Source organism: Hemitrygon akajei, unplaced genomic scaffold (genome assembly GCF_048418815.1).
Source record: "Hemitrygon akajei unplaced genomic scaffold, sHemAka1.3 Scf000094, whole genome shotgun sequence".
Classification (NCBI taxonomy): domain Eukaryota; kingdom Metazoa; phylum Chordata; class Chondrichthyes; order Myliobatiformes; family Dasyatidae; genus Hemitrygon; species Hemitrygon akajei.
In genome coordinates, this window is record NW_027331980.1 from 1,742,732 (window position 1) to 1,814,820 (window position 72,089).

A 72,089-nucleotide genomic window follows, 5' to 3' on the forward strand; every position below is an offset into this window, starting at 1 on the left:
CAATCATTTATTAGAGAACGCTCCTAAATCCATCCATATGAACCACAAGACCGTGTGGAACCCGTATTCGACGACAAAAAATAAAATTGCGCAATCGGCAATTCAGTGCGAACCCGAAACCCACGGACTCCGCCACTTGTACATCAGATTTTCCCTGAGTAACAATCAATAAAAGCAATTGAGAAAATGGCAGCCTCGACGTTAATAATGCGCACGCAAATTTTGATCCGTCAAACTCATGATTGAAAAGGCAACCCAAATCAGCGAACATCACCAAATCCATGTGCTTCGTCAAATTGGTGCGCATCAGCAAATCCATGCACAGCCCAAACACGCTGAAACCCCCACATTCATTTGTGGGGCTCGTTGTACACAGATTTTGTCATCTTGTGTATGTCTGAAATTATTATTTTGAGATAATTTAATTAGCTTGTGTGTGTCCACGGTTTTGAAGTTGTGGGGATGTATTTGCATTTGGAGATGCACATGGATTTCTCACGTATTTGGGGTGTCTGCAGTTTGGAGGTGTGCCGAATCTCAAAGTTGTCTCATTTAGATCACGTGAATAATGAATGAAATTTGAAATTTGACATGAAGTATGTTAAATGATACTTCCTCTGGGATAATCTAAAGTACAAGTGGGTTTCTCCGCAGGTATGATATTCGCATGAATTTTAGGGTGCGCACCTAGTGGTGGTGCACATATTTCAGGTGTATATGGATTCGGGATTGTATACATGTAAACACGGATATGGTGTGAGATAAAGATTTGGGCTTGTTGGCGGATCAGAAGTTGCACGTGGAATTTGGGCTGTGTGCGCGTTTTCATGTTAAGGCATCCATTTTCTGAATTCTTGAAAGGATTCTAAACTGCAAGTCAAGATGTTAGCGGTTTTGGGGTGCGCACTGAATTGGGCCGCGCAGATATTGGGCAGTGTCTGAGAATAAGTGGTGCACACTGCTATGATGTGAACTTGGATTTGAGAATGCGCACGGATTTAAAGTTGAATCTTCAAATATAGGGGTGAGCACTGATTTCGGGTGTTCGTAGATTTAGGGGTTGGCGGCAAATATGCACAAGGATTTGGGGATACGCGCAAATTTTGGGTTTTGTAGTCAATTACGGGGGCGTAATTAGATGTTATGATGTTGGTATATTCCGGGAGTTACTTGTCGACCGATCGACAGTTGCCATCGTATTTTGGGGTGCGTGCGAATTTTAAATGGAAACAGCCATTTTCTGAAATGTTGGACATGAATTCTGCCTTGGAATAATCTATCATATATGTGGTGTGTCGGCTCGGCGTGTTTCGAGTGCGCACTGATTTGGTGATGTGCACAGGTTTTCTGGATTCATGGCGGGCAGTTTTGTTTTAGCAATGCAAAGCATCTGCTAAAGTAAGCTCCGATAATCCGGAGCACTGGGCAACCTTACAGACTATTGGTCTAATTCTTTATCAATATGTAACATACTTTAAATTTGCATTTAAAGGTATTGCGCTGTGCTTTTAGAAATTGCTGCAAGTTTGAAGGGAATGCGAGAAGAGAACCGCCAGTGACATCTCAGGAAGAACTTAGACTTCACTCGAAATTTAGTCTCAGACATGGCCGTGCACACGTATTTGGGGATACACATAGATTTGGGTGTGTTGGCGGATCAGGCTTTGCACCCGAATGTGTTGAGTGCGGATTGTTAACGTCAAAGCTGCTAATTTCTCAACTGTTTCGAATGTATCTTGCTCGGAAAAATCTCATGGGCATGTGGGGGTGTCAGCGGGTTTAGGGTGCGCGCTGCATTGGGTATTGAGCAGAAATTAGGCGTGTCAGCGAAAACGCGTTGCACAGGGTCTCGGGGTGCACATGGATGCACACGGATTTTGGGGTTTGTTCTTGAATATGAGGATACGCTCGTATTTAGGGATAGCATATTTGGGGGTTTGTCGGCGAATATGGAGTCGCCACGTTTCTGTGGGTGTATCTGGGAGATCATAAGGATTTGAGTTGATCTGTGTGTGTCGGCGTATTTGGTGATGTGCTCACGACCTTTGGGATGCGTGGGGCTTTTAGTGACATGGCAGCCATTTTGAGTTTGAAATGATTCTTCGTCTGGGTCATCAAATGTGCGTCCTTACTTGGGGAAGTGCGCAGATTTTGGGATTCGCACGCATTTTCGAGATACGTGCATACTGCTGCTGAGTATGAGGGTGCACATGAATTTGACCATCGTTGACCATGATGATAATGTTGTTGTCCCTGGAGCCTTAACACTGACCGGTGTGATAATGTAACAGCGTGTCCCGGTCATTCACAGGAATGCATTCGTAAGACTTCCTCCCCTGTCCATGGAATTCAACTGGAGATTTACTTAACTCCTTGAGTCGGCTGAATGCGATTAGCTGGATCGAAGGCACCAGTATATGCAGTCGTGTATGCTGTACATTACTGCCCCATATAACTGAATTCCTAACAACACGGAGGTCGGGTGGTGGGCGGGATTAGTCCAAATGCTGGAGAAACTTCTCAGGCCAGGCAGCATCTATGGAAAAGAACACAGTCGACGTTTCGGGCCGAAGCTCTTCAGCAGGACTGGGGGGAGAAAAAGCAGAGGAGTAGATTTGAAAGATGGTGTGAGGGGAAAGAGAAACCCCAGACGACAGGTGAAACTTGGAGGTGGATGGATGACCCAAAGCGCTAGGAAGCTGATTGCTGACAGAGACAGAAGGTTATGGTGGAAAGAAAGAAAAATGGGGTAAGGGGAGCAGGACCATAGGGAGGCGATGGCGGGCAAGGAAATATTAAGTGAGAGGGACAAAGGAGTGGAAATGGTGAAGGAGAGGTTTGAGAAAGCAATGTTCATGCCATCAGGTTGGAAGCTAACCAAACGGATTATAAGCTGTTGTTCCTCGCACCTAAGTGTGATCTTATCGTGACAGTGGAGGAACTCATGAATGGACATATCGCAATGGGAACGGGAAGTGGAATTACAATGGGTGACCACTTGGAGATACCGCCTGTTCGGCGGATGGAGTGTGGATGTACAAACCCCCAATCAGTTTTCATCCCTTTATCGGAGAAGAAACCCTTCAGTCTGCGCAACTTCCATTTGAGTTCGCATCTCAAACTCATGTGCACCCCAAATACGCACACATCGTTCAAAAAGAGCACATCGAAAAACCACGTGTGCATCAAACCCGCTGGGAACCTCAAATGCGTTTTACATAATCCCAGAAAATAATCATTTCGAGTAGTGCACATGATAAATTATTGTGCTTCGCAAATTTGTAGGTAACGTCCTAAATTTATTATGGAAGTATCTGTAAATGATTCAAAATTTAGACAAGTTACAACTCCAAATCCGCAGACACCAAAACTCTGTGAGATCTCAGAATTCCGAAAACATCCCTATAAATCTGCGCAATCCCCAAATCAATGCGCACCGAAAACACGCTGACACTTCCAAATGCATAATGGATTATTTCAGAGCAGGAATCATTTCAACAAGTTCAGAAAATGGCTGTCTCGACATTAAAAAATCCTTACAAATGCCCCAAAAATGTTTACAGATTGGCAGACACACTGAAATTTGCTTCTCACCACAAACCCCTGTGTACTCCCATACTCAAGATTACACACCTAAATATGCACAGTTCACGGAAACCCGTGTGAACCCCCAAATCTTCGCCGATCTCTAAATAAGAGCTGACCCCAAAATTCATGTACACCTCAAACCACACATTGGATGATCCAGGCAGAGGATGGTTTCAAACACGAGATGGCTGCCTTGACAGCAAAAACCCCAGGCATCTCAGAATCCATGAGGAGACCGCCACATCCGTAGACATATCAAGATCACGCCAAATCCGCCTGAACACCCAGATACGCCCACAAAAACGTGGATATGGGGTGCTCACGTACTTGGGGATAACATGTTCGGGGTGTGTGCATGGGTGTATTGATTAATATAGTTTTGTAAAATGTAAATTGAAGAAAACATGAAGATAATCACAAATGATGATTCAGTGCCAGATTTATGGACGAAATTTGTAAAAGTGTATGAACCTTACGTTCTCACACTGTAGAAAAGACAGACAGGTACAGGATGAATTATTTAACCAGACTGCCCATTCCTTGGCAGCCTGAAATTTTTCTTCACAACTTTCGTCTACCTCAGGCAGCTTTGACTTGCTCACAAAATTCTTTTACATCAGTAACATCACGCACACAATTCTCAGCAGAGATGTTCCTGTTCTCACTCAGTGTTGCCTTGGAACTCCCATTTCTGTACATTTTCTTCAGTTTGTGCAACAGTAACATCGTCATTTGACCGTTGTCACCCGACCTTGTTCTCTCTTTCCTATCTCTGTCGGTGTGTGTGTGTGTGTGTGTGTGTGTGTGTGTGTGTGTGTGTGTGTGTGTGTGTGTGTGTGTGTGTGTGTGTGTGTGTGTGTGTGTGTGTGTGTGTGTGTGTGTGTGTCTGTGTGTTTCTGAGAAGAGACAATTTAAATGTTTTTCCACATATTCTGTTGTTCTGTCTGGAACATTTCCCGCCATTGCTGACAAGGGGCGCCATGGCAGTTATGAATCCCGCCATCAGCGTCCGGATTTACTAATTTCATCCAACGTGACGCGAAGGCAGCGGTTAAAAAAAAAATGACTTTGAGGAGGTTGAAAACAGGGCTTTAGTTTTCCTCTGTCACTTCAGAATTCGGAATTGGTATACGCATCATTTTATCTTCATTCTACAGTGTAAAATCCTCTTCTGTCTCTGGAAGACATGCACTCTCTCTTGGCAATTTCACTAAATGCGACAATGAACTGGAAATATTGCAGGATCCCCTCAAACTGCTGAATTAGTTTCTGCTCTGTATTTTCTGTTCTTGCTTTTCTCTGCCTCTGTTCCAGCGAACTTGATGACGATTGCAAGCCTGTCCCGGGGAAAGTGCGGTCTCTCCAAATGTGTCACTCGCTACCTGGTGGGAATGGCCCTGGCCGATATCCTGGTCGTTATTTCCGATCCGCTGATGAGGTGGACTGCTTGGTATTATTTTCCCCAATCATTCCTGATCATCAGTCCCGTGGATAAACTCCATTTCGGGTTGATTTTTGCGAGAACTGCGACTTCTGTCTGGCTGACTGTCGCTTTCACCGTCGATCGATTTGTGGCTATTTGCGGTAAGAAGCTGAGAACAAAATATTGCACCGAGAGAACGGCGGCTGTGGTCATCGGGACAGTGAGTGTGCTGACCTGTTTGTAGAATGTCCCCTGGGGTTTTGCATCAGAGCATAAGGTAATAAATAATGGTGTTCCCTGGTATTGTGTTCTTACACCGAGCTACAAAATCCCTCTCTCATGGGCTGCATTTGCGATATTTCACCGCATTTGTACACCTTATGTCCCATTCTTTCTGATTTTGTTGTTCAACATTTTGACTGTCAGACGAATTCTAGTGGCCAGTCGAGCCCGCAGGGGGCTCCGGGGACAAAAGAGTGCAGAGAATGAGAAGGTCCGGGAGATGGAGAACCGACGAAAATCCATCGTTTTGCTCTTCAGCATTACCGGTAGTTTCATATTGTTGTGGGTAACGCAAGTGATATTTTACATCTATCAAACGATTTCAAAGAGTTTTGCTTATTCTGTTACTGATCCCCGTTACATCACAGAAACGACATCCGGAATGCTTCAGATTCTCAGCTCCTGTTCTAATACGTGCATTTACGTCCTAACCCAGAGCAAATTCCGGGAGAAACTAAGGAATGCGGTGAGATACCCGTGGAATCCTGTGTTGAAGCTCATGAAACGTCAGAAATGAATGACATAAAGATTTACAATTCGGCTGTCTTCTTGCTCCCTATTCTGCAATTAGGTGAGCTAATTATCAGGTGCGTTTCTATTTTTCTTCATAATTCTTCATGCCTCGTCCATGTAAGCACAATAGTGCGGAGAGAATGTCTCCGGTGGCAGTGTTTTGTTCCGTGTGTCAGATGTGGTCTCCCAGATAACCACATTACCATCAAAAGCAACTAGCTGTAGCTTCCCTGAATTATTGTCAGACTTATTGTTAGTAGAATGACAATATTGTCAGTAGAATGAAAGGAAATGGGAGCTACAGCGGAGTAATCTGTGCCCGTTCCCCTCTGTGTTAATACACTGTGGATACCGTTGATGACTGCCTACAAGGGAGGAACGTGGGTCGCAGAGACCGGATTTCTGGCACTGAATCTAGTGCTGCCGCTCAGGCACGAAGAGTGTTGTAGGGGACTACAGGGTGGAGAGGAAATTAAAACGTCCGGGGAGCAGATTGGAGATCCTGCAGGCGCGATAGAGACTCCCGGATGGTCTGTTGCCTCTCAGGTGCCCGGATCAGAGCTGTCTCAGATCGGGTCCATGGAGTTCTGAAGTGGAAGCGTCGGCAGCCGGATGTCTTCGTACCTATCAGTACGAATGACATCGATTTAAAAGATAAAGAGGTACTGAGGAGAGATTTTAGGTTGCTGGATGAATTTGGCTTGCTCGAGACATTGATCGTCTGGATAGTCAGAGGCTTGCTTTTGTTTTTTTTTTCTCCCTAGGGCGGGAGGTTGCCAGAAGAGGACAAAGTTTTAAAGTCCTGTGGAGTAGGTACAGAGGAGATGTCAGAGTTAAGTTGTTTTTTTCTATTCAGAGTGTGTGAGTGCGTGGAATGGGCTGCCGACAACGGTGGTGGAGTTGGATATAATAGGGTCTTTTAAGAGACTTTTGGATAGGTACATAGAGCTTAGGGATAATAGATGGCTATGTTTAAGCCTAGTAATTTCTAAGGTAGGAGCATGTTCGGCAGCACTTTGTGTGTCGACGGGTCTGGATTGAGCTGTAGGTCTATGTTTCTATGCTTTATATATGTGTTTGTATGAAAGTGGTAGAACAGGACATCCATGGTAGTCATCTTTGGAGCCCTTCCCGTGCCACACGGCAGACAGCATAAGAATAGGATAATTTGGCAGATGAATGTGTGGCTGAGTTACTGCTGCAGGAGACAGGGTTTCAGACTTATAGGGCAGTGAGATCTCTTCTTGGGAGGATACAGCCGCAGAATAGAGGGATGGAGAGGAGAAGAATTTCGTTTTAGCCAGAACTTGGTGAAATTGTGAAATACATTGTCATAATCAACAATGGAGGCCAGTTAATTGAGTATATTTAAGTCTGACTTTGATAGATTGTAGGACGTGAAGGGAAACTGGGGAAGACATGAGACTGCGGCTGAGAGGGAACATGAATTAGCCATGATGAAAAGGCGAAACAGACACGCTGGGTCAATTGGCTTAGTTATTTTCCTGTATCTTATGGTCTTATCTGCGGAATCTTCTAACTCCCGAGCTAGTGGCTGTGGTGGTAATCGGAACGGTCTATGGGGAAGAGTTAAAGTGGAGACAGCTGAATATTTAAATGATGCGGAACTGATGCCATTGGGGTCCCGGAATACACAAGGAGCGTTGATCAGGTTTGATTATCCAGGGCAGCGTTCAGGGTTCGAGTGGTATACTCTGCTGTGATCTACTGCAAGCTTTGGGAGAACCGTGCAGGGACTCAGTGTCAGGGTACTGGGAATCACAAGCTGCCGGTCTCCTCCACGTCCCTCACTGCATTAATGGGCAGGATGAGCAATGAATCTCCCAAAACCGCAAACCCTCCCTGCACATTGAGTGATCACACCGCCGAATTTCCATCACTTCCCCGGGGAAGAAATAACAACTGCAGAAATGTCAGCCAACTCCATAACGGGCACCAGCATCTCCAGCACAGAAGGCATCTGCCAAACGCGATGATCAGAAAGGCGGCATCCACCATGAATGATTTTCTACTTTGGAAACTACAGTCAAGGAGGAGTAAACGGAGCCTGGAGACCCACATTCCAAGTTTCGGGCTCAGTTTATTTCCCTCCAACATCAATCTTCTGAGTGATAACGAACCCATATACACTACCTCACTATTTATCATCTTTGTAAGAACTAAATATTTAATAGAAATACTTATTTTATATTCAGACCTAACTATGTATTTTACTAACTTGCTGTCGTAAAACAACAGATTGTCCAACACGTGCCGGTGATATTAAACCTGGTTCTGATTCTGATCTTCCCACCGTCATCCACACTTCACTCCCTCCCTTGAACCTCTCCGACCGATCTCTACGAACCACACCAACCCGCATAATCACCTTCACAATCCCCACCACACACCCTACCCAACGTCAGCCACACGCACGCGCCCCACCACCAGCGATCACCACCACCGTCAGCTCCAAGGCCTCCTTCCACCGGAAACCACACGCCGTCTCTACCCTGGACCCCCGCAGATCGGTCTTTTCAAACGCCTGTGACCCCAATCACCACCATAGTAATCTCCAAACTCCCACCTCTCCGACTTTACTGAACAAGTTTCCGAGCTTTCAACCTTACTTGACCCGTTCTCTCTGTGAACACTCATTTACCTCATTTATTTTTAGGAAGAGTGGTGAAGAGGACTGCGGTGTTGAAAGGAGATTAAAACACCGGAGCAGCAGAGTCGAGATGCCGTGGGTGCTTAGAAACACCCGGATGGTGTGTTCCCTCCGAGATGCAAAGGTCAAGTTTACTCAGGTAGGGTCTAGGGCATTGACGTGGAAGTGTAGGCAGTCAGATATCTTAATATATGTCAACACCTATAATCAAAGTAAGGAGGTCTGAAGAGAGACTGTAGGATGCTAAGTGAAAAAAGGCAGAACAGGACATCAACGATTGTTACCTCTGGAAACCTCCCTGAACCGTACAGAGGATGAGAAGAGAATAATTTGGCATGTAAATACGTGGCTGAGGAACTTCTGCAGTGCGCAGGGATTCAGATTACTGGTCAGTGGGACCACTTCTTGGGCGAACACAGCCTCAAAATAGAAGGAAGGAGACGAAAAGGAATTTATTCTGCCAGAGTGTGATGAAACTGTGGAATTCATTCTGCCAGAGTATGATGAAACTGTGGAATTTATTCTGCCAGAGTGTGATGAAACTGTGGAATTTATTCTGCCAGAGTGTGATGAAACTGTGGAATTTATTCAGCCAGAGTATGATGAAACTGTGGAATTTATTCAGCCAGAGTATGATGAAACTGGAATTTATTCTGCCAGAGTGTGATGAAACTGTGGAATTTATTCTGCCAGAGTATGATGAAACTGTGGAATTTATTCTGCCAGAGTGTGATGAAACTGTGGAATTTATTCTGCCAGAGTATGATGAAACTGTGGAATTTATTCTGCCAGAGTGTGATGAAACTGTGGAATTCATTCTGCCAGAGTATGATGAAACTGTGGAATTTATTCAGCCAGAGAATGATGAAACTGTGGAATTTATTCTGCCAGAGTGTGATGAAACTGTGGAATTTATTCTGCCAGAGTATGATGAAACTGTGGAATTTATTCTGCCAGAGTGTGATGAAACTGTGGAATTTATTCTGCCAGAGTGTGATGAAACTGTGCAATTCATTCTGCCAGAGTATGATGAAACTGTGGAATTTATTCAGCCAGAGTATGATGAAACTGTGGAATTTATTCTGCCAGAGTGTGATGAAACTGTGGAATTTATTCTGCCAGAGTATGATGAAACTGTGGAATTTATTCTGCCAGAGTGTGATGAAACTGTGGAAGTTATTCTGCCAGAGTATGATGAAACTGTGGAATTTATTCTGCCAGAGTGTGATGAAACTGTGGAATTCATTCTGCCAGAGTATGATGAAACTGTGGAATTTATTCAGCCAGAGAATGATGAAACTGTGGAATTTATTCTGCCAGAGTGTGATGAAACTGTGGAATTTATTCTGCCAGAGTGTGATGAAACTGTGGAATTTATTCTGCCAGAGTATGATGAAACTGTGGAATTTATTCTGCCAGAGTGTGATGAAACTGTGGAATTCATTCTGCCAGAGTATGATGAAACTGTGGAATTTATTCAGCCAGAGAATGATGAAACTGTGGAATTTATTCTGCCAGAGTATGATGAAACTGAGGAATTTATTCTGCCAGAGTGTGATGAAACTGTGGAATTTATTCTGCCAGAGTATGATGAAACTGTGGAATTTATTCTGCCAGAGTATGATGAAACTGTGGAATTTATTCTGCAAGAGTATGATGAAACTGTGGAATTTATTCTGCCAGAGTATGATGAAACTGCGGAATTTATTCTGCCAGAGTATGATGAAACTGTGGAATATATTCTGCCAGAGTATGATGAAACTGTGGAATTTATTCTGCCAGAGTCTGAGGAAACTGTGGAATTTATTCTGCCAGAGTATGATGAAACTGCGGAATTTATTCTGCCAGAGTATGATGAAACTGCGGAATTTATTCTGCCAGAGTATGATGAAACTGTGGAATTTATTCTGCCAGAGTATGATGAAACTGTGGAATTTATTCTGCCAGAGTGTGATAAAACTGTGGAATTTATTCTGCCAGAGTCTGATGAAACTGTGGAATTTATTCTGCCAGAGTATGATGAAACTGCGGAATTTATTCTGCCAGAGTCTGATGAAACTGCGGAATTTATTCTGCCAGAGTATGATGAAACTGCGGAATTTATTCTGCCAGAGTTGATGAAACTGCGGAATTTATTCTGCCAGAGTATGATGAAACTGCGGAATTTATTCTGCCAGAGTCTGATGAAACTGTGGAATTTATTCTGCCAGAGTATGATGAAACTGCGGAATTTATTCTGCCAGAGTATGATGAAACTGTGGAATATATTCTGCCAGAGTATGATGAAACTGCGGAATTTATTCTGCCAGAGTATGATGAAACTGCGGAATTTATTCCCCCAGAGTATGATGAAACTGCGGAATTTATTCTGCCAGAGTATGATGAAACTGTGGAATTTATTCTGCCAGAGTATGATGAAACTGTGGAATTTATTCTGCAAGAGTCTGAGGAAACTGTGGAATTTATTCTGCCAGAGTATGATGAAACTGCGGAATTTATTCTGCCAGAGTACGATGAAACTGTGGAATTTATTCTGCCAGAGTATGAAGAAACTGTGGAATTTATTCTGCCAGAGTGTGATGAAACTGCGGAATTTATTCTGCCAGAGTATGATGAAACTGCGGAATTTATTCTGCCAGAGTATGATGAAACTGTGGAATTTATTCTGCCAGAGTCTGATGAAACTGTGGAATTTATTCTGCCAGAGTATGATGAAACTGCGGAATTTATTCTGCCAGAGTACGATGAAACTGTGGAATATATTCTGCCAGAGTATGATGAAACTGTGGAATTTATTCTGCCAGAGTCTGACGAAACTGTGGAATTTATTCTGCCCGAGTATGATGAAACTGCGGAATTTATTCTGCCAGAGTATGATGAAACTGCGGAATTTATTCCCCCAGAGTATGATGAAACTGCGGAATTTATTCTGCAAGAGTATGATGAAACTGCGGAATTTATTCTGCCAGAGTATGATGAAACTGTGGAATTTATTCTGCCAGAGTGTGATGAAACTGTGGAATTTATTCTGCCAGAGTGTGATGAAACTGTGGAATTTATTCTGCCAGAGTATGATGAAACTGCGGAATTTATTCTGCCAGAGTATGATGAAACTGTGGAATTTATTCTGCCAGAGTCTGATCAAACTGTGGAATTTATTCTGCCAGAGTATGATGAAACTGTGGAATTTATTCTGCCAGAGTATGATGAAACTGCGGAATTTATTGTGCCAGAGTATGATGAAACTGTGGAATTTATTCTGCCAGAGTATGATGAAACTGTGGAATTTATTCTGCCAGAGTGTGATGAAACTGTGGAAATTATTCTGCCAGAGTGTGATGAAACTGTGGAATTTATTCTGCCAGAGTATGATGAAACTGCGGAATTTATTCTGCCAGAGTATGATGAAACTGTGGAAATTATTCTGCCAGAGTATGATGAAACTGTGGAATTTATTCTGCCAGAGTATGATGAAACTGTGGAATTTATTCTGCCAGAGTGTGATGAAACTGTGGAATTTATTCTGCCAGAGTGTGATGAAACTGTGGAATTTATTCAGCCAGAGAATGATGAAACTATGGAATTTATTCTGCCAGAGTGTGATGAAACTGTGGAATTTATTCTGCCAGAGTATGATGAAACTGTCGAATTTATTCTGCCAGAGTGTGATGAAACTGTGGAATTTATTCTGCCAGAGTGTGATGAAACTGTGGAATTTATTCTGCCAGAGTGTGATGAAACTGTGGAATTTATTCTGCCAGAGTATGATGAAACTGTGGAATTTATTCTGCCAGAGTATGATGAAACTGTGGAATTTATTCTGCCAGAGTGTGATGAAACTGTGGAATTTATTCTGCCAGAGTATGATGAAACTGTGGAATTTATTCTGCCAGAGTATGATGAAACTGTGGAATTTATTCTGCAAGAGTATGATGAAACTGTGGAATTTATTCTGCCAGAGTATGATGAAACTGCGGAATTTATTCTGCCAGAGTATGATGAAACTGCGGAATTTATTCCCCCAGAGTATGATGAAACTGCGGAATTTATTCTGCCAGAGTGTGATGAAACTGTGGAATTTATTCTGCCAGAGTGTGATGAAACTGTGGAATTTATTCTGCCAGAGTATGATGAAACTGTGGAATTTATTCTGCCAGAGTATGATGAAACTGTGGAATTTATTCTGCCAGAGTATGATGAAACTGTGGAATTTATTCTGCCAGAGTGTGATCAAACTGTGGAATTTATTCTGCCAGAGTATGATGAAACTGTGGAATTTATTCTGCCAGAGTATGATGAAACTGCGGAATTTATTCTGCCAGCGTATGGTGAAACTGTGGAATTCATTCTGCCAGAGTATGATGAAACTGTGGAATTTATTCTGCCAGAGTGTGATGAAAGTGTGGAAATTATTCTGCCAGAGTGTGATGAAACTGTGGAATTTATTCTGCCAGAGTATGATGAAACTGCGGAATTTATTCTGCCAGAGTATGATGAAACTGTGGAATTTATTCTTCCAGAGTATGATGAAACTGTGGAATTTATTCTGCCAGAGTGTGATGAAACTGTGGAATTTATTCTGCCAGAGTATGATGAAACCGTGGAATTTATTCTGCCAGAGTATGATGAAACTGTGGAATTTATTCTTCCAGAGTATGATGAAACTGTGGAATTTATTCTGCCAGAGTGTGATGAAACTGTGGAATTTATTCTGCCAGAGTATGATGAAACTGTGGAATTTATTCTGCCAGAGTATGATGAAACTGTGGAATTTATTCTGCCAGAGTATGATGAAACTGTGGAATTTATTGCCGAAGTCAGCTGTGCAGACGAGGAGCTTTGCTCAGGTTTGAATACCCATCGTCAGAGAGAATGGTGGGGCTGCTTGGAGGGTTCGAGTGGCATCCTCCGCTGAGAACAACTGTCAGCTCTGGGAGAACAGGCCGGGCCGAGATTTCGGTGTACTGAGGGTCACAGTCTATGTCTGACTTCCGCGCTCCTCACTGTGCTAACGGGCGGTGAAACTCCCAAAACAAAACCTCCGCCCTGAACCTTCAATAATCACCCGGCCGAACTTCCATCACTTCCAGTAAAATAATAAAAACAGTTGCAGAAATTTCAGCCGAGTGCATCACGGGAAACATCATCTCCGGCATCGAAGGTATCTTCGAAAATTGATGATTAGAAACGGGACATCTATCATTAAGGATATTCAATCCTGAACATTCCCTCTTCTCATTGCCACCATCAATGAGGAGTTGACAGAGTCTGAAGACCCACATCCCCAGTTTCAGGGACAGTTTCTTTCTCTCCAGCACCAGATTTCTAACTGGAGAATGAACCCCTCTGCACTACCTCACTATTTACCCTCTGTTTAAGAACTACATATTTACCTTAAAACACTTATTTTAGGAAAACATTTCAGGAATTATTTTACTGAACTGCTGCCGGAAAAAAATAAATTCCAGACATAGGACTGCAATATTAAGCCTAGTTCTGATTCTGATCTCCGCACATTCAGACACATCCCACTCTCCGCAATACCCACCTACAACTCCCCTCCACTACCCATCGTCAACCCCACGCCACTCTCCCCCTGACCCTTGACTGATCGGTCTCTCCGAACGCCATCACCGCCATACCCACCTCCATCCATCCTACCGACAACCTCACGCCACTTCCTCCCTAGACGCTCGCCAACCGTCTCTCAAAAGCCCCCCATACCCCCCAATCACTCCATTGTCACCTCTATCACCCCCTCATCACATAACCTTTACTAATCACATTTCCGAGCATTCACCCTTACATTGGACCCAACCCTTTTCTCTTCCCGAGCAGTCATTTATCTCCGCCTCCCGCCCTCACTCTCAGCCTTCTTCTCCTTGTCCCGCAGTGAATGCTCCTCTCTCCACAGTGACGATTAATGACCCTGAGTCCCACACACCCACCGGCCCCGTCCTCCGTCCCTGGTGTTACTGTCTCCCAGTAAGACGGGTTCGGTGATTGACCCCGTGATGATTTGAATGCGTGGGGCTGGAGGGGGAGGAGTGTGAGAAAGCCTTCTTCCCCGGAATGGGGGAGACCCTGTCTGTCAACCGACTAATATTCAGCTAAACTCTGTCCACCTCAGCCATAGCTTCAGACAAGAATACTTCCACGGTAGGTGACATCATCATAGCAGGAGTTTGTTTAGCCCATCGGGCCCTTGAGAGAAATCCCACTGGTGACATTCTCTGCGTCGGTGTGTCTATGCATTCCCACACTCCCACTCCCCAAGCGGCTTCACCAGCAGCTGGTAGCTGCGTCAGAGTGACGAGGCGTTGGGAGTGAAGTGGGATCGGCTGTTTCAGGCCACTGCATTGTCTGCTCTGGGAGCAGGCTGCTCTATGCGCTCGGTAGAGATTGACAGGCCTTCCCAAAGGCTCGCCGGTACCGAAGACAGCGAGGTTCGGTCAAGAGACGGAGACCAGTTTAATGCAAACAGCGTCAGCTTTATTGAGTTATGCAGCTGGATGGAGTAACGGTTATACTACGGCGGGGCAGCGATCAGCGGGATAGTGTACAGTCAGTACCGATGCCAGAGAATGTGAACACCGGAAAACTATAACCCTTTCCCATCATCAGAGCACAGGAGAATTATTGTAGCTACATACAGACAGAGGCATATCACATCGAACACCCGCTGCCCGTTCTGCCCAGGGATGCAAAGGACCCCGGGGCAGGACACATCTGTCTGTTCCCGACATCTCAGGGCTGCTTCCCTTATCAACGCGGTCCGATGTTCCTGTGTCACTGGAGGACCATGGTGGCCGGAAGTGCTCGAAAAGGTCTCCTAATCTAGCCACATTGCGGTTACTGTGAGAGTGGGTGATGATCCGTCACGTGTTGGTTACAGGGAGCCGAGGCCAGTCTGGGTGAACAGGCCATTGCTGTGATTACTGAATAGCGGTATGGGAACACGTTGTTAGTGGAGAGTGTGCCGAAAGCGGTGATTGATAGGAAGCAAGGCGGGCGATACAGGGTTCGTCCTCATATGTGTGGGCAATCCATTTCGCCAGTGGCAACGAACCAGACCTCGTTACTGAAAGGTGAAACAGAGAGAAGTGAGGGGAGAGTTCCTCAGTGCAACCGCTGTCCCTTTATTGACGGGATTGTTTTGGTCAGCAGAGAACCGATGTCAGAAAGCGGCAGTGCTTGGCCGGGTGAGTGTGGAGAGCCGGCGGCACAGATGCGCTGGGCAACGCATTCCTACAGTTAGAGAGCAAGGAATCTACGATCAGACAGGGTTAAAATATCGCTAGGAAGGAGATTAAATACCCAGGTGTTTTCCACGTATATGGGAACTGAAGGATTACGTGTGTCATGACAGGACAGATCTGGAATAACAGAGAAAATATGGGCTTGGTTTCGGAGAGGTAGGAAATGTCCTTAATGAATACTTTATCTCAGTATTCACGATTCAGAAAGACCTTGACAAATGTGAGCACAACTAGAACAGGCTGATATGCCTGAACAGGTCGATGTTAAGTAGCATGAGTGCGCGCAGAATAAGGAATAAAATGGACGATCTGAAAATTCAGCTACAGATTGGCAAATATAACGTTGTGGCCATCTCTGAAACTCGCCTAAAGAATGGCTGCCATCGGGAGCTGAACGTCCAAGGATATACGGTGCATCGGAAAGATAGGTTAGTAGGCAGAGGGGGTGCTGTGGCTCTGTGTATAAGAAATAATATTGAATAATTGTAAAGTGGTGACATAGGATTGGAAGGTGTGGAGTCACCACGGGTTGAGTTAAGAAATGGCAAGGGTAAAAGGACCCTAATGGCAGTTATATACAGGCCTCCAAACAGCAGCCGGGGTGTCGGTTTACAGATTACAGCAGGAAATAGAAGATCCGTGTCAGAAAGGCAATGCCATGATAATCATTGGGAATATCAACATGGAAGCGTATTGAAAATGAAATTGAAAATTGAACATGAAAACCAGGTCAGTACTGATGGACTCAAGAGAGAGAATTTGTAGAAGTTTAAGGGCTGATTTTCTTTAGAACGGCTTGTTATTGAGCCCACTAGCGGATCGGTTGTACTGGTTTGGCTGTTGTACAATGATTGGAAGTGGTGAGAGAGCTCAAGGTTAAGGAACACTGAGGAAACAGAGATCACATTATTATCAAGTTCGTATTGATATTTGAGAGGGAAAAATAAAATCCAACGTGTCGGTATGTCACTGGAATAAAGGAAATTACAATGGCATGGGAGGGAAACTGGCCTAAGTTGACTGGAAAGGGACATTTGCAGGAAATAAAAATAATGATATATTTTCAAAGGGGAGAAGGACACTACCGTGGCTGACAAGTGAAGTCAGAGCCGAAGGAAAAGCAAAAGACGGGGCATAAAAGGAAGCCACAGCTCGTGGGAAGATAGAACATTGAGGAGCTTGTAAGAACTTGCGGAAGTAAAAAAAGAAGGTCATTTGGAACGAAAGGATGAATTACAAGAGGATGCTATTGACTAATATCAATGAAGATACTAATAGATTTTTAAGTACATTAAGGGTAAAAGAGAGTCGAGGGTAGATATAGGATTAATAGAAAATGACGCGGGAGATATTGCAATGAGAGATGCAGAGATGACAGAGAAAGTGAATGCGTGTTTTGCATCACTGTTCACAGTGGAAGACGTCTGCAGTTTACCGGACATTCAACAATGAGAGGGAAGTGAAGAATGTGCAGTGAAAATTACGACTGAGAAGGTACTCAGGACTTTTAATGATCTGAGGGTGGATAAATCTCCTGGAATGATGGAATGTACCCTCGATGTTCTGAAGGAAGAAGCTGGAGAGAATGTGGAGGCGTTAACGATGATCTTTCAAGAATCAATAGATTCTGGTATGGTAGCGGATGACTGGAAAATTTCAAATGTTACTCCGTTATATAGTAAGTGTGGGAGGCAGCAGAAAGGAAACTACAGACCTGTTTGTCAGACATCAGTGCTTGGGAAGTTGTTGGAATTGATTGTTAGAGGTTAGATTACGGAGTACCTGGAGCACATGACAAGATAGGGTAAAACCAGCACGGTTTCCTGAAAGGAAAATCCTGCCTGTCAAACCTAGCACAATTCTTTGTGAAAATTACAAGCCGGGTAGGCAACGGTGATGCAGTAGAAGTGCTTTACTTGGATTTTCAGAAGGACTTTGATTAGGTGCCGCACATGAGTCTGCTTAGCAAGATAAGAGCCCATGGAATTACAGGGAAGTTACAGGGTGGGGAATTAGCTGATCGACAGAAAACAGAGAGTGGGTGTAAAGGGATCCTATTCTGGCTGGCTGCCGGTTACCAGTGGAGTTCGAGGTGTCGCTGTTGTAACCGGTCATTTGGACGATGCAGGTCAATGACTTGAACTAAGGTACTAATGGATTTGTGGCTAAATTTGCCGATGATGCAAAGATAAGTAGAGGAGCGGGTAGTGTTGAGGAAACAGAGAGCTTGCAGAGAGACGTACGTAGTTTGGGGGAATGGGCAAAGAATTGTCAAATGAAATACAATATTGGAAAGTTTTTGGTCTTGCACTTCGATGGCAGAAATAAACGGACAGACTATTAACTAGATCGGGAGAGAATTCAAAATGCAGACATGCAAGGGAAGTGGGAGTCCTTGTGCAGGATACCCTAAAGGTTAACCTCCAGGTTGAGTCGGTTTTTAAACAAGGAGAATGTGTTGACATTCATTTCTCGTGGCTTACCCATAGCCTAGTTTTCGAAGCTCCATGCACCTACCCAGGAGTTTCTTAAAAAACCCTATCGTTTCCCTCTCCACCACCGCCGCCGGCAGCCTATTCCACACATTCACCACTCTCTGCATGAAAACCTACCCCTGACATCTCCTCTGTAGCTACTTACAAGCACCTTAAAACTATGCCCTATCGTACTACCCGTTTCACCCCTGGGAATAATTCTCTGACTATCCACATGATCAATTTCTTTCATTATCCTGTACACACTTAACTGGCCATCTCTCATCTTCTTTCGCTGAAAGGAGAAAACGCCGAGTTCACTCAATCGATCCTCATAAGGCGTACCCCCAATGAAGGGAACATCCTCGTAAATCTCCTCAGTGCCCTTTCTATGGTTTCCACGTCCTTCCTGTAGTGAGGCGACTGGAATTGAGCACAATACTCCAAGTGGGGTCTGAACATGTTCCTATATGGTTGCAACATTACCTCTCTGCTCTTAAACTCAATGCTACGGCTGATGACGGCCAATACACTGTATATCTTCTTAATCACAGTGAACCTGCGTAGCAGCTTTGAGTGTCATCTGGACTTGGACCCTAAGATCCCTCTAATCCCCCACACTGACAAGAGTCTTACCGTTAATGCTATAATCTGCCATTATATTTGACTTACCAAAATTAACATCTGCGAAACCTCACACTTATCTGGGTTGAACTCCATCTCCCAATTCTCAGCCCAGAATTGCATCCTATCAATATCCCGGTGTAAACTCTGAAAGCCCTCCATACTATCCACAACGCCCCAAACCTTCGAATCATCAGCAAATTTACTAACCCATTCCTCCACTTCCTCCTCCAGGTCATTTATACAAATCAGGAAGAGTAGGGGTCCCAGAACAGATCCCTAAAGCACACCACTGTTCACCGACCTCCATGCAGAATATGACCCCACTACAACCACACTTCGTCTTCTGTGGGTAAGCCAGTCCTGGATCCCATGCCTGCTTATTTTCTCAGTAAGCCTTGCATGGGGTATCTTATCAAATGTCTTGTTGAAATCCATGTACACTACATTCACTGCTCCAATGTGTTTAGTCACATCCTCAAAAAATTCAATCAGCTCGTGAGACACTACCTGCCCTTGACAAAGCCATGCGGACTACTCCTAATCATATTACACCTCTCCAAATATTCATAAATCCTGCCTCTCTGGATCTTCTCCATCAACCTACCAACCTCTGAGGTAAGACTCACTGGTCTATAATTTCCTGGGCTGTCTCTACTCCCTGTCTTGAATAAAGGAACAACATCCGCAAACCTCCAATCGTCCGGAACCTCTCCCGTCTCCATTGATAATGCGAAGTTCATCCCAACAGGCGCATCGATCTCTTCTTTCGCTTCTCAGAGTAGCCTGGGGTTCAGAATTCTTCCGTACATTTCCCTGAGAACATCTGTTTCCAAATTATGCTTCCATTTTCCTGCCTGACAGCCTCGTATGTCCCCTTACTTCAATCAGACGTTTCCCTAACTTGTCTGTTCCTGTCCTTCTACAATGCTATGGTAAAGGAGATAGAATTGTGATCACTATCTCCAAAATGCTCCAGCACAGAGATAACTGGCAACTGACCAGATTCATATCCCAATATCAGATCACGTACAGCCTCTCCTCTTGTAGTTTTATCTGCATAATGTGTCACGAACCCTTCCTCAACACACCTAGCAGACTGCATCCCTTCTAAATCCCTCACTCTAGGGAGATGCCAATCCATATTTGGGAAACTAAAATCTCTCACCACAACACCCCTGCTATTATTGCACCTCACCTCGCATAGAATATCAGAGCAGGGATGTGATTTTGAGGCTCTATAAGGAATGCGTGAGAACTTATTTGGAGTATTGTCTGCAGTTTTGGACTCATTATTTTACAAAGGATATACTGACATTGGAGAAGGTGCAGAGAAGATTCGCAAGAATGAATCCAGCAATGAAAATGTTAATGTATGAGGAACATCTGGCAGCTCTGGGCTGTATTCCCTGGAGTTCAGGAGAATGAGGTGGGATCTCATAGAAACATTTCGAACATTATAAGGCGCGAAAAGATCAGATATGGCAAGTTATTTACCATGGTAAGGGAATCTAGGAAAATCGGGCATAATTTCAGGATTGAAGACCTCCTTTTGGAACTAACATGACGTCAAATTACTTCACTCAGAGGGTGGTAAATCTGTGCAATTTGTTGCCACAAGCGGCTGTGGAGGCCAAGTCATTGGGTGCATTTAAGGCAGAGATAGATAGATTCTGAATTTGCCAAGACATCAAAGGGGATGGGGTAAAGCAGGGGAGAGGGGATGACTGGAAGAACTGGATCAGCCTATGATTGAATGGCGTAGCAGGCTCGATGTCCCGGATCTCTATTATATATTCTGGTTTTATGAGCTGAATCCTTTCAAAAACTTGAGGACAGTTAATCCCTGGTGCCGGAGGAGCTATACTCCAGTTTTCTACGGGAAGCACCCGAAGGATATTGCGCGCTTTTGGCGATGGACTTTGCATTCCTATTACCCTCTTCAGTCGTACCGGGGGATTGTAAGCTGCAAATGTTTTCCGTTTTTTCATAGAATCTAATAGGGAAAACGATGGGAATGATAGAGCAGTAAAGTTCCTCACGAGAGACTTATCCAGAAAGTTATGAGGCATGGGATAAGTGGAACCTTGGCTGCTTGGATAAAATAAAATGGCTTAAAGGATGAAAGCAGAAGGTAGTTGTGGAAATAAAGTATTCTGCCTGGAGTTCGGTGACTATTGGAGTGCCGGAGGGATCTGCCCTGGAACCCCGGCTATTTGTAATTTTTATAAATGAGCTTGATGTAGAGGCGGAAGAATGGGTGAGTAAGTTTGCGGATGACACGAAGATTGGAGCAGTTGTGGATGGAGCGAATGTTGTCGAATGTTGTCGAATGTTAACAGAGGATATAGACAAGCTGCAGAGTTGGGCAGAAAAATAGCATATGGAGTTCAATCCGGATAAGTGTGAGGTGATGCAATTTGGAAGGACTAACCAGAAGACTGAGTACAGGATTAATGGTCAGTTACTTAAGAGCGTGGATGAACAAAGGGACTTTGGGGTTCAAATCCATACATCCTTCAAGGTCGCTGCACAGGTTGATAGGGTAGTTTAGAAGGCCTATGGGATGCTTGGCTTCATTAACAAGGGGATTTATTTCAAAAGTAGAGAGGTCATGTTGCAACTCAACAAATCTCTGTTGAGACACTTAGAGTATTGTGTTCAGTTCTGGTCACCTCATTATAGGAAGGATGTGGAAGCTATGGAGACGGTGCAGAGGAGATTTGTCAGGATTTTGTCTGGTTTGGAGAACAAGTCACATGAAGCAAGGTTATCAGAGATGGGACTTTTCACTTTGGAGCATAGAAGAATGAGCGGGCTCTTGATAGAGGTCTACAAGGTTAAAAGAGGCATAGATAGGGTGGATAGTCAGTACCTGTTTCCCAGGGCACCAATAGCAAACACCAGAGGGCATAGGTACAAAATTAAGGGAGGGAAGTTTAGGGGAGACATCGGGGGTAGGTTTTCTACATAGAGGGTTGTGAGTGCCTGCAATGACTCGCCAGGGATGGTGGTGGAGTCTAAAACATTAGGGGTATTTAAGAGCCTTTTGGACAGGCACATGGAATAAAGAAAAATAAAGAGTTATGGGGAAGTGTGGGTTTAGTACATTTTTTAAGGATTATGTCGGTTGGCACAGCATGGAGGGCTGAAGGGCCTGTACTGTGCTATAGTTTTCTATGGTTCTATGGTTCTAAAGGTTATGTCGTTGTGTGCGAACTGCTGCAGTAGATATGTAGGCACTTCAAGAAATATAGTCTGAATAGAGGTAGTCAGCATGGTCTTGCCAAGTGCAGGTCGTGTCTCAAGAATGCGATTAAATTCGTCCGGGTGCTGCAAACCAGGTTGCAGGCTTGTACGATGATGGTGTATACATATATTTTATCAGGAGGTTTGATAAGATTCCTCATTGTTGGCCCATTCAGAAAGTCATGTGATAGGGATTGCAGAGAATCTTGTCCGTGTAGGTAGGGAACTGGCTTGCCCAAGACAGAGTGTGCTAGCAGTTGGAGATTATTCCACCTGGAGTTCAGTGAGGTTCTGTGTTCCGCAGAGATCTGATCTGAGACTCCTGGTCTTTTTGAATTTTACAAATGATTTTGATGAGGAAATGAATAGACATAGATAACAGGCAAAATATGGATGTTAATGGAAAATGTGGTGGGTTGTCGCAGGTTACAAATGGGCATTGATGGATGCAGAACTGGTTTGAGAAATGGCGAGTCAAGTTGAGTATGGGGAAGAGAGAAGAATTGCACTTAGAAAGGTCGAATTAGAATGCAGAATCCATGGATTAAGACAGGGTAATTGAAAATATTGAGGAGAAGAAGATCTTTCAGCCTTGACGTCAATTAATCTTTAAAGTTTCCGCGCCATTTAATAGGGTAGTTAAGGATGTGTATGACTGGTTTGGGATAAATCGGCGGGGGAGCAAGTTCGGTAGCCACGAGGTACTGTTGCAGCTTTATAAAACTCTGGTTAAACCACATTTGGAATTTTGTACTACACCGTAGAGTGGATAAGTTTGACAAGGGGAGGGAATTTTAAAGCGATTTGGGGGTATGTATAGGTGCAGCCAGCGGTGCGTTATTACCTATAGTAGTGAGTGTGTGAAACGCAATATCAATGGTGGTGGTATAGACACACACATTAGGGTCATTTAAGAGAGTCTCTTAGCACACGGATAATGGAGAAATAGAAGGCTCTGGAGGAGAGCAAGTTTAGAGTCGGTAAAACATCAAGGACCAAAGGGCCAACAAAGAGCTGTCCTGTTCAATGTTTTCTTATCTACGTACGTGATGAACTAGGATGGTCCGCACAGTTTATAGTAGGGAAGATCATGCCTGGGCAACGTTTCAGGAGCACAAGGTAGGGCCAGGGATCACTGACCACACCAGTTTCGTGGACTCACTAAACAGCGAAAGGAAGCTGTTCAAAACCGTTCCTTCCCTCGAAGGAGCAGAGTGAGGAGATTTTTTTTTTCTCTTTCTCGCCACCGTAGCGCTCCCCACACCCCGCTCTCCTCACCCCCACCGTGCATGAGCACAAGCCTGGTACTGTAACGTCTCTGGTTCATCAACTAGCGCAATCACAGACACAACATTCCAATGCCACTTACCCTGCCGGCATCGAGCTGAAGTCATACGATACCCTGATGGAGATGGTGGAAAATTAAGAAAAAGTAATTAATGGCCCGACATCGTGAAGTTAACAATACACAATCCACATCTCACTCACACTCAACACTGATCCCTTCCTGATGTGCTCAGAGGCAGCACCGGGACACGTTGGACATCCGGATTTAACATCAAGTTCAACTCTTCAACCAAACTCCTTTCCTTAGTTTACTCCAAACCTGAGAACCCTGCTGCAGTTCACTGTGGGCGCTGCCCCAGCTTACCTCCCTTCTCACATACACACACGATGCAGCAGTTACACCGTTTCACTCTTCGGAGGAGCAATGTGAAGAGAGATGCTTCTGGAATAGGTAGCGTGCGATCACACTGATTGGTTTGCAGTACAGGATCTGCATTAGCTGCTAGAACATTAATGAACAGCCAGGTAATGAACGCAACAACCTGTGTAAAATTAAAGTTTTGATCTCATTGGAAATTTCAACTTCCCCAATACAAAAATGTACATTCTCAATGCAAGGCGATTAGATGGGGAGAATGTATTAACTGGATGCTTTATTAAATGAATATGTGCACCGTCCAACGAGAGGAGGTGCCGAACTGAAAAAGCTAACATAAGTAAAGCTCCGTAAATTCGGATCAAACGGAGCAAATCAGGAGTATAACGAAGCCAGTAATGTAGGGAAAAAAAGAATGAGGAGAACCAAGTTGGGACGTGAGAAGTCCTTGGCAAGCAGGATTAGGATGAATTTAATTAAGCAACATTCCATACAAATGTCAGGAACAAACGAATGACTATGGACAGTGTATGATTATTGAATTTTTTCGGAGTGGCGGGAGGCTAGGTTTGCTTTAATGCGGAAAATGTGAGTGACGTATTCACTGAGTATTTTGTTTCCGTATTTATCTGGGTAAAAGACATGGAGGAGCAGCAGATTGATGCTCTGTTTATAAATATGTTAGGTGTTTAGAGCAAAATTAGGAGAAACACCTCGGGCCTCGGAATGAATTTTCAGGTGAATAAGTCTCCAGGACATGATGGGAGTTCCATAGGTTAGTGAGGGAAGCAAGAGACGGGATTGCAGGATCCTTGGAAAAATATCCTCTCTAGCCACATGCGAGATGCCAGAGGACAGGCGAATGGCTAAAGTTTTACATCTTCATGAAAAGCGAAAAAAGGGAATTCCTGGAAACTATTTACCAGTGAGTCTCAGGTTAGTTCCATTCCAGTGAGATATTAATTATTGAATGGCCTTATTGAACCTGGAGTTTTAATTAGTGAGGCACAGCAAGGATCTGGGCTGCGACCTCTTCTGTTTGTGGTGTGAATAAATAACCGGGATGCAGATATCGACAGGTGTGTTAGTAGGTTTGTGGATGATATCCAGAATTGATGGAGTTGTGGATTGTGTAGAAGAACTTGCAAAACGTATAGCGCAACATAGATCAGTTGCAGATATAGACAGAAAAATGGTAGAAGCAGTACAACCCACATAAATGTGGGATGTTGCACCTTGGTAGGGAAAATGCTAGGAGAAAGTACACTCCAAAAGGAAAGACCAATAACTGTGTTGAGTTTAGGGAGAATTTGGGGTCCAAGTTGAGAGCTCGTCGGTAACAGGTATAAAGTACGATAAAGCGATTAAGGAGGTTTAAGCAATGTTCGCTTTTATTAGTTGAGGAATTAGTATAATTGCGAGTAGGTTATATTGCAAGTTTATAAACATCTGGTTCGGCCGCATCTAGAGAATTGCATACAGTTTTAGTCTTGTCACCATGGGAAGGATGTTGAGGCTTTGGGCAAGGTGCAGAAGAGGATTACCAGGATGCTGCCTGGTTCAGAGGTCATGTGCTAACTTGAGAGATACAACAACTTGTGTTGTTTTCTTTGGAGCGGAGGGGCTGAGTAGAAATTATGAGAGGCATAGATGGAATACACAGTATCTGTTTCCCAGGGCAGAAATATCTAATATCAAAGGTTGTAGGTTGAGAGGGGGTAGGTTCGAGTGTGATGTGAGGGGTAACTTTTTTTAACCCAGAGATTGGTGAATGTTTGGACTGCACGGTCTGGTGAGGTAGTAGAGGCAAATAAATCAGAGGTTATAAGTGACGCTTAGATATGAAGCCCCATGATTGTGAGTAACGTGGAAGATTATGGACATTGCGTATGTTGGAGGGATTTGGTTTAGGAGAGGTTTTATTTACTCTTCAGTTCGGCACCATATTGTTGGCCGAGGGGCCTGTTGCAATACTGTACGCTCCTGTGTTCTATGTTCTGTCTCTGCCACCCTTCCAGCAGCATGAAACCACACCCGATGTCGCGATGCCTTTGTTTCATTTAACGCCTCCTCACAGACACAGCTTTCGAATTCCACTTACCCGCCCATAGAGACTTCTGTTCCCCAGAAGGATCTCCTATTTGAAGGACGTGAAGAAGTTAATAAAAATGGTTCAGTGAAAAACGCTCAGAGACACGGTGCAGTGTTCACTCAGCCTTCTCTCAGTGCACGGTGCGGGTTGAGGTGCTGCCTTTAAATGGGACGGTACAGAGTGTCCATATGTTATGGAGACTCAGAAGTAAAGAGAGGCTGAGGGAACGCAGGATTTCTGAGACCGAGCGCGTTGCAAATATTTTCGTAAAACTGTACATATATTGTTAATACGCATTCTTTATTTACAGAATTCATTATGGGTTATGTGTGGGAGATACATGAATGGCATACGTCATTAGTATGCCAATAACGTCATTAGTTAATAGAAAACTAAGTAGACAAGTTATCCGCACACCTTTGTATTTCATTTTGATTATTTTCTAGAGTTGGTAAGTATAACAACATTGGATAGGAAGGCATCAGTGTTGCGGGCAGAGAATGGTAGTGTTACCCTGGGTCAGATCTTCTGGTTCTCATAGAAAAGGACAAAAGTGTGAGCACAATTCCCGTGTTGCATCTGCAGGGAGTGGAAGTGTGGCTCGAATGATTAGGGGAGACCACAGCTGTGGAAAGTGGCAGTCCAGAGGGGCCACAAGCTATATACCTTTACGTAAGAAAACAAACGTTGGGCCCCAAGGAATATTTGACAAATTGAAATTGACGGTGAAGAGTTTGGAACGGAGAACAGGGAAAATTACTGTGGGATGAATTGTGTACTGAGCAGCTGCTTTCATTCAATAAGACCCCAGTAATATGCTCGAAATGCACGAGATATCGGAATCAGAGCGAGTATTACGGCCATCACAAAAAAAGCAGTTGGTGGGAGGATTGAACAGTGTGGAAGTGAGGAAATCACCTGGGTTAGATTAACTTCACGTCAGGCTTCAGAAAGGCACAGCGGAATACATCGTCGAGACATTGTTAGGAAAAGTATCAGAAGATTATTAATGGTGAATGTGACACTGCGCTTTTGACCAGGGGAGCGGGGAAGACAGCAGCTGCTTCGTGGGCAGTTATCCGACCTTGGCTACGCTGAGCTGCTTGAGAGTACTTCCAAGAGCTTGGAAAATTACTGTATCCCCATGGTGGACTCGTACAGAAAGTGAGAGCGCTGCGCTGGTGGCCCACAGAAAGCTGCGGGTGGTTCGGTGATCACTGGCGTTCCGCAGGGATCTGTGCTTGGAGCCCTACTCCATGTGATATTTATAAATGATTTAGATCAGCGGGTGGAACGGTGAGTTAGGAAATTTGATAATGGTGCGAAGGTTGATTGCTGGATAGTGCCCACGAAGACTCGGCAGGACATCTGAAGAATTTGACAAACTTCTATAGGTGTGTATTTAGAGTATCTCAACTGGCTGACTTACACCTTGCTGTGTATAGACCGATGCCCTTGAACGGAATATCCTTGAAAACGTAGTGGACACCACCCAGTCTATCACGAATATTACCCTGCCTTCAACCGCTGAAAACTTCTGGATGGAGGCTGACGTAGAAGATCAGCATCCATCATCGAGGATCCCTACAAGTCTGCTCAGGCTGTATTCTCGCTGCTGTCATATTTAAGAAGGAACAGGCACCTTACAAACCTCATAGCCTGGTTCAGGGACAACGATTACTCCTGGAAATTAGGTTCTCGAACCAGAAGAGATTACTTCACTCAATTCACTCGCCCATTGCTAAACTGTTCTCAGAATCTATGCACACTCCCAATGACACTGTATCTGATAATCTGCATATCGACATTTATTGCTTCCTCAGCTGTTATTATTACGATTTCTTATTTTCCATTTTGGCTTTCCACGTGTTGTTCGGTTCAGTGGTCGCTTATCTGTCTGTTGGCTGTAACATTACGAGAAGATTAGAAGAGCACAGGGCCGTAACGTTCAGGCGCAGAATGGACCCATTTGGTCCATTGAGTCTGTTGCATCATTTTATCACAGCTGATACATTTTGTGTTCCCTTTCGGCCACTATCTCCTGTCTTCTCACGTATCCCTTCAGGTCCTGACTAATCAGCATTCAGTGTAGCTGTGTCTGTAATATACTAAATAACTCGGCACAACAGCTGCCTGTGGCAACTAAGTCCACAGATTTACTTCTAAAGGACACCCCTCTATTCTGCTGTTTCCTCTTGTTTTAGACTCCGGCACAATTGGACGTAAACCTTCCAATTATCTCTATTGAAAAACTTTCAACATTCAATGGGTTTGAATTCGGACACCCTCGCTCTTCTGAACTCTAATGAGGAGAGGCCAAGAGCAATCAGATGTTTCCCAGTGACCACACATTTTAATTGCACGTCCCATTCTCATTCTGATATGTCTATTCATGGCCTCCTCTACTGTCAAGATGAAGTCACACTCAGGTTGGAGGAACAACACCTTATATACCGGCTGAGTAGCCTCCAACATAATGGCATGAACATTGACTTCTCTAACTTCCGTTGATGCCCATCCTCCCATTCTTACCCCATCCCTGGCATATTTAGTTGCTTCTTTTTCTCTCTCTTTCTGTCTCTCTCTGACCATCACTCTGCTTGTTCTCCATCTCCCTCCGGTGCTCCCCTCCTCCTTCCTTTCTTTCTTTCTTTCTCTCGAGGACACCCGTTCCATAATCCTTTTCCTTCTCCAGCTCCGTATCACTTTGGCCAATCACCTTTCCAGCTCTCAGCTTTACCCCACCCACTCCGGTCTTTTGCTATCATTTCGCATTTCCCCCTACCCCCACCGCTTTGAAATCTCTTAGTAAATTTCCTTTCAGCTAGTCCTGACGAAGGGTCTCGGCCCGAAACGTCGATAGTGCTACTCCTGTTAGATGCTGCCTGGCCTGCTGCGTTCCACCAGCATTTTGTTTGTGTTATTTGTATTTCCAGCATCTGCAGATTTCCTCCTGTTTGTTTTTTACATGACAGTCCTTCCAATCCCAGACATATTTTCCTGAACGTCCTTTGAATTCTCGAAAATGTCAGCACATCCTTCCTTAGAAGAGAGGCCCGAAACTGCGTACAAACTCCAAGTGAGTCCTCTTCAATGCTTTATAAAGCCTCAATATTACGTCCTTGCTTTCGTCTATGCTACTTCTCTTGAAATAGTTGCTGCCATTGTACTTGCCTTCCGCAACTGCGATTCGGCAAGGAAACTTGACTTTATATTCTTGCTCAAGGACACCCGAAATCCTTTGCACCTCAAATCTTTGATTTTGTTTCTGCGTTGGAAAGTAACCTACCCATTTATTTCTTCTGCCAAGTTACATAACATTCAACTTCCTGACAAGTATTCTATCTGCCACTTGTTTGTGCATTCGTTTCATCTGTCTAAGTTTTTACCTAGTCGATTAATCTCCTCTAAACTGTCTGAAAGTCTACATACTTCGCATCATCTGCAAACTTCGCCACAAAGGTATCAGTTTATTATGCAATTCATGACAGGAAACTTTAAAAGAAGCTCTCCAAGCACTGATCCCTGAGGAGCAACCATAGTCACCGGCAGACAACCAAAAAAGGGTCCCTTTATTCGCACAATTTGCTTTCTGCCTATCCATGCTAGTATATTTTCTGTAATACCATCGGCTCTTACGTTGCTAAGCGGACTCACGAGCGGTACCTTTTTGAGGGCATTCTGCAAGTCCATGTATGTATCATCCCCCTCTGGCTATGATGCTTCTTATTTTCTCAAAAAAAACACAACAGATTTTCAAACAGGAGGTTCCCTTGAGGATATCTTGCTGATCAGGGGCTATTTTATCATGGGCCTGCAAGTTCGTCGAACCACATCCTTACCAACCGCTGATGTCGGGTTAACCTGTCTATAATTTCTTTAAATGTACGCCTCTCCCTTCTTGAGGAGTTTAGTGTCATTTGCAATTTGCCATTCCTCCGCAAACATGTCTGAGGATTTATTTCGGAACCAGGACAATTAATGCCTCCAGAATCTCTTCAGTTCTTCTTCAGAAACCTGGAATGTATGCCATCCAGAACAGGTGACATCCACATTACCCCTTTCCTAGAATTCTCTTCTTTGAAATGGCAACTTCTCACACTTCTGCCCGCTGTGACTCTCTATTCCCTGAAGTTTTCCACAGTAACGTGTGATGCAAAATACTTGTACAGTTCGTCCGCCTTTTCCCTGTCCCCCATTACCAACACTGCAGCTTTGTTTCCAAAAGTCCGATATCCACCCCCGTCACTCTTGTACACAGTATGCATCTGAATAAACCTTTGACGTCGTATTTAATATTATTGGGTAGTTCGTCTTCGCGTTCCAATTTTTTCTTTTCAATTAATATTTATTTCTCTTCTGCTGGTTTTTAAATGTTTCCAGTCCTCTAACTTCCCATTAATGTTTGCTCTACTATAAGAATTCGTTTTGTCTTTTGTGTTGCTTTTGACGCCTCCTGACAGACATGGATGTCACTCATTTACTTTACAATGCTTCTTCCTCGGAAGGGTGTATATAACCCGCGCCTTCCTAATTTCTTTCGGAAATTCCAGCCATTGGTGCTCTGCCTTCAAAGCTGCCGGTGCAGTTTTCCATTCAATTTTAGCCAACTCCTCTCTCATGCCACTGCAATTCCATTTCCGCCGTGGTAATGATGATACGTATGACTCTAGCTTCTCCGTCTCAAATGTCAGTGTGAATACCTCTTAACGTAACCGGGAAGAAAATAACTTTTGGTATCGTGCATTATATTATTGGCTAGCATGCCACCAAATTTCATCTCTTCCCTTTTTATCACTTTTAGTTGCCTTTTGCTGGATATTTTAAAAACAGCGGAAGCATCCAATTTACCGCTGACTTTTGCTACCTCATATGTCCTCTCCTTTTTGTAATGCAATCCTTACCACCCTTTGTCAGCCACGGTTGACTAACCCTGCGACTTGATAACATTTTCCTCTGCGGTACACATCTGTCCTGTGCCTTGGAAAATTAAAACCAGAAACATCATCTCTGATTTCCCGTCAAGTCAGCCAGTATCTTCCTCCAATCCACCTCGGCAAGCTCCTTTCCCATGGGCCTCTATATCCCTTTAATTCATTGCGATACTGATTCATGTGAGTTACACGACTCCCTCTCAAATTGTAGTATAAATTCAGTCATATTATGAGCACTCTCTCCCGAAGGTTTTTTTTTGTCCTACCTCAATCTCCCTCATAAGGCCTGGTTTATTACACAACAACTAATCTAATATTGCCTCTCCCTGAGTAACCTACAGCTGCTTAAAAAAGCCATCTCTTAGGCGATCGACAAATACCCTGTGTTGTTATCCCACACCAACCTTTTCCATCAATCACCTTACATATTGAAGACCCTCATTATAAATGAGAGTTTACACTTCTAATACTAATTTTCTAGCTCATTTTGCAATCTCAAGAACACGACTACCATTTTGAGATCCGTATATGCATCCCAAATATCTTTAGTTTATAACCTTTCGGTTTCATAACTCCGCCTACAAAGATTCAACGCTCCAGGACTCTTTGCAACCTCTTTCTAAAGATACATTACCAACTGATACCAACAGATCCATAACACCGCCTAAAACTCCCTGGTTTTCCTTTCAATCCAGAGTATATCTTTTGATGTTAAGCTCCCAGCTATGGTGTTCTTTCAGCCACGACCAATCCCAAATTGCGCCGCGAGTTCATTCACGTTATTCTGAATGCCACGCGCATTTAAATGCAGCACCTTCCATTCTGCATTCTTCGCCCTTTGGAACTTCGCCTCTGTGCCTGAATTTAACTCTTTGTTCTGTCTGCATTTGTACGCAACCATTGACATCTCCTCCCTTACGTTAATGCTACAAATAACATCTACATATAAACCCGTGGGCGCATCCTAGGCAATACATCCCGTTTCCCGTTCCACTGCCATATTAGTTTACACAACTTCCAACGGCTTTGGTAAATCTGAGAAAGTCAATTGTTTTCTTAGATTCTCCGAAATGCTTCAACAAGTTGCCGCCCATGAAGAAGCTCAGCGAGCAAAGTACGCATGATGTTACCGAAGCGCACCCGACCTCTTCCGTCAGTTTGAGCAGCCACCCGATACGGCGGAACTGGAGCTTCATTGATCATAGTCACAGAGTCCGATTTCAACTTACCCGCCACTGGTAAAGGCCCCCGCAGATGTGCGTATGCTACGTTTGCTGAGCCTGTGGGGAAACATAGAAATGATTATATCTCCGTGATCTGGAATCCGTAATCCGCTTCCCCTGTCATCAAACCATCCTTTTGGCCATTTCCCGGTCAGGTTACCCACGGCGACCTGCATTTCTGATTCGCTGCTAAAATTTTCAAGCACGTCAGCCTGAGAAGGGATCCGTTTGAAGCGTGTGAAGTAAACAAAGGATTCGAGGACCTGTCAGCCGGACGGGATGCTCAGCGAGGCACAACTGCGACGGACAGTGAGCAGAGGGGGAGCCGAGAGCTGGCCAGAGCCCGGGTAAGGTATTAAGCAGGGCGGAAGGCTGAGTACATGAGCTGGGTTGAAGGGCTGTCTGTGGATGACCATGCAAGACCTCAGGAGCGTACTTTGTTGGCAGCAGACAGTAGCTGTGTGATTGTCAAGTAATTTAAAGGGAATGCACAGCAAGGACAGAGTTCACCTGTGACAGTTTCCCCACAGTATAACCATATAACAATTACAGCACGGAAACAGGCCATCTCTGCCCTTCTAGTCAATGCCAACGCTTACACTCACCTAGATCTACGGGCCCGCACTCAGCCCATAACCATCCATTCCTTTCCTATCCATATACCCATCCAATTTTACTTTAAATGACAATACTGATCTTGCATCTACCACTTCTACTGGAAGCTCATTCCACACAGCTACCACTCTCTGAGTAAAGAAATTCCCCCTCGTGTTACCCTTAAACTTCTGCCCCCTAACTTTTAACTCATGTCCTCCTGTTTGAATCTCCCCTACTCTCAATGGAAAAATCCTATCCACGTCAACACTATTTATCCCCCTAATAATTTTAAATACCTCTATCAAGGCCCCCCCTCAACCTTCTGCGCTCCAAGGAATAAATACCTAACTTGTTCATCCTTTCCCTGTAACTTAGGTGCTGAAACCCAGGTAACATGCTAGTAAATCTCCTCTGTACTCTCTCTATTTTGTTGATATCTTTCCTATAATTCGGTGACCAGAACTCTAACACAATAAGAAGAGGACGGCCAAACACGACAGACACACGGTCACCGGGTCTCTGGCACTGAGAGTGGTGCTGTGGCTCAGAAGGGCAGAATGGTGAAGATGACTACAGTGTGATAGAACAGAGACGAGACTCTGTGGGCGCCATTGCGATACCCGGATGATATGTTACCTATCCATTGGCAGGGTAAGGGATGACTCAGATCGGGTCCAAGTGATGACCAACGGCAAGGGAGAGAAGCAATGTCTTGGAATATATAAGCACAAATGGCTTATAAAGATGAATAGATAGAGTGGACAGCCAGCGCCTCTTCCCCAGGGCACCACTGCTCAATACAAGAGGACATGTCTTTAAGGTAAGGGGAGTGAAGTTCAAGGGGGTATTAGAGGAAGGTATTTTACTCAGAGAGTGGTTGGTGCGTGGAATGCACTGCTTGAGTCAGTGGTGGAGGCAGATACACTAGTGAAATTTAGGATACTAGTAGACAGGTAGATGGAGGAATTTAAGGTGCAGGGTTATATGAGAGGCATGGTTTAAACGTCGGCACAATATTGTGGGCCGAAGGACCTGCAAAGTGTTGTATCTTTTTATGTTTCTATAGCATAAAGGGCGAAAAACACGAGATGCTGCAGAAAGAGTTTAAGGGGGCTCGATAGAAAGTTGACAAACCGGACCTACAGGACAGTATCCTCTCTATTGTTGTACCACGTGGACAATCCAAACCAGGGATGCGTGAAAAGATCTGGTCCAAGGGCAGGATTTTCGAGATCGTGAATATAAAGATTCGCGGTAGATTTTCTAAATTCATGGGGCGACCGATCAATAAGCAAGTATACGTAAACAGAAATACCTTTCAGGCAGGGACCTGCGTAGGATTAAAACAATAAGCAGAGTTTTGAGCAAGTTTTCTTCGAATTGGGCTTTCAACATCGTGGTGCCTTAAAAGAGCTGCTTTTTTATGCAACCTTCGCTTCGCCTAGCGGCTTAATATAATGGGTGATAAACCCCGGCCCGGGCAAACGGAAGGAATCACGTTTGGGTGGATGCTGCGCGATGTGTCCCCTGTTACAGAGCAGTATCCCGAAATAGCAAACAGTGCACAATATGCGATTAAACGATTGAGCTTCATAGCTGTTAGTTTGACTATCTGGTTAGTAGAGAAACGAAATAAAAGAAAAGGTAAACAATCTTATTAAACAGTCAGTGCGCAAAGTTGGAGCTCAGTCACAGGCCGATCGTTCAACATCGACCTCCTCTGATCGTCGCTACCCTTGGGACCCTTGATCCGAGTCCACCCCGTCCGGCGGTCTACCAAATCTCTCCATTCGCACCTTCTCTCCTCATGTCCCTCCCTCTCTGGCAAAAGCCCGCAAAATCAACTCCTACCAGCTTCAAAAGACAGGGCGACAAAATCCCGATTGGCTAGAACACTACAGCACAAAAACATGCCTTTTGGCGCTTCTTGGCTGTGCCGAAGCATTTGTCAGCCTAGTCCCACCGACCTGCACCTGGCCTATATCCCTCCATACACCTCTCATCCAAGTACCTGACCAAGTTTTTCTTAAATGTTAAAAGTGAGCCTGCATTCACCACTTCAACAGGCAGCTCATTCCACACTCTCACTACTCTCTGTGTGAAGAAGCTCCCCCCCAAGTTACCTTTAAACTTTTTCCCCTTCAACCTTAACCCATGTCCACTGTTTTTTTTTCTCCCCTAGCCTCATTGGAAAAAGCCTGTTTGCATTCACTCTATCTATACCCATCACAATTTCATATATCTCTGTCAAATCTCCCCTCATTCTCCTACGCTCCAGGGAATAAAGCCCTAACCTATTCAAACTTTCTTTGTAACTCATTTTCTCAAGTCCCAGCAACATCCTTGTAAACCGTCTCTGCACACTTTCAAACTAATTGATATCCTTCCTGTGATTTGGTGACCAGAACTGCGCACAATACTCCAAATTCGGCCTCACCAATGCCTTATACAAACTCACCATAATATTCCAACTCTTATACTCAATACTTTGATTTATAAAGGCCAACGTACCAAAATCACTCTTTACAACCCTATCTACCCGTGACGCCACTTTTAGGGAATTTTGTTCCTGTATTCCCAGATCTCTCTGTTCTACTGTACTCCTCAGTGCTCTACCATTGTATGTTCTACCTTGGTTTGTCTTTCCAAAGTACAATACCTCACACTTGTCTGTATTAATCTTTATCTGCTATTTTTTCACCACATTTTTCCAGCTGGTCCAAATCCCTCTGCAAGATTTGAAAACCTTCCTCACTGTCCACTGGACCTCAAAACTTTGTATGTTCAACAAACTTTGTGAGGATTTATTTTGGGTTTACTGAGTGTTTTCCAAACAATGTTATCACTATTGTATGTTCTACCTTGGTTTGTCTTCCAAAGTACAATACCACACACTTGTCTGCATTAATCTCTGTCTGCTATTTTTTCAGCCCATTTTTCCAGCTGGTCTTTCAGCCGCTACTCAATGACGCCCACGCAGTTATAGCGACCAAATTCTGGTTGCACCACGAGTTCTGAAGGCTGCCTGGATCTACATGGGGAATCTTCAATCCTGAATTCTTCGCCCATTGAACTTTGTTTCAGTGGTAGAATTTAACTCTTTGCTCTGTCGGCATTTGTAATCAATCATTGACTTGTCCTCCCTCACAAGCATATTGAAACATCCTCTACTGCGGGCTCGACATCAATCGTATCATACTCAATCCCTGAGACCTGCCATATTTATTTAACCACCCCTAACAGCTCCAGTAATTCTGACCAAAAAGAAAAGTCAATTGTTGTTTTCTTCGGCTTTCGGAAACCCTTTAACAAGTTGACACATATGTGATTGCTTAACGAGCTAAATTACATAGTATTACGAGAGCGCTCCGGACACTACCGTCAGTTTGAGCACCCGCGCGATACAGCAGCACTTCTGGTTCATTTTCCGTCCCGCGCATAGTCACTGTCTTCGATTTCCATTTACCTGTCAAGGCGAGTAGGCACCGGAGGAGCAGTTGTGGTATTTTCGTCGGCCCTGTGGGCAAAATAGAAATACTTATATCTCCGTAATCCAGAACCCATCTGCTTCCCGTCTCATTAAACCACAATTTGAACCATTTCCCGATCCTAAGAGAGCGTCACATTGTTCTGACGTCAGAACGTTAGTGCCGAAGTGAATGACTTTGAACAATGTGTACAAAAGGCAAAGAATCAGTGGACGTGCCAGCAAAGCGGGATGCCGAGCGACGCAGAACTGGGACGGGCGGGGTGCAGGGAGGGGAGATCAGAGCGGGGGCCGATCTCGGGTGAGTTATGAAACGGGGCGAAAGGATGAGCACATGAACTGGGTTGAAGATCTGGATGCGGAGGTCACGTGAGATCTCAGCAGAGCACTTTGTGCGATTCAGGCGGATATCAAAAGAACAGAATTGAAAATACGGAGACAAAAACCATGGGCTATTGCAAATTGTGCTGGAGAGCTTTGAATGGAGTTCAGGGAAATGATGGATGGATGGATGAGCGGAATAGCTAGTTTGCATCTGTCTTCACTGTGGAAGATACCAGTAATTTGACCAACATGCAGAGGCATGCGTGTCGTGACGGGTCCAGTCAACGGAGAGGGATTCAACAGAAACGGCGGAAAGTTCAGGTGCAGCTTCGCGGCAGTGCCTTTTAGTGCGCTAAGTTTTAGAGTGCGCCTGTCTCAGTTCCTCATACTTAAGGGAAGTAACAACTTTATCATTATGTTCGTACTTCTCCATTTCTCATCTGGCAGTGCCAATTGCTTCGGAGGCAGTGTTTTCTACTGAGTTTGCGATGCGGGAGGTCTACATGGCGTCCACCTTTATGGAGAATCAAATCTGCACCTGCTGCACCGTGCTGCCGCTTCTCTGAGAACGTTTGAACGATCTGGAGAAGCAGTTGATTATCTTCAACTCATAAGGGAGAATGAGGAGGTGATAGATAAGAGCTGTAGGGAGCCAATCATATCCTGGCTTGACTATAACTCCTGTCTACACCTTCTCACTTTTCTTGACAGGACTCAGGTCATCGAGCTACCTGTCTAGTACCCTAATTCGGTCCCTAAAGAGCAGCAGCTCGACGCACCTGATGTGCATGTAATAGTCCGGCAGGCTGGGTGTCTCCCGGATTTCCCACATCTCACACCCAGTACAGAACACCAGCCTCACAGACATATATCCTGTTTCTCTTCCTCAGAGTTTACATACCTCACTTGGACACGTTATCCACGAATCCCGAATGAGCCAATGCCCTACCGTTCTGCCTGAGATCACTTCCGTCGATGAACGCCCCTTTGATGACTGCTCCGCTTGGCAGCCTCCCTTTTCTGCCTGAATCTGTCCTCCTATTTAACTCACGAGTTCCTTCCTACATGCCCTTTGCAACGTAATACGCACATGTTCTCTATTATTTTGACCTCTATTTATTATTCACTCATGTGTATTTATTTGTATAATTTCCTAACTCCACCTACAAAGATTCCACATTCTCTGACCCTAACATCTTTCTACAGATGTTATTTCATCTGTTACTAACAGAGCCATCCCAATGCATATGCCTTCCTGCATGTGTTGTCGACAAAAAAGTATATCCTTAGATGTTAAGCTCCCACATTCGGCTGTCTTTCAGCCGGTACTCAGTGATGCCCATGGCGTCAGTGTCTAATTGTTGATCCATTCCATTCTAAATGCTGCACGCATCTAAATGCGGCAGGGTCAGTCCAGCATTCCTCTCCATTTGAAATTCACCTCTGCCGTAGAACTGATCTCTTTGCTCTGTCTGCCCTTGTCCTTCACTACAGTCATGTTACCCACATCTTGCTGGCCCTTGCTGGCCCTTCATCAACTGTATCATACTGGATCCCTGTCTCTGCGATGTTATATTAACCACGCCCAACTGCTCTTGTAAATCGGACGCATAGAAAAATCAATTATTGTTTTATTAGATTTTCTGAAAGGCTTTCACAAAGTTCTACAGATGAGGCGGCTTAACGAGCTAAGATGATTTTGTGTTAACGGAGCAGACCCGACCCTACCATTAGATTGAGCAACGACTCGATACTGCAAAACTGTCAGTCTTCAATTTCCACTTACCCCTCAAGTTGAAAAACAGCCATCCCTACAAGTGGACTGAGGAAGAAAGGCCTGTGAGCAAAATAGAAACAATTATATCTATTAATCTGGAACCCATCTGCTTCGCGGCTCATTAACCCAACCTTTGAACTTGTTCCCGGTCCTCTCACTGTGCACTGTTTTAAATTTAATCAGAACGTTCCAACAGGTCATTTCGAAAAGGGATGAGTTTGAAGAATGTGATGAAAACAACGAATGACTGGGCCTATCAGCAAAGTTTGGATGTATGGCGACGCAGAACTGCGACCGCCCCGGTGCAGAGAGGGAGTTCAAGGCTGGACCACATCTCGGCTGAGTTACTAAACGTGGTTAAAGGCTGAGCACATGAAGTGGGCTGAAGAGCTGGCAATAGATGATCACGTGAGATCTCAACGGCGCACTTTGTACAATTAAGGTGGACAACAAAGGGGCCCTGAAAAAACGCATTTGAAGATATAGAAAGAATAAGCGATAGGTTATAAGGCACAGTTACAAATTGAACGTGACGCTGGAGAGGTTTGAATGAGACTCGGGGAAATGTTGGATAAGCGCAACAGGTACTTTGAATCTATCTTCACTGTGGAAGACACAAGTGATCTGATCAACATCTCAAGGGAAATGTGTTGTGCGGACACCCATCGGCAGAGAGGGATTCAAAGAGAAATGCGGAAAATTTCAAGCGCGTGCGTCCCGGCAATGCACTTGTGTGTGTTAGGCTTTAGAGTGCGCCAGTCGAAAATCCTCAAGCATAGACGGTGGAAAAGTATCGGCAACTTTATCACTTGATCTTATTTCTCCATTTCTCGTGGGTTAGCGAGAATTGGTACAGCAGCGGTGTTTTTGCAATGCGGGAGGTCTAGACGTCGTCCACCCTCTCGGATAAGCAAATCTGCACCAGGTGCACTGAGCTGCAGCTGATGAGGGTTCTTATTAAGGACAACAACGTGCCGCACGAAGCTGGTTAACGAGATAGGAAAGCATAGTGTTACTGAGGCGTTCCCGACCCGTCCGTCAGATGGAGTAGCCACCCGATACGGCAACATTTTAATCGCCCCGTGCACAGACCTAGTCTTCGAGTTCTACTTACAAGCTCACGTTACAACGTCGCGGAGGTGGAGATGTTTTGCATCTGCGTTTCCTGTGGGGAAAAATAGAAAAATCTTTCTCAGTAACGCGTAATCACCTCCCGGCTTCTTAAACCACCCTTTGGTCCATTTCCCAGTCCTGTCAGAGCGTACCACATTTCTCATTCGCTGTCAAGACATTCGAGTAGGTTAGTTTGAACAGGGATCTGTTTGAAGAATCTGAAATAAACAGAGGTTTAGAGGACCTGCCAGCAAAGCGGAATGCTCAGCGATGCAGAACTGTGACGGTCAATGAGCAGCGAGGGGAGCCGAGATCTGGGCCAAAGCTCGGGTGAGTTATAAAACAGGGCAAAAGGCCGAGCACCTGAAATGAGTTGAAGATCTGGCCGTGAATAACGACGTGAAACCTCATGAGCGCACTTTGTACAATTAAGACGGACAACACAGGGATCCCAGCAGAACAGATTTTTAGATAGGGAAACAATAAGCAATAATCGAGAATGAACAATTATAAATTGAACAACCATTAGCAATAATCTAGAAGGAATAATTAGAAATTGAACATGATGCTGGAGGGGTTTGAATAGGATTCAGGGACATGGTGGATGAGCGCCATTAGTGTTTACATTGACCATCACTGCGGAAGACACCAGTAATTTGCCAACATTCAAGGGCGATGAGGTGTGCGGCAACCAATCTACAGAGAGGGATTCGTTAGATAAGGCGGAAAATTCAATTGCATGTGTACAGGCAATGACTTTGAGTATCCCAGGCTAAAAGGGAGATTGAATCAGCTCATGATGAAATGGCGGAGCAGATTCGATGGGCCGAATAGCCGTCTTCTGCTCCTTTGACTTATGGTAGCAGAAATGGCCAACGTGACTTATACACCTTAAGTCTTTGAAGTTTCCCTGGCACCTGTTCCTTTCTGATAGCAACGGCACTCATACCTGCTTCCTGATATTCACGACCCTCTGGTGCAACGCTAGTGTGTTCAACAGTGAAGGCAGATGCAACGTACCTGTTGTTCATTGGCGATTTCTTGCCTCCATTACCACTCCACCAGCATCATTTTCCAATGTTTCAATATCAACTCTCAATTCCTTTTTTCGCTTTATATAACTTTTAAAAAAAAACAACTTCTTGTGTCCTGGGTTTATCGTATTCGCTAGTCTGCTCTCATATGTCATCTTTTCTACACTTATACCTTTTTGAATGCACTTTTTCGAATTGAAAAGCTTCCTACTCACTTTCGCTGAGTCAAAATCCATTTCTATGGTGTATATGCAGTCCTTATCGTCCATTAGCTGCCACGGCTGCCTACCCCGTTCACTTGTCAAACTCTTCTGCTGTGTTTCTATATGTATCCTGTTCCTTCTGAGTTATTCCCAGAATTTTCCATCATCTCTGGTCTGCCATCATCCTCCCCGATATTCTACACCAAGCCACCTGGTCAAGCACGTCACCCAAGCCCTTGTAATTCCCTTTATTCCATTCCAATACTATTAGATGTGAATTATACTTCTTCCTATCAAAGTACAGTATGAATTGAATCAGATTATGATCACCGACTCCTAAGAGTTCGTCTACGTCACCCTTCCTGAATTATTACAGAAAATCCTGTCTAAAACGTTTTTCCACGACTGTGCTCGAGAACAAGCTGCTCTAAAAAGTCATCTTACAGCGATTCAACAAATTCCTCACTTGCAATGCGTTGGCAAACTGATTTTCCCAATAGCCTTGTAGATTTAAGTTCCTGTTAAGATTGTGTCATTTTCCTTCCTATATGCCTCTTCTAGCTCCCTTTGCAATCTAAACCACACATCTCGTCTACTATTTTGATGCATATATATGGTTCCCACAACGTGTATTTTTCTCTTACAATTTCCTAACTACACCAACAAAGATTCCACCTTTGTTGTCGCGTCTTTCTGAAGATGTCATCCCATCTGTTGCCAACAGAGCCACACTGCTGTTATTAAAAAAATAACAACTGTGAATAAAAAGTAAGTGCTACAGCACAAAAGTATAAAAGTACTAAGATAGGACAATATGGATGCAAAACTGTTTAGCGCTGTGATGTGAGGTTCAGCAGTGTCACAGCCTCAAGGAAGAAGCTCTTCCTGAACCTGCTGGTTGGGGAGTGGAGGGTCCTGTAGCGCCTACCGGGTGGGAGGAAAGTAAAAAGTCCATGGTTATTGTGAGATGCATCCGAAATAAATATTTATGTCCTGACCAGGTTGCGTTGAATGTAGATGTTCTCAATGGTGGGCAGTTTGGTGCCGTTAATCAGGTGGGCTGTTTTGACCACACGCTGGAGTGCTTTGCAGTCCGATATGGGACAACTGCCAGAACCACACTGAGATGCCGTTGGTGTTCTCAATAGTATAGCGATAAAAGTTACTCCGTATCCTGGGACAGAGGTGAACTTTTTGTTGCTCCTCAGGAAATTAAGGAGCTGTTGCGCCTTTTTGATCAGGATGGAGGAGTTCAGGGACCAGGTAAGATCATCTGAAATGTGGACACCAAGGAATTTGAAGTTTTATACACACTCCACCAGAGCTCCGTTAATGTAGATGGGGACATGAGTGTGGCTCCTAGCATGCCTGAAGACCACAAGGTCCTCCTTGGTCTCTCTGTGTTAAGGGCCAGGTTGCTGTAGGCACAGCACGTAGCCAGGTGTCGGACCACGTCCCTGTTGGTCCTCTCGTCATCCCCTGTGATCAGGACAACCACCGTGGTGGTGTCTGAGAACTTAATTATGGAATCATAGCAACGTACAGGAACGCAGTCATAGGTGAATAGGGCGTACAGAAGATGGCTCAGCACACAGCCTAAAGGAACGCAAGTATTCAGGATGAGAATGGAAGAGGAGAGGTAGTCTAACTTAACAGACTGGGGTCTGTTAGTCAGAAAGTCCAAGGTCCAAATGGAGAGGGATGAGCTGACATCAAGCTGACGAATTTTGGCGATCAGCTTGGAGGGGATCACAGTATTGAATGCCGAAATAAAGTCAATGAACAGCATTCTGACGTAAGAGTTGGGCTGCCCATGACGTCATAGCAACACGAGTTCGTCCTCCTTATTCAGAATGCTGAGCGCATTTAAATACAACTTCTTTGGTATTGTATTCTTCGCCACTTTGAATTTTGCAGTAGAATTTACCTCTCTGCTCTGTCTGTATTTGTTCTCAATCATTGATCTATGATCCCTTAGAGGCATTTTTCACACACATCATCTACCTGTGAAAACGCCGGCTCATCCTCAGCTGAAGGAAAGTAAAGTCAATTGTTGCTGAGTTCTTAGATTTTCAGAAAGGCGCCGCACATGAGGCAGTTTAACGAGCTACGGTCACATGGTGTTAACTGAGCGCATCCGACCTGTTCGTCAGTTTGAGCACACAACGCGTACAGCAACAATTTTGGTTAACTTATCACCCCGCGCACAGACCCACTTACCCCTTTCCAGGTGCACGTTTGCTGCGTCTGACATTCCTGTGGGGAAAAATATAAATAATTGTATCTCCGTTATCTGGAACACATCTGCTACCCGGCCCATTATTCTATCGTTTGAACCATTTCCCGATCCTGACACAGCGTCCCTCTGTTCTGACTCGTTGTCAGAATGTTAAATCGGTTCAGCTTGAAAAGGGATGAGTTTGAAGAATAGAAAGATAACAAAGAAGTAGAGGACCTGCCAGCAAAGCGAATGCTGAGCGACGCAGAACTGCGATGGGCGGGGTAAGAGAGGGGAGTTCAGAGCCGGACCATATCTCGGGTGAGCGATGAAACATGGAAAAATGTTCAGCACATGGACTGGATTAAAGACCGAGCAGTGAACGATCACCTGAGATCTCAGCAATGCACTTTGTGCGATTAAGACCGGAAAGAAATGGAAATTGGAAGAAAAGTTTTAAGATACGGTGACAATAAGAGATTGCCTTCCTCTGCCACTTGAGAACATCTTCCTCTGTGGAACATGACTATCCTGTGCCTTATACATTATTCCAAAATACTTCAGCGATCTCTGCTCTACCGTCAACACCACCCGTATGCCCCTCCAATCCACCTGAGCAAGCTCGTGCATCATGCCTCCGTAACTCGCTTTATTCTATTGCGATACTGATACATGTGAGTTATGCTTCTCCCTTTCAAATGTCAGTCCGAATTCAATCATGTTCTGATCACAGCCTCCTGAGGATTCCTATACGTTAAGCTCTCGAATAAGATGTTAGTTAAAACAAAACATCCAATCTGAGATAGCCTTCGCCTGATTGCCTAGAGAACAAGCTGCCCTAAGAAGCCCTCTCATAGGCATTCAACAAATGTCATCACTTGCGATCCAACACCAAACAATTTCGCCAAACCCTTGCATATTAATTCCCACATTACAATTAAGTCATTACCATTATTGTATGCCTTTTTTTCAGCTCCTTTGCAATCTTATCCGCACTCCTTTGATACTATTATTAGTACTATTAACTACTATTTTACGCTAGTATTTCGTTAACTCCACCCACAAAGATTCAAAATCTTCTGTCGTTGTTCTCTTCTTAGAGATGTAATTCCATCTCTTACCAATAGAGCCACACCACCGCCTATGCCTTCCTGTTTGTCATTCTGATGCAAAGAGTATCCTTCGATACTAATCTCTGAACTACGGCCTTCTGCTAGCCATGCCTCAGCGGTGCCCCCATGTCATACCGACTAATTCTAATTGCGCGATGAGTTCGTCTACATTGTTCAAAATACTATGCCCGTTCAATCTCATATATCACGTCTAGTCCGACATTATTTGCCGTTTTGAATTATCCCTGTGAGGTACAATTTAGCTGCTTACTCTGTCTCCATTTGTACGCAACCATTGGTATGTGTTTACTTATATTCATGTTACACTCATCATTTACTTCAAAACCTGCTGACTCGTCCTCAGCACTATTATACTTGTTCCCATTTTCCTCTCGTGTCACCTTCAAACACTCGCAAAAGTTCCAGCAAATCCTCCGACTACAGCTCCGGAGCCTTCTGAGAATTGTGGGAGAGGTACTCCGCTTTTGCTTTCCACTTGTAGCACCCCCTCACTCAAGAATTCTCCAATTGAGAATAATTTTGTTTGTTAACATGAGTACTCATTAATGATGTTTCTTGGAGTTCACATTAGCGATGACCTCACCTGATGACTTAATAACACCTGAACAGGGAAGCACAGCTGCAACTTCAATCCGAATTAGACTGGGGCAAGCCAAGCTCCCAAACCCTTCTGAACTGCAAATTAGAGGGGTACGACTGCTAACATCTTGACAATTGAATCTCCATCTGGCATAGGAGCAGAGGAGAATCGGCCCTGGAGTCACTGCAACTGACAGTGAGAACGGCTGAGGGGTTCTTTCGGAAATCCCTAACATTCATCTGGGGAACTTGTCAGCAGTGATGCATATCCAGGGCGCTTGGTATTACTAAGGATCCCACCCATCCATTCAGCATCTTGGGATCCGAGCCCACAGGACACTCAAAGCTGTTACTCAGGTTGACTCTTTTGGTTAACAAGGCACACCTTCGTAACCGGTGGGATTGAGTTCAAGAGTCCATGTCCCAAGAGGGAATTTTGCAGCTATATTGGACCCTGGCCAGACCCCACTTGGAATACTGTGTTCAGCTCTGATCACCTCACTACAGGAAGGATGTGGCAGCCATAGAAAGGGTGCAGAGGTGATTTGCAAGGATGGTGCCTGGATTGGGGAGCATGTCTTATGAGAATAGATTGAGAGAACTCGGCCCTTTCTCTTTGAAGCGACGGAGGATGTGATGTGACCTTATAGAGGAGTAAAAGATGACGAGTTGCATTGATCATGTGCATTGCCGGAGATTTTTTTCCCCGAGGGCAGAAATGACTAACACGAGAGGTACAGTTTTAAGGTGCTTGGAAGTATGTGCAGAAAGATGACGGGGTTACGTTTTTTTTACGCAGAGAGTGGTGAGTGCGTGGAATGGGCTGCTGACGGTGGTAGTGGAGGCGAAAACAATGGGGCCTTTTATGAAACTCCTGGATCGGTACAAGGAGCTCAGAAAAATAGACGGCTGTGGGGTAGCCTAGATATTTCTTAAGATATGGACATGTTCGGCAGAGCACTGTGGGTCGAAGGGCTGGTGTCGTGCTGTAAGTTTTCAATGTTTCTAAGGGCAATGATTAGCAGCCAGAAGTCTTGCTGCATATTGGCACCAATGACATAGGTAGACGAAGTGATGAGGTCATAAAGAGGGGTTTTAGGGAATTAGGTAGAAAGCAGGTAAAGAGGACATCAAGGATGATAATCGCCCGATTCCTCCCTATTTCACTTACCAATGAAGGTAAAAATAGAATAAATTTACAAGTCGATGCCTGACTGACTATCTGGTACAGGGGGCAGTGGCAAGAGTTACGGATCATTGGGATATCTTCCGGGGAAGACATGATCTGTGCAACAGGGTCGGTTACACCCGGAGACCGGAGAAATCCAAAGTGCTTGCGGATACATGTATGTTTAAATCAATTCAGCAGGGTGATGAGAACCGTTTGATAGCGCCAAACTTGTCGTAGTTGTTTTTAAAACAGAGCCAGTGTGTAGTGAGGCGGCTAGCAAGGAGAGTCTGATAATAGAATACATTTGCAGTCAACAGTATTAATAGCAATGTGGAATTGAAAATGGTGACTACAGGACTGAGGGTGTTTTTTTTTAATACCCAAGGTGTACTCTGTAAGGTCGATGAATTTGAAGCACAGTTCCAGAATAGCGAGTATGTTTTTGAAGGCTTCACTCAACCATGGCAAACAGGAAATTGGCTGTAGCTGGAAACTTAATGTACAGAGGATGCATATTGTATCGAAAGTGTAGGCAGGAAGGGAAAGGGGATGGTAATGCTCTGCTGGTAAAAAGTGAAATCAAATCATCAGGAAGATATGACACGGGTAGATCGGGAAACCAAGGTGTAAACATAGATCGGGAGGCTAAATCCTCAGAAGTTAGATAGGAAAGCTAAAAGGTCTAAAGGTAGATCGGGAAGCTGAATAGACTGGAGGTGGATCCGAAGAATGACATAACTGAAGGTACATAAGCCCGGGTCCATGCTTGAAGGTATATTTGCAGGTTAACAATATCTCCTACATGAGACCGATGACTGGAGGGAAAGAGCTGGAACAAACGGGGATTTATCAGGTTAGCTGGCAGCTTATCGAGTTGTTCCTCAGGAATCGGTGTTGCCATCGGGACTTTTCACGTGATATGTAAAAGATTTCGATGACGGAATGGCTGGTTTTGTGTCCACCCTTGCAAACGCTACCAAGGTTAGTGAACAGGCAGGTTGGGGGTGGGGGGTTGGTGCTGCCGAAGTTTGAGGAAGTCGGAGAAATTTACAAGTACTAAAACGGATTTGGAAATGAGGCAAGGATTTGTCAGATGGAATACAGTGTCAGGAAATTGATGGCCATGCACTTTTGTAGAATGAATAAAGACGCAAACAACTTCCTCAACGGTGTGAAAATCCATTAAAAAGATGTGCCAATGGATGCTGGTATCTACGTGCAGGATTCCCTAATGGTTAACATGTAGGGTCTGTTGACAGCAAGGATGGCAAATGCAGTGTCAGCATTCAATTCGGGAGGATTAAAATGCCAACGCAAAGAGGTAATGCTGAGGATTTATGAATCACTGATCATAATACATTCAGTGTACTGCTAGCAGTGGTAGACTCCTTACACAGCATAGTGTGCGTTGGCGTTGGCGATGTTCAGGAGGACAGTCACAAGAATGCTATCGGAAATGCAAGCGTTATCCTCAGAGGAGCGTTGGATGGGACTGCCCCTGTACTCGCAGGAGGTTAGAACAATGAGCAGGGATCTGCTGAACTGCCGACATAGAGTGGACCAGAGTGCAAACTTAGGAATAAAGGGACATCCCTTTAGTATCGAGATGACGAAGCATCTCTTCAGCCAGAGGATGGTGAATCCAAGGAATTCACTGCTATACATGGACGTGGACTCCATGTTCTTGTGGACATTTAAAGTGAAGGTTGATAGGATTTCGATTAGCAAAGGTATCAAAGTTTACAGGGAGAAGACAGTGGAATGGGGTTGAGGGAGATAATGAATCAGACATTATTAACTGTCGACAGACGCGATGGGCCACTTGGCCCAAAACCTCCTTCATCACCTCGTTTTATGAACAATATTTCAGAGTCATTTCGTCTAACTAAGTTGCTGGCAAAATTTTTCTGAGGATGACGTTTAGAATTATTTAGAAGCATCGAATAAAATGGACTGAAGTCAGCACTTATTTTCAGAAGTCTGCCAGGAAAAATTGAGAAGCACAAGGATGGAATACCATTCTCCACGACCATAATAAATCCACAAGGATTCGCCATCGGAATCGTAGGCTGCGACCAGAATGCTGGTACTCTCCCTCCTGGCAAACGGCGAGGAGAGACATTTCTATGCCCCGGTAGGCACTGGCTGCACAGCAGACTCAACTACACGCCTCGGTGTGTTACCTACCCTGTGCAGAAAGACACGAAGAAGAAGGAGTTGTTGAATTTGGCATTCTGCTCAGTGAGCGTGCGATTGAAGTCATTTGCCAGGGTCATGGCATTCCAACGAATCCTCCTGGAGAACACGTCCATTGTCGGGAAACGAGTTATAAACGCCTGCAGGATAGATACACCTTAGAAATTGAAATAGGAAAAATACGATACACGACCATTTATCGGTCCTGTCCGACTATTCACTCAGGTGTAAGGTCATATCTGAGATGACCTCCCGGTTTTGCTTAAACTCACCCTACTCTCCTGACGGGCGACACGTTCCCTTGCAGCCCCTTCCTGATCCCGAGAATTCCCAAATGAAACATGCTTTCACCTTTATCCCGTCCGCCAGTGCCTCCAACTTCCTGATTTGCCACATCCACTGACCCTAGTGCGGTCTCAGGTTCTGATTCAGATACATTCATTTATCAACGACTGACTCGCCTTTGTCAATCCTGTCTGTTGTGTCCTCAAGGAATCCGAACTACTTTGCAGGGTGTAATTTCCCCTTGAGGAAACTGTGCTGAATTCGACGTACTTTATTGTTTGCATTTCAGTACACTAAAACCCTCTCCCTTAATAATGAACATCAAAAGCATCACAGGGAGCAGTGTTTCCCGCGTCCTGAAAAACATCGACATACTCTGGTCCTAAATATCCCACATATTCGTCGAAGCCAGCATTCCTCCCTCCTGAGCATGTCTCCAGCTTCAATAGCTGAAAGGCAGACAAAAATGTAACCATCACCCCATTGAGCAGGCCTCCCTATCTAGTTCCCGACCACATTTCGCCCTCGGCCTGCGGGTCAATCAAAATATAATGACCGCTCAGGTTCCAGCTAGTACTCACTTGTGGGCTTGTTGGTGTTGGAGGGTTTTCCCAAAGTTCTTCGGGAACCAACAAATACATTGTAATCTCTCCATCTCCGGTGAATGAAATGAGAAATTGTCCATTGCTTTGGATCCTCAATCCTAGGGGTGATGAAGAAAGTTAAAAAGATTTATACTTCTCACTGGAAACGGAAACAGGAGTTTCAATAGAAAGCGAAGGAGGAACTCCATCCTACCATTTTCTGATGACACTATGACCTACTTTAAGATCAACCTAACTATCCACTCCCACATAGACCACCGCATTATATACCATTCAGGTGATTTTTAAAAATAATTTCACAAAAACATTCCTGTTGTTTCTGCGACGACGCCAGACAAGGAAGACCAACATACCACAGACATTCTTACCAAACCTGCTGAGTTCTGCAGAAGTTTCGATGAACCTATAGCCACATTCAAATGAAGTGCCCTTACACTCATTGTGCTTTTAAAATCTTGCAAACTTTTACACTTTTGTGCTTGACTTTTCCTCACTCAACTCTTAAATTTCTGTTTTTTATCATTTACATGTCATTATGTTTATCCACACTTTTTCACTTTATCCATGCTTATTCAAACTAACGATACCATTATCCTAGAATTTAGTTTAGACTCATGTCCACAGCCCTAGTTATGTGATCCCCTAGGATTCAGGGCCGATCACGGTTCAGGTACAGCTCCCTCCTTCCCAAGAACTGTTGCCAAATTCCCATGAATTCAATCCTACTACTCCCACACTGAAAATTGAGTTACGCATTTAACTCTCTAATGTTCTTGATGGTCTGCCAATTTGCATAAGTATTTAAAAAGTTATTAAGAAGGATAGACAAAGGAGTATCTCGCCTATGTAACACCTATCTATCCTGACTCTGCTTTCTCTGAGTTAACCAATCCTCTATCCATCCTAATATATCACTCCCAACAATCTGCATCCCGCTCTCATGTATAATTTTTATGATGCACCCTATCAAACGCCGTCTGCAACGCATGGAAAATAACGCCCATCTGTTCTCCTCTATCGACAGGGCTCGATATAAGTTTCCTGAAGGGAAAGTTACACTATCGTCGACCTGAAAAGTACAGAACGGTACTGACCCGCCGGCGCACGATGTTGTGCCGACATTCCACCGACACTGAGATCAATTTAACCCTTTCATCCTACACTGCCCTACGTTTAATTTATCATCCGTGTGCAAGATTACCTCTCTGCTCCTAAACTCAATCTCACGATTGATGAATGTCAATGCACCGTATGATTTCTTAACCAGAGATAATCTGCGTAGCAGCTTTGAATGTCCTATAGGTTGAACTCAATCTGCCACTTCTCAGCTAAGTTTTGCATTCTATCAGTGTCCCGCTATAACATCTGACAAACCTCCACACTATCCCACACCATTAACGTCTGTGTCATCAGCAAGTTGTCCAAACTATCCCTCCCCTTCCTCTTCCAACTCATTTATAAAAATCACGAAGAGTAGAGGTCGCAGATCAGAGCCCTGAGGCACACCACTAGTCACCAATCTCTATGTAGAATATAACCCGTCTACAACCACTCTTTGCTTTATATGGGCAAGTCAGTTCTGGATCCACAAGGCAATGTCCCCTTGGATCCCATGTCTCCTTACTTCCTAAATAAGCGTTATTTTCCTTATTTTCTCAATAGGCTTTGAATGGCGTATCTTGTCAAATGCCTTGCTGAAAACCGTATACACTACATCTACTGCTCTAACTTCATCAATGCGTTTTGTCACCAAGGTCCTTTTTCCTTTTACTTTATCCGCATTTCTAGAATCACTTCTCTACAGATTAATTTAAGGTCCTGTCCACAGCCCTAGTTATGTGATTCATACGGTCCAGGTTCAGCCCATCACACTGCTATGGCTACTTCCATTCCCAATTGCTGTGCTAATTTCCCATGATTTCAGACCAGTTCTCCCACTCTCATCCTTGAGCTACGAATTTAACCATCTAATATTCTTGACACTATGGTAATTTGCATTAAAAAATATATAATAACCTGGATTGAAAAATGTAAATCCGATGATACAGTGTACCTGGATTTTCGGCAGCACTTTATCAAGTTGCCACTCACAAGGCTGGTTTTCAAGCTACGATCCCGTGGTATTACAGGAAAGATTCTACCATGGTTAAAGCAGTGACTGTTTGCTAAGACGAAATGAAAGGGAATAAAAGGAGCCATTTCTTTTTGGCTGCCGATGTCTGATGGTGTTCCAATTGGAACTATGTTAGGATCGTTTCTTTTTGCTTTATACTCCAATGAATTGGATTATTGAATTTCTGGCGCATTTACCTTCTGATCCCTGTTCATTGTGAGTTAAAGTTTCCCATCGCACCTTATGGGGGATTACCTCCCAGGAGAATGCACGGACACGTGGTTACTGGCACTAAGCATGTGTCCGTGTGCAGAAGGGAAAGAGGGAGAAAAGGCTGTGGATCAGGATTCAATAGGCGGAGGGGCAGTCAGGAGATTCGCTGGACGTGAACGAGACACCCGAATGGATCGTTCCCTCTCGGGTACAAGGGTAAGAAAAGTATGGGATCGCTTCGGTGTTATTTTGGAGAAGGAAGGAGAGCAGCGAACTACCTTGGCACCTATATATGCCAATGACGTAGAAGGCAAAGCAAAGAGGTGCTGAAGAGAGAATTTAGAGAGCTAGGCAGAATGCTGGGACGCAGGATAGCAATTTCTGTATTGCAAACTGTCCAACTGATCGATGAAAGATGATTTGCCAGATATTTGTGTGGCTGAGAAGCTGGTGCAGGGGCTTCAGGTTCTTGGATCACTGAACTTTTTTCTGGGTGAGGAATGACTTTGGGAGAAAATAAATGAGTACAGTTGCTATTGCAAGAAGCTACTCAGAAAGCTGAACGACCGGAGGACTGATGCAGTTTGGGAGAATGAGTAAACAAGTGGCAGATGGAATGTTGCATAGGCAATGCGTGTACATGCACTTTAGTAGAAAGAATAAATCCGAAGTATATTTTCAAAAAAAACGGTGCAATTTCAAAATTCAGAGGGGGAGAACGTCTCCAACAGGTAGTGTCCTAGAGCATCCATTTCTACGGGACGAGAAAACAGTGTTCCAGGCAGGAGAAGACATTGGTCAGGCCTCACCTGGGGTACTGTGAGCAGTGCGGAGCTCCTTATCTCAGGAATGGTATGCTGGTATTCGAGTCGGTACAGGAGAGCTTCACAATAATGATTCAGGGCATGAAGGGCTTAACAAATGACCAGAATCTGATTGATCTACGCCTGTACTCGTTGGAGTTCAGAAGAATAAGGGGTTATCTGATTGAACGATATCGAATATTGAAAGGACTTGATAGAGTGGACGAGACGATGATGTTTCCCGTACTAGGAATCCAAGTCATTGAGTATATTGAAAGCGGAGGTTGGTGGATTTTTGAATAGCCAGTGTGGTAAAAGCAGGAGAATGGGTTAGGGATGTATAATAAATCATCTCTCTCATGGGGACAGTTTGAATGTCTAGTCAAGGATAAAGAACTCTCCGTGCTCCTGTCAGTTGCCTGTGTCCCAGTATGGGACAGTGGGCTCAAGAAGAAGAAAGACCACTTGGACTTTTACCCATCTTAGAAAGGACTAACACAAAGAAGCAGAACCGGAGTGAGATTGGAGGAACACATACCTTGGATGCAGAGTTACATACAGAGTGTGGTGAGTACGTGGAACGCGCTTCCTATGGCGTAGAAAGTGTCAGATACTTTAGGGACATTGAACAAACTCCGGGATGGGCACAGGGACGACAGCTTAAACGAAGGGCTGTGTAGGAGGAAAGGATTAAATTGATGTCAGTGTAGTTAAAATTTCGGCACAGCATCATGCGCCGGAGGGTCTGTAGCTTCCTGTATTTTTCAGGTTGATGACGGTGTAATTTTCTCTTCATTAAACTGACAGCTACTCTCGGCTGTGTTTTCGATCCAGTCTAATTATCTGATCCCCATATGCTTTCCACATTCACAAACCCTACCTTGGAATGTGATGCTACTACTAAACCTGAATTCACCAGGGTTTGTGGATCAGCCCTCTGGACTGCAAACACTCTGTTCCTTCTGGTAATCCCGCCGCTGTTTTCAACTGATTGATGAACTGTCTGTAACCATTCTGTTTCATCTTCATTTCGACAGGACTGGCCGGGCTCTTCTCGAGAGGAAGACGCATGCAAAGACACAGACTGAGTGGCTCTGAAATGTTGCAGTCGCAGAACGGGCAGCTCCCCTACAATAGGGCCGTGACACTCACCGCTTCCTTCTTGATATCCCACCCCATCCCCGCTCCCCACCTACCTGCAGAGTTTCCCCCTCTTGTATAGCTGATTAGGAGCTGCATGAAAGTGTCAACCTTGGGGCTGATGCTGACATCCACGTGTGTTCCAACCCAGACCGATTCTTTGTAACGACGGAGCTGTTGATAGACGATGGTGTTGTTATTCTACTGAGTTGGAAGAGGGGAACGGTGGTGTGAGGCTCAGAGCCGGGCGGAGAGGGCGGAACAAGGTTATTTCGTTATTAATTGGCTGTGAATTAAGTCCCACTCACTGAACTATGTGCATATCCTCCTATTCTCATGTTATCCAGTGAACATCCTACTATAGCTCTTCTGTACCCTTTCCAAAGACTGGACAAACTACCTATACTTTTTACTTTGCTCTTCGCACCTTCCCTCCCAGGCTAATGTTGGAGGTAATTGCCTGTAGTCCTTCAGTTGCTGCTGAAACCCCAGTATGAGGGGTAAGGTGTATTTGTGTTCAGACCCAGTGGCAAAGGATCGATGCTATTCACCCTAGTTCCTGATGCTGCGTGATGAGAAGGAAGCTGCTCATGGCTGTTCCTGAAGAATGTGATTTGTGCCAGGCACTGACTGGTAATTGGAGGCACAAATGAAGACGCTGAGTTCTGATACACGACTGGAAACGGGTTATGGGATAGATGAACTGATACGACTGAAGGAGAGAGGGTGGCTCTGTCTGTAGGAGGGGGGGGGGCAGTGATATTCGTGATCTCATTACCTGATAATCCGCAGTGGTACACAGGACATCAGACCCCAGACAATGACTGAAAGCAGAAACACATTGAGAGAAATAAACAGCTCAGTTCCAACACCTGAATCAGACATCCCTCAGACTTCAGAGGACCGTGGATCATCAGAAGTGAGCCGGCGCAGGTCATGGACTCGGTGAACAAAAAAGTAAAACACAAGCGTAACAGGGATACAGTGGGGTGAACCGGGTAAATGGGGGGCAGGTTGTTTGTAAGGAGACTGGTTTGATGACCGATGCCGTGCTGGAGAGGAAAGCAGGGCAAGGATATGATGCGGGTCTAGGTACAGCTGCGATAGGAAGTGGAGCTGGGCAGGTTATTGGGACAGACTGACGGATGGAACTTCGCTCAGTCCTTACCTTTCACTCGAGTCAGCCCCAATGACAAGCGAGGCAATCAGTAAGTAGACAGGCAGCATCTTCACCCTGCAGGAAACAGGATCAGTCACTATTTAGCACTTGCCAGTGGCTTAGAACCATTTACAGAGTTGTACAGCCGTCAGCCCTTCTTCCAGCAACACAACTGGCTGAAGATGAACACTCCACAATTCTGCTGAAACTCTCACTCCCCACCTTAAATCTATAGTGTGTTCTATTGAAAAATCTGATGCATCGGAATCGATTCCCAGTGTCTGCGTTATACATTCTCTCCATCAGGTAGAATACCTTATACAATCTCCTCCGTACTAGGAAAATAAATCCAAACTGTTCAGTGGGGAAAGCGAAGGAAGAACGGCGAGAGAGAAGGCCTAGAAGAAGAGGAAAAGGATGGGCGAGGAAACGGGAGGGGAGAAAATTGCAGGAGGAAGAGACTCATTGTGTGGTTCATAACACGCTTTTCACAGAATCTCTGTATATGAGATAAAAGAATGCGGTAATCGACTTTCACCTGAAAAGAGAAATTCAGTATCTTCCTACAATGGTGTCCCACATTCTACAGTACCTAAACTAATTGTTTTTCCATCTCGCCTCAGGACCAGTGAAGGTTACTGGAATGAAAATGTCACCACTTCCTCTTTACACATCTGGAGTCTGGCCGAAATATTTATTTATTCCAATTTACAGAGTTCCTGTCTTCACACAATACCGTTGCAACAAAGCAAACCGCGTTGCTTGAGATGTCAGTGGTAATATAGCTCACCCGGAGTCAGCTGGACAACATCACCTCCAGATGACAGAGCAGAAGCATGATCCGAAACACTTAGTCCAGCCTGCTGTGTCCCTGGCAACTGGAGAACTCCCCATCTATCTATCTGTCCATTCATCTATGTATGTATGCATCTATCTATACATCTATCCATCTATCTATCTATCCATTCATCTATGTATGTATGTATGTATGTATGTATGTATGTATGTATGTATGTATGTATGTATGTATGTATGTATCTATCTATCTATCTATCTATCTATCTATCTATCTATCTATCTATCTATCCATCTATCTATCTATCCATTCATCTATGTATGTATGCATCTATCTATACATCTATCCATCTATCTATCAATCAATCTATCCACCCACCCTACACACACAAAATGCTAGTGGAACACAGCAGGCCAGCCAGCATTTATAAGGAGAAGCTGCCTGTCCTGCTGCGTTCCACCAGCATTTTGTGTGTGTTGTTTGAATTTCCGGCATCTGCAGATTTCCTCGTGTATCCACCCACCCATCTCTTTTTATTTATTGCGATTCTTCTGTCTTTGTTCTGAACTGCTGCCACAAAAAGACACACTTCACCACATACTGTATATAAAGTTCCGGTTGCATCGGCAAAAAAAAACGCCGAGCAAAATTGGAACGAACCTTTCTCACTTCAGTAATCAGGCTGCCTGGGAATTAAAAAAAAAAAACATTTTGGCAGTGAGTTCGTGATTTGAGACCCCAGGATGGTCTTCAGTCTCTGGTGTGGTGGCACAGCTCCGCAATCTGGACATCACCATCGGCAGATCTCTCTTCAGTCAGTAATGTTTCTGCATTCGGCAGCAAAGCAGACATGCTTACAGTTATACATCTTTCATGTTTTCAACCACTCACTCACAGCTACACCTTGTTGTTAGTGTGAGCAGAAATCTCGGAAATTTTACCTGTGACCACATTACCACGACCCTCTGCGACCTGAGCACAACTGGGCGTGACTTACGACGACACGTAGTCTGCCAACCCACCAGAGATTAACTTAGCCGCACTGTTTGTTGCGTGATCGTCAACCGAGTCTCAGCGTTTAACCTCATCAAGATGAAGAGCACAGTACTCTGCCTGATCCTGTCGTCGTTTGGGTAGGATAAAGACGATATGGTTTTGTTCTTCTGTTTTCCCCAATGACAAAGACCACATCCCCATCACTCAGACAGATTTAGAGAAGAATGCCACCGGGAGGCACTGCTCCGCTCGTCAGTGATGGTAAGACATCTCCTTCATTTCACTCTGCACATAGCCGGACTCAGGACACTGCCTGTTTGGGGATCTGTTCAAAATCACATCTCAGGCTTTTCAAAGCATACTCGCTCCTACTGCTCGGAAAGGACACTTGAATTCCGGACGCTGCTGCAGATAACAGCAAATCATTCTGGTTGTTGATATAGGTTACAAGCAAAAATGGACCCTGTACTGATCCCGCTCTGCTCTCCTTGAAACGCTGCTCATGTCCCGGAGACATGAGCCTCTGAGCTCAGTCAATGGCCACTGGCCAACACACAACTCCACTATTTCCATCCCCATTTCATAACTTTCATTGTCAGATTCAGCCTACGGCAGTGCAAATAAAATCCTTTCATGTTTGTCTATACATTTGTTTTGAAATATTTTTGCATATAATTTAAGATGTTACAACCTTCTCACAGATTTATGTTCTGACAGATGGAAAACGTCCAGAGATGAACTTCACTGCAACGTCTAAGAATAATCGGGAAAAAGAAGGGTGAACATCTAACCTATATTACCCCTACCCCCTGTCCCCGGAAATCGTTGACCCACCGTCACTTCCCAGCATCTGGCTAGTGCTTCTGAACCAATAATCCCCACTCTAGAGGGGTGAGGGCAGGCGGGTCTTAGGTATTCGTTTCATGATGGACTCTTCCTCTTCTGTGCCCATGCATCCTGTCATTTTGCATTCTCGCTTCCGTAACCGCTATTCGGGAAGACTTAAATGTTTCATCCGGAATAAAGAAAAGAAAATTGAAGCTTCCATATGGAAAGCTGGAAGAACTTGGAAAAATTTCTGCAAAACATCCAGCTGATACTCAGAAGAAGAATAAAAATCTTAAGTTGTTTTTCGATTTTGTGAACAGCCAGTGAGGGAAACGAAGAGAAAACGTAAATTAAGAACATACAGACAGCAGTGTATGGATGGGGGGTGGACAAGGAGAGCAGAGCGGGGTCAGTGTAAGGTCCATTGTTGCTTATAACCGATATCAACAAATCAGGATGATTTGCTCAGTACAATATTTTTTGTCATCGACAGGTTATTTGCAAATGCTTTGATCCGTACTCATTAAATTGGTTTATAGGTGTTCTGTAGTCAAAGTCTTTCGTGTTTATATATTGCCAAGAAAGTGGATTCGCTCTGCAATGCCGCTTACCACTTTATGTAACTGGTCAATCCCACCATCGCTGTTTGTTGTGTATTGAGATCCTGAACAGAATCCCAGTATTCTACAAGACATTGATCAGTTCGAAACACCCGCAATAAACACTGGCACAAAGAGCAAACAACATGCATTCCTGGGCAATGACAAGTTTCGGAGACGGAACACATGTTGGCTGCACAGCTTGTCGCACGATGGCTTTAAACCGGAACCAGTGGTTGGAAGATTGTTTTTAATCTTGACATACATTGTGGAAACTATTGACCGTGCAGGTAGGCAACTACAGTAAAGCAACGGCCAGCACCGCCCGAAGTGGGTAACAGGAGAGCAATGACTTCTTGATTACAGACCCGAAACACATGCCACGGGGGTTATCGGAAATAAAGACCCGAAATGCTAAAATTACCAGACCTATTATCACCTTAATTCACCAAGAATGTATTGGTGGATATTTAATAGATATGAGGGAGCGGGCAGTTTCGCTGTTTTGTCAGAGTCACAGAACACTATCTCTGTGCAAGCTGCTGCCTGTCGGCAGGGCCGATTCCGACATGCAGACATTCCTCAGAGCAACGAGCAGCTTCTCTGCTGAAAGTAAATCCAAATGGTTCGAGATTCCGCACTCACCTTCAACGGCACTTTCAACTGCGAAGTTCCAACAGTAAAATATCATGGTCGCTGTAATTCTGTGGTCAGTTTGTAGTCAGTTTGAAGTCAATTCATGTGACTGTGTGTGCGCGAGAATGAGTGATTGAGACAAGAGAGAGAATTAAAGAGAGAGAGAAAGGGGATGAGAGAGAGAGAGAGAGAGAGAGAGAGAGAGAGAGAGAGAGAGAGAGAGAGAGAGAGAGAGAGAGAGAGAGAGAGAGAGAGAGAGAGAGAGAGAGAGAGAGAGAGAGAGAGAGAGAGAGAGAGAGAGAGAGAGAGAGAGAGAGAGAGAAATGGGAGACCGGCCCGTAAAACATGGGGCATTTCGAATATCACTATGGTTTAGGGAAGTTCTTCTTCACTGACTGTAGAAACCAACTGCAGAGTGCGAGTGAAGGAAACGACGTCGTTTCTTTTAATCTATTTGATCAATAATAAATTCGGTAATGAACAGTTCAGAGCTCCCGTCTTTATTGAATTCTCCCGATCGTGGAATAAGCTGTAAACGGTCATCTGATTCGGGATTATCGGAGACAACACTTACCACGCTTGTTGAAGCAGGTCGGAGTGCAGTGCGGACCCGGGTCAGTTCAGGTCCAACACACCCTCACCGGCAGCGGAAGGAGAGGGGAGTGGAGTAAATGGAGGAATCACAGACAGGAATATCAGCAGCTGCGTTAACCTTCCCCCGCGTTCGCGTAGTGTCTGTCTGGATTTCCGTGTCAATCTCACACTTTTCCTCCTTGCTGATCAAACAGAACCAACAGGGCGGGGCTCTGGCTCAGCGGATCCCAGGTTGCTGATTTGATTGGTTCTGCAGGTTCTAGGCTCCACCCGGTGTGGGAACGGGATTTCCCGGCGCTGGAGGAGATCCACCTCAAATATTGCACAACTCTCCCGGTTCCGGGATTCGTCTTTCTGCTGAAATCAAAACAAACACGTCACGCAATTTACCCCCACAGCACATGTGAAAAACTTTGTTCAAAGATTTTCCAAGAGCTTCACGATTCAGGACAATTTATTTGTATTTGTATAGTGGGAGAAACAGTTCAATGGGGGAGATGAAGGAAATATTTGCACCCAGAGGCTGCTACGTTCAATCAAAGAAAAATACTCGTGTGCCTTCGCGAGCGTTCATCTGATCGATTTACATTAATTCAATTGTCCTGGACATTTCTGAACATGCTACTGCGTAGTAAGCCACTCGGCCCCTCATACCTGCTACTCCATACAATAAGCTGATTAAAACTTAGCTTGAAATATGTGCGCTTTCATCCCGCATTCGGCACGTCTATCTCCTTACAGCTCTTCACCCCAATTCCAATCAGCAAATGGTCCTTGAACGTAATGGAACATTTGCTTCAGTTGGCCATTGTGAGAAATTGCAAATACTCACACAATTTTATATATATATATACATATTTCACGTCGCAACAGATTTTAACACCATCAATCGACGAGTTGTTTTGCTACGTTTCCCCTCCCGCTGCGAAACGGGGACACCGTTCCTTAATTTATCATGGAGGGAGAGCAAGCCTGTATTATATAGAAATAATTTGCGAACGAGTAGTTTTCGGGATACTGCAAGTATGTAGCTTTATTGATAATTTGCTAAACTCTTGAATGCTCGGTAGAAGTTGCAGATGCTTTTTTGCTCGTGAGGACTGCTGCTGCTTATGCGTGGGAGGGGGGGGGGGAGCTGGTTTCTAACATTTTACTGTCATTCTTTGAGACAGTAATCTGTGTCGGTGAATGTTTGCGAGAAACATATATAAATTCAGGAAGTATATTGTAAACAAGTCTCTGACAGTAAATGTACCCATTGAAACCTATTTGTTGACAACTTATTGATCACTGAGACAAAACAGTGATATTGTGTGCTTTGAAACAAAGATATGAAATAAATATCAGTAGCTGAGTTATTCTCATCTCAATCCCCCACAAATTTCTGACATTGTCGATGTGGTCAAGTCGTTTCTTTGCCCACTCACTGCCTCATACGCGCCTTCTCGAACATTTCGTAAGCATGAAAATACACAGAAAGCTGCAAGAATTCATTTGGTCAGGCTGCACTCGTTCATGGAAAGTGAACAGCCGATGTTGGAGGCCGATAGCTTTCATGGGCTGGAAATGAAGGGTGAAGCTGCCAGATTGTTGACTGATTTCGAAGCTGCGGGTTGTTGTTTTTCTGTGATAGTCGGAGCTCAGGGTTTGTGTGTAACTGGCTGCCTGCCCCGGCAAATTCCACAGAACAGGGAGCGGCCGTCCTGTAAAAAGTCAAGTCTAATCGGTTCGAGAAAACACTGACGTTCAGATGTGAACATAGTCGCTTTAATCTTGTATTTAACCATTTCTGCTGCAGCAATGACCACTTGAACCTGTAATGAAGAACATAACCAAGGGTCAATTTATATTTAAATCAGACTCGAAACATCTGGAGGGGCTTTAAAGAGAATTTTCCCGACTCTTCTAAATAAACCAGCTCATTGCCTTCTCAGCAAAGACACTTCTCAAAATAAATAAGATTGCTCATGGTATTCAAGCTCCAACTTTTCCCAGATACAATCGCCATTTACCTTTAAAATGTTGTTGATATAAGGGAGCGTCAGTGTGAGGGATGATGGGGAGAATGAGGGTGAGAGAAATTCTGAAGTTGAGGTTTAGGGAAAGTGGAGAGTGAGGTTGATGGCGAGGAGATGTGAAAGGGGAGAGTGAGGGGAAGAGGGCGCACGAGGATGTGGAGGTCGAATGTAAAACGAGTCTGAGGGCATGGAAGTGGCTGGGAGGGGGAGGCTGACTGACACGGTGAGAGTGTGCTGTAGTGCAATGCAGAAGGACCAATATGATTGAGAGTCAGTGTGAACGGGGGAAGAGATGATGGGTATACGGACGCACGAGGATGCATGTGACTTTGAGTGTGAGGGAGTGGTCGAGCTGGAAAGTGATGGTGATGGCGAGGGTCCAGGGTAGTGGTGGGTAGGGAATGCGTTGGAGTGCTGTGGATGAGAAGAAGTTGAACATTGAGGGTGGAGGGTGAGGAATGGAGAGCGAGACGGTAAGATTATGGAGAGGAAGAGGGAGGGAGAGTTTGTAAGGGATGGAGGACAGTGAGAGAGGTGTAGACATAGGCAAAGTCGACGAGGTAGAGCGAAGAGAGAAGAGAAGAGAGAGTATGAGACAAAAGGTCGCAGACGGTGCGATAGAGGTGGAGAAAGGGGGAAAAAGCTGGGACCGAAGGGGGTGTGGAGATAGAGAGAGGAGGGATAGAAATGGGAGAGGTGGGAGAGGCTGTATAGAGAAGTCCATGAGGTTTAGATGGAACGCATTTGAAGAAAAATCGGAGCATGTTGTGAGACACATGAGGTTATAGTTGGTAATTTAATCTCTATATATTGACTGGGACTCCTAGACCACAAAAGGCATACAGTTAGTCGACTGCGTTCAGGAAGATTTCCTTCGTCAGTGCAGAGAAGTCCCATCCAGAGACTGTGTTATACTAGATCTCCTATTAGGGAGTAAGACAGGTTTGGTGAAATAAATTTCTTTAGCGCAATACTTTGGATCCACTGTACATAATTCATTTTAATTTCACAGTATCTATGGGAAAAGACTTTGTGGCCCCCAGGATGATATTCTGAACTGCAGAAAAGGCAATTTGTATAATGAACAAAAGAACCGGCAAGTGTGGATTTGAACAGATTGTTTTCTGGCAAAGGTATACTTGGAAAGTGGGAGGTCTTCAAAAGAGAAATATAGAGAGTGCAAAGCCAGTATGTCACTGACAAAATAAAAGGAAATTGTATGAGGTTTAGCGAGCCTTCATTCTCAAGAAATATTGAAGCACTGTTTAAGGAACAAAAGTTGTATGGGAAGGAAGGGAGGAAGGAGCAGTTGAGGTACTTATGTAGTTTAAGTTATTCAAGAGCAATGTATCTAGAGAGCAGAAAAATAAATATATTATTTTCCTAGCAGACAGTATAAAGGATATTCCACGGGGATTCTATAAATATGATCAGGGTAAAAGGGCTTCAAGTTACAAGATTGGTCCTGTGGAAGTTCCGAGTAGTAATCTATATGTGGACACAAAAGAAATGGGGAAGATCACGGGAGGCGGTCATAAAATTTAAAGTGGGAAAATGCAGAAGTGAATCCATAAGTCCTTCTAGTTTACAGAGAAGTAGGCCATTTCTGAGGGTGGATAAATGTCCAGTTCCTGGCAAGATATCCCATGGACTCTGTGGATGGCAAATGCAGAATTTCTGCGGTCCTTAGCAGAGAAAATTAAGTGCTTTGCGATAGATGATGCATCTGAAGATTGGAGGATAGCAAATAGATTCACAGAGTCAGAGATATAGAAAAGTACTACACAGGAACAGATTGAGCGGCCCATGCAGTCCGTGCCGAACCATTTACAATGACTTCTCCATCGAACTGGAACGGCACCATTGCTCTCTATATCCCAACCATCCATTAGGCCATACAACATTCTCTTAAAGGTTGCATCAGCTGTGCTAGCAACTCGTACCACACGCTCACAACCCTCTAAGTAAAGATATTTACCTTCGTCATTCACTTAAACTACTTACCTTTCAGCCTTAACCCATGACCGCTTTTTGTAGTTCCCCCCTACATTCCTGGAACACTGTTTGCATTTGAGCTAATAATTTGGTATACCACGATCAGATCCCCTCAGTGCTCGCCCTTTCAAGGAATAAAGTCTTCATCTGTTCCAAATTCCTTTATAACTCTGATCCTTCAGGCCCGGCAACATCCTTGCAAATTTTATCTTTAATCGCTCAGTGTTATTTTCATCTATCCCAGGTAGGTAGGTGAAGAAAATTGTGCACGAAACTCCAAATTACGCCTCACCAATATCGTACCAATATCTACAGAACCTAAACATAACATTCCATCTCTATTCACTAGCATGTCTTATGAAGGTCAATGTGCCAAATGCATTCTCATCTTCTTGTGACGACTCCCTACCATGAATTCCGGAACTCTATTTCCATTTGTTCTAATACACTCCCAACAGTTCATTGTTTAAGATATAGCTTGGTCCTAACTATGTGCACCACCTCGCACATATCTGCACTAAATTTCATCTACCTTTTTTAACCGTTTGCTCTCCTCGATCCAGATCCCATTGCAATCATGATAGTCTTCCTCATTATCTACTACACCCCGTATTGGAGATATCCGCAACTCTGCTGATCCAGTTGACCACATTGTGAACCAGGTCGGTCATATAGATGACAAATAACTGCAGGCGCAGGACTGATTAATAGGACATGTCCTACTACTCAGTTGACCATGCCTGGATCCGTAATCTGTCTATGACTAATGAAATCGTTACATGTCGGGTCGCTCATAATACACTCAAAGATTTCGCACTACTGATATCAGGCTCACTGGCCTATAATATCCCAGGTATTTTTAGAGCCTTGGTTGAACACAAGAGCAACATCGGCTGTCCTCCAATCCTCTCCTACCTGATCTGTCACTAAGGATGATGTAAATATCGCTGCTGGGACGCCTCCTTCCTTCAGGTCCATAGTAACAGGCTGTCAATCGCAATGCACACTATTTTGCTTCAGGCTGCCTACATCTCCTCCAGAATATGAGGTACACAGTCCACGAGGTTGATGTCGCTTTGCCTCACTTTAATAATCCGTGCCTGTCTCCTGCGTAATTACAGAATCTAAATGTATAGATTTATACATTTATACCTTTTATATATTTATATATTTATATATATATATATATATATATATATATATATATATATATATTTATATTTATATATTTATATATACTTATACATTTTATAAAGAAAATACCTGGAGGCCACTATGTTTATCGCATCAGGAACAATGCAGAGGGAGGGAAGGTGCTGTTCTCACGCACACTGCTGGCTCAGCTCTGCGTTTGGTGTCGGCAGAACATCAGAATTGAGAGGAGGGAGGGAGAAAACAAAACAGGTCCCCACCCAGCCAGGGCTCACACAGCATGTAATGTATAGAATGAGTTCTTCTTCATTCCATTCAGTTTCCCACAGGTAATGCCATCTAATATTCCAAAGAACCAATTTTGTCCCGGGCTGACCTCTTGCTCTTATTATATCCGTAGAATACCTTCGCATTTTTTTTAAACCACGTTTTCTAAGGTAACTTCATGACTTCTTTTAGCAGCCTGATTTATGTTTTAAGTATTCTCCTGAATTTCCCATGGTCCATAAATACCTCATTTAGTCCTTCTTGTCTGGATCTGCTCAGCATCTCCTTTTGCTTCTTCGCAGACGTCTCAATATCTCTTAAGAACAAAGTGTCCTACACCGGTTAACATTACCTCATATTCTGGCAGGCACCTATGATCTTTGTACTCTCAGAATTTTACTTTTGAAGGCCTGCCAGCTGCCAAGTAGACTTTTGCCAGAAAACAGGCTGCCACAATTCCTACTTGCATGTTCTTTTCTGATACCAACGGCATCGGACTTCCTCCAATTTAGAATTCAAAACCGCGGAGCAGACCTAAATTTATGCATACGTATTTCTTTTGAAACTAAAGGCACTGTTACCACAGTTTTCCTTTGCACAAACTTCTGTTACCTGCTCTGTCTCTTTTCCTAATGGCAGACCAAGTACTACACATTCTCTCGTTGGAACATCTATGTACTAATTAAGACAACTTTACACAAAACTTTCAACAAACCATATCCCATCAGACAATTTGAAATATGTTGGTCTGGTGTGTAAGATGATCTTTCAAAATAAACCAGGAAGCGATAGACCTGCGAACCTGAAATTAACAAAAATAATTGCAATGAACTTCATTGCAAGGTATTCTGAGAGGCCGGATATATAGTATTTGTATAGTGAACGATTGATCAGGAATAGTCGCATAGCTTTGAGCGGGGCAGGTCGTGTTTAACCATTCTTACAGAATAATTCTACAATGTTATTCAGAAAGTTTGATGGCAAGACAGTGGACAATCCACAAGATTCTGGATGAGATTTTGTCCCATGGGAAGTCGGTCAAGGAAGTTCAGTCGCTTGGCATTTAAAGTGAGACAGTGAATTGGATACGAGACCAGGTTGACTGGATCGCCACTCTTGCGGATTACACGAACTTAAAGCGTGTAGAGGAAAGAGAAGAGGACTTTCAGAGATTGCAGTGGGATCTGGACCAGCTGGAAAGGTGGGCTGAGAATACGTGGTGGAATTTAATATCAGACAGGTCGAGCTGTTGCTCTTCGGTAGGTCTTACACCGTGAACTATAGGACCATGAGGAGTCCGATAGATCAAAACGTTGTGGAAATAAAGGATAATCATTCATTTTAGTGAGTACATCATTTCATACCGGCTGTACATTTTCAATAAGGTGACACTCCCTCCCTGATAACAATTTCCAATCAATTTGACGCTCTCTCTTTGGTGATCAATTTGAAACGGGAAATAAATCCATCCCCGGCTCCCATTTTTAATCAGCATCCTACTTACGCCCTAGTGATCAATATCAAACGGAACGTCATTACCGCCCTGTCGGCCAATTTCATTTCAGTGACAATTTTCAGTCAGTTCATCTCTCGTTCACTTAGAGCCACTCTAACACCTTAAGTACTTGCGTCTGTCCATCAATGGTGCCAATTTTCAATCAGGCCACCAATCCCCTCGCGAAAACTTCTGGCAAAATGGAATAGACGACTTTTTCCGGTGGGGTGTGTATCAAGAAAAGCTGCTTGTAACATGAAGCCCACTGTTAACCACAGCCGTCGGGGCTTCTTTTGTCAACAGCTGCCCAGAGGGAATGTCAATAACCTCTTAATGTTGCTGTGGGGGTAAATTGTGAACGTGTTTGCTTAGATTTCAGCAGAAAAATGACTCCCTGAACTGGGACAGGGGCGCGATGCTTCAGCTGAAAATCGTCCTGCGCCGGAGGACCCCGTTCCGACACAGTGTGGAGCCCAGAGACTTCCAGAACCCAAGCTGGATTAAATCAGCAGACGGTGATTCGCTGAATTAAAAGGAGAACATCCCTGGTTGTGATGGAAGAGCGAGAAGGGAAAATTGTGTGGTCTACACGGAAATCCAGACATAACCTACTTGGCACCTCGAGGGAAGTTTAACGCAGAGTTGATGTTCCTGTTTGTGTTTCCTTCATTTACTTACCCTAGTCCAGTCTCCTTTTGCTGCCAGACATGTTCCGGTGAGAGTTTATTAGTCATGAACTGCGGCCATCTATATTTACACGGCTCATTCGGACTACTGTATCTAGAATGAGTGACGGAGAGTTTATCACCGAATAGTCTCGAGAGCCGCAGCTCAGACAGTTATCTCTGAGTGGAAGGAGAAAACCGGTCATTTGGTTCGGTTCAACATCCGAGTCAGGTGTTGTCTCTAATTCTCCAGAATAGTGAACGTATACAGCGGGGTTCGGCTCTTATTTGGTGGGGGTTGGGGCCATTGGGAGGAGAGTCCACGGGTTAAAAGAGCTCTGAAATGTTCGTTAACATATTAATTATTGACAAATGGATTTAAAACAACGCGAATTCGTTAACTTCAATCACAGACATTCTGTTGTTTGTACCTACCAAGTCCGTGCTGAAGAACCTTTCACAATAATAGTGATATCGGAAATGTCGGAAGGGAATCTCTCCGATCTCTCTCTCTCTCTCTCGTCTTCTCTCTCTCTCTCTCTCTCTCTCTCTCTCTCTCTCTCTCTCTCTCTCTCTCTCTCTGTCTCTCTCTCTCTCTCCCTCTCTCTCTCTCTCTCTCTCTCTCTCTCTCTCTCTCTCTCTCTCTCTCTCACACACACACACACACACACACACAATAACTGACCACTCAAAAGACAGAATGACTGTGATATTTTAGTGTTCATAACGTCACAGTTGAGAATTCCGCTGTTCGAATTATTTAATTAAATCCCAAATAAATATATATTAAAACTTCAGATGAGGTTGTTCGATGCAAAATAAAATACTGGAAACTCGCAGAGTCTGATAACAACTGTCAGACGTGGACACCGGGATTGCAGACGCGGACAACTTTATGTTTATATCTTCGTGATTTCTGTGTGTCATTTTTTCTGTAAAGGAACTATTTAGATGCAATATTAAGCAAGCTTCTTTCACGGTTGAAGTTGAGCGCGGAATGTCGAGCTGTTTGGATCTGTCTTCAGCAGAGAAGCTGCTCGCCGCTCTGAGGAATGTCTGCACGTCGGAATCGGCCCTGCCGACAGGCAGCAGCTTGCACACAGATAGTGTTCTGTGAGTCTCAGAGAACAGCGAAACTGCCCGCTCCCTCCTATCTACTGAATATCCCACGCTGCCGTTTGGAATTAATAAACGCTTGAGAATATATCCACACGGAAATAAAGCATTCTTGGTGAATTAAAGTGATAACAGGATAACAGTTCAGCATCAGACATTTACAGTATTTCGGGCATTTATTTCCAAGCAATCTATGGTATGTGTTTCGGATCAGTGATTAAGATGTAATTCACTCTTTTGAAACCCACTTCTGGTGGTGGAGGCGTTTGTTCCTTCCCGCACGATTGAAATTTTCCACAATTTATGTCAAGATTTAAAATGATCTCTAACCAGTGGTTACGGTTTTAAAGCACCGGTGAGACCAGCTGTTGATCCAACATGTGTTCTGTCTCCAAAACCTGTTATTGCCCAGGAATGCAAGTTGTTTTCTCTTTCTGACAGGGTTCATTGTGGGCTTTTCGAACTGATCACCTAATTGTCGTGTAGAAACACATACTTTGATGTTTTCAGTAACGAACAGCGGGAGGCTGAGGTGTGACTAGTTACAGAAAGCGGCAGGCGGCATTGCAGAGCGAGAGCCATGAATCCATGAAGGTCGATTGGCTGAGTGGCCAAGTTTGCGCAGTGTGTTCAGCCGAAAGCCTCTGACTATAGAGTTACTAACCCAATTTAATGACTACAGACCAAAGCATTTGTAAATAACCTGTTGATGAAACAAAACAATATATTGATTAACTATTTGATTAACAATTACCCAAATATTGATATTGGTCATAGGCAACAATGCACCCTGCACACCCGCTAGTCACTGATCTCCGGTCAGAGGTGATGCACCATCAATAACTCACGCCGAGACTTAGGAAGTGAGATATCGGCTTTTATTGACTGAAGGACAACACTACATCCTGGGGAAAATGAGGGAGAGCAGCAGGCCACAGTCGCCTTTATACAGGGGTCTGTGGGAGGAGCCACAGGGGTAGTCAGCAGGGTCTTGGGAGGAGCCACAGGAGCAGTCAGACAGGTACATCTAGTTCACCACATTCACCCCCCCTTTGTTTAAAAAAATTCCCAAGCATATTTACAGGTTAAGTCGATCAGGTGGTCGAATCGTTCGCTGCGATCTACGTAGCTCCGGCTGCAATTGCACAGGAGCCGGAGGTGATGACCGACGTGGTAGTAGTGTCGGGGCAGGGAACGGCAAAGGGGAATCGCGAGTACTCGTCAATAATACTGAGAAAGTAGACATTGCGGTCGGTGGAGGGAAGGGGGCCCTTAAAGTCAATACTCAGTCGCTCAAAAGGGCGGGTGGCCTTGACAAGCTGCGCAGTGTCAGGACGGTAGAAGTGCGGTTTGCACTCAGCGCAGATCTGGCAGTCCCTGGTCATCGTCCGGATGTCCTCCAGGGAGTATAGCAGGTTCCGGGCTTTAATGAAGTGATAAAACCGGGTGACCCCCGGGTGGCAAAGTTGGGCATGAAGGGCATACAGCTGGTCGAGCTGGGCACTAGCACACGGTCCCCGGGATAGGGCATCAGACGGTTCATTGAGCCTGCCAGGCCGGTACAGGATATCGTAAGTATAGGTGGAGAGTTCTATTCTCCATCGCAAAATTTTATCATTTTTGATTTTGCCCCGCTGTTGGCTGCTGAACATGAACGCAACCGAGCGCTGGTCGGTCAGCAAGGTGAACCTTCTGCCGGCGAGATAGTGCCTCCAGTGCCGAATAGCTTCCACTATGGCTTGGGCTTCTTTCTCCACCGTGGAGTGCCGAAGTTCAGAGCCTTGAAGGGTACGAGAAAAAAACGCCACTGGCCTGCCTTCTTGATTGAGGGTAGCAGCCAGCGCGACGTCAGAGGCGTCACTCTCTACTTGGAAGGGAATGGTCTCGTCTACCGCATGCATCGTTGCTTTGGCAATGTCCCCTTTAATGCAGCTGAAGGCCGCGCGGGCCTCGGCAGAGAGGGGAAAGGTGGTAGACTTGACCAGGGGGCGGGCCTTGTCTGCGTAATGGGGAACCCATTGGGCGTAATAGGAAAAAAAACCCAGGCACCGCCGGAGGGCCTTGAGAGTAGTGGGAAGAGGGAGTTCTAACAGGGGGCGCATACGGTCGGGGTCAGGGCCAATGACCCCGTTCTCCACGACATACCCAAGGATAGCGAGCCGTGTTGTTCTGAACACACACTTGTCCTTGTTATAAGTGAGGTTCAAAGCATCGGCCACCTGGAAAAAACGTTGGAGGTTGGCGTCATGGTCCGACCAGTCGCGACCACAGATGGTGATGTTATCTAGATAGGGAAATGTGGCCGTCAGTTTGTACTGGTCCACCATCCGGTCCATCTCCCTCTGGAAGACTGAGACCCCATTTGTGACACCAAATGGGACGCGCAGAAAGTGATAGAGCCTGCCACCCGCCTCGAAGGCGGTGTAGGGGCGGTCCTCTGGGCGGATGGGGAGCTGGTGATAAGCGGATTTCAGATCAATTGTCGAGTACACCTTGTACTGAGCTATCTGGTTGACCATATCCGCGATGCGGGGTAGGGGGTACGCGTCAAGCTGCGTGAATCTATTGATGGTCTGGCTGTAGTCCACAACCATCCTATTTTTCTGCCCAGTCCGAACAACGACCACCTGGGACCGCCATGGGCTTGTGCTTGGCTCAATGATCCCCTCCCTGAGCAGCCGCTGCACCATACAGCTTTTATTGACTGAAAGATACAACATGGAAACCGCTTTACGCCCAGAACGCCTAGACTTGGACCCCCGAGACCCTGGAGCAGCTCTTGCCTTTGAACACTGGCTGGTGTGCTTCCAATCGTACTTAGAGGAGGTTCGTGCCACCGATTCGGCTGTTCGGCACAAACTTCTCTTCTCGAGGGTCGCCCCAAAAGTTTATTCGTTCATCAGGGACATATCCACCTACGAGGAGGCGCTTGCCGCCCTCCGAAGACAGTACCTGCGGCCAGTAAATCCAGTTTATGCACGGCACCGCTTGGCCACGCGAAAACAGCGGCCTACGGAGTCGACTGCTGAATTCCTCAGCGAGCTACAGATACTCGCGCGGGACTGTGACTGCAAAGCGCTCACAGCGGAACAGCATAAGGAACTCTTGGTCCGAGACGCTTTTGTGACTGGGGTTCGGTCAGTGTGTATCCGCCAGCGGCTGCTGGAAAAAGCTGATCTTACCTTACGCTCTGCGATAGAGACGGCCAGTTCGATAGAGGCTGCGCAACTGTACGCCGAAGAAGTCCAACCGAGCCATTCCCCGGTTCCGAGCGAATTCGCCAACGCCGCAGCCAGTCGCGGTATCTCAAACCCCACGAATTCGCCAGGTATGAAACTCTGTTACTTTTGTGGGCTTCGGAAACATGCCCGGGAACTCTGTCCGGCGCGCGAAGCGACTTGTTCCAGCTGCGGGAAGAAGGGCCATTTCGCCAAGGTCTGTAAATCTAAACCGCGCCCGGGGTCGAGCAGCGCTGCGTCTGAGACCTGGGGGCCGCCATTTTGCATGACCGGATGTGGACAACCATCTTTGCCGGCGCCACCTGGCCCCGCCCCTACCTACCCGTGTGCGACCTGGGAGCCGCCCTCTTGCATGCCCGGATGTGAGCGGCCATCTTTGCCGGCGTCACCAGGCCCCGCCCCCGCCTCGCCATCTTGCATGCCCGGATGTGAGCGGCCATCTTTGACGGCGTCACCAGGCCCCGCCCTCGACACGCCCAGTTCAACGCTGGCTTCCGTGACCCTCGATCAAAGCGCTCCGCACCAGCTCGCAAGGTCGATGATGGACATCCTGGTGGAGGGGCACAGGACTCGCTGCCTGTTTGACACGGGCAGCACTGAGAGTTTTATTGACCCGGCCACAGTGAAACGCTGTGGACTCGTGACACGGCCGGTCCGTCAGAAGATCACCTTGGCTTCAGGGTCGCATTCCACAGACATCCGGGTGGGTTGTGTAGCGACATTGGTGGTGCAGGGCACAGAATATCGGAACTTTGCGTTCCTGGTCATGCCTCGACTGTGCGCACCTGTGCTATTGGGGCTGGACTTCCAGAGCCATCTCAAAAGTGTGACTATGGCATATGACGGGCCCCTCCCACCACTCACTGTCAGGAATCCTCAGTTTGGTGGGACTTCGCCATATACTCCGTTACCACACGCACATACACCCCGAACCCCACATCCCGCCCAGCACCATGCCGATAGCTGTGCTGCTGACACTATTTGCAACCTCTCCACCCTCAAGATCCCTCCCCCATCGCTGTTCACCAACCTGACCCCCGACTGTAAACCTGTGGCAACTAAAAGTAGGAGGTACAGTGCGGGGGACAGGGCCTTTATTCATTCAGTCAATAAAATTGATGCACCATCAATAACTCACGCCGAGACTTAGGAAGTGAGATATCGGCTTTTATTGACTGAAGGACAACACTACATCCTGGGGAAAATGAGGGAGAGCAGCAGGCCACAGTCGCCTTTATACAGGGGTCTGTGGGAGGAGCCACAGGGGTAGTCAGCAGGGTCTTGGGAGGAGCCACAGGAGCAGTCAGACAGGTATATCTAGTTCACCACAAGAGGGTCAACCCATCTTATACAACTTGCTGGTTTATCCCGCGAATAAGATATCGATGTCAATTTGCCACCTCATCCAAAATGCCAAGCCTCTGAACTTTTCTTACTGACCGGCCATGTGAGAATCCGATAAACGCCTTGCTAATTTTATCTAAGTTATTCTGGATGTTTTTATAAAAATTTCTATACATTAACTGTTCTTACTCCCAATGCAGGAAG

At 44.8% G+C, this 72,089-nt stretch overlaps 1 protein-coding gene across 1 annotated transcript; it reads right to left on the bottom strand.

Moving 5' to 3' along the window:
- Nucleotides 1–15,050: 15,050 nt before the first annotated feature.
- On the bottom strand, nucleotides 15,051–58,744 carry LOC140722936 (uncharacterized). The gene is made up of 14 exons (XM_073037561.1): nucleotides 58,575–58,744; nucleotides 54,155–54,220; nucleotides 53,765–53,810; nucleotides 53,043–53,160; nucleotides 48,694–48,815; nucleotides 47,819–47,967; nucleotides 42,751–42,786; nucleotides 39,295–39,345; nucleotides 38,190–38,240; nucleotides 36,059–36,109; nucleotides 32,002–32,052; nucleotides 25,848–25,883; nucleotides 23,453–23,485; nucleotides 15,051–15,558 (listed from the first exon to the last, which is right to left on the bottom strand). The coding sequence occupies exons 2-14, from the start codon at nucleotides 54,211–54,213 to the stop codon at nucleotides 15,507–15,509; spliced, it is 855 nt and encodes a 284-aa protein (XP_072893662.1). The 5' UTR covers nucleotides 54,214–54,220; nucleotides 58,575–58,744; the 3' UTR covers nucleotides 15,051–15,506.
- Nucleotides 58,745–72,089: the final 13,345 nt, after the last annotated feature.

What these genes read in the sequence shown, in the direction of transcription:
- LOC140722936 (XM_073037561.1), bottom strand. Translation starts at nt 54,213, where the DNA reads ATGCTGCCTGTCTACTTACTGATTGCCTCGCTTGTCATTGGGGCTGAC. An exon ending in GCTGTTTTTCAACTTGAGGG is followed by an intron (nt 36,110 to 38,189) that starts GTAAGTGGAAAT and finishes TTTTGCCCACAG; the next exon opens with GGCCGACGAAAATACCACAA. An exon ending in GTGCCTACTCGCCTTGACAG is followed by an intron (nt 32,053 to 36,058) that starts GTAAATGGAAAT and finishes GTTTCCCCACAG; the next exon opens with GCTCAGCAAACGTAGCATAC.